The sequence below is a fragment of the Varanus komodoensis genome, unplaced genomic scaffold (assembly GCF_004798865.1).
Source record: "Varanus komodoensis strain SLA01 unplaced genomic scaffold, ASM479886v1 scaffold12, whole genome shotgun sequence".
Taxonomy (NCBI): domain Eukaryota; kingdom Metazoa; phylum Chordata; class Lepidosauria; order Squamata; family Varanidae; genus Varanus; species Varanus komodoensis.
In genome coordinates this window covers 12,276,641-12,348,729 of record NW_025335349.1, presented here as the reverse complement: position 1 = coordinate 12,348,729, position 72,089 = coordinate 12,276,641, and positions in this window count along the sequence as shown.

Here is a 72,089-nt window from a genome sequence, read left to right as displayed (position 1 = left end):
GGTACCAGTGTTACCATGAAAGCTGCATGTAAGCTACAAGATTTTGTTTGATGCTAATTCCTTGAATCAGGGCAGTATGTAATCCAATATTCAGTATCACCTTCTGTTGTTGGGAAAAGCGATCTTTGCCATGATACTGAAAATAAAAACTAGGAAGACTTGAGAAGGATGACTTTCACACCTAAAGCAATCTCTGGTCTTAGTAGCAGGGAAATGCCAATGAATGCAAACATATCTACCTTTTTACAAACCTGTCCAAACTAGGAATTGTTTGTATAAAATACACAGTATATCATTATGCTTTTGTACCATCAATCAGCTAGGGTGAGAATGATTCTAGTAAATTATATATCTTGACCAATAAAGTACAGGATACTAATTTTAAAAAATGTTGAAAGCACTTTATTGCTGAATAGACCTAAGGATCTTAGCTCCAGGCTCCTGACACAATTTTTGGGTGAATCATAAATATGAATCTGTCACGATGCTTTCACTGAATTGTTCTAACAAGATTCTGTACATTGTTATTACCATGTCATGGCAATGGTGAACATAGTACAATGCTGTCCATAGAGGAAGAATGGAATGCAGCTACAGGAAGGACACATTGAAAATATAGAATATCTTTTTGTAGGATATTTTTTCACTTTGACACTTTCTTTCCTATCCAATCAGATCCTGTTATTTTTTTCCTTCATCAGATGAAGGTGTACCTGTCTCAGGAGTGAAAGGGATGCAAGTTAATTGAGTGCCAGTATGTTTTAGTGAAGTCTTGGGACTTAATGGCTCTTTAAACAGACATACAGTTTTCTAAGTTTGCTGGCATTTTAGGTATAAACCTATGCATGTTTAGAAAGAAGGGTCCTACAGTACCCCAAAGGCTTCAGCCACCGTTCCATGCTTGGCTTACTGTGAAATGTTGGGGGTTACAGGACTCTGTTCTGCCTAAACATGCACAGACTTGTATTCCTACTTAACCCCCCCACTGTTTTTCCCCATCACATATCTGGCTTAAGAGGCAACAGGGTCTGCTGGAAGGAAATGCCACATTACCGGTGGGTAGATTCTTCTGTTTACTACAGGGTAGCCCCTACATCTCTCATGCTGGAAGTAGGGGAGTCAGGGCTGCTGCACTGCATCACTGATACCAACAGAAGAGCACCTCACAAACCTCAAAGGGATGGGAAGGTAATAAATTGTCCCATGGGGGAGAGTCCCACAAATGTCCCAGTCTTCCTAGGGGCAGCAGCAGCTGTAAGGACAAGACTCTGAATGTTGAATTCTAGCCCCAGGGCAGATTTGAGAATTGTCCAGAGGAACTGTCAACAGGGAAATCAAATATTGGATTGTAGCAGGGATTGGGCAAGCATGAGTCCAGCTTCAATTAAAAAATGGGGGGAAACAGTGCAGGCCCACGAGGACCAAGCATGCTCGGTGGGATGAGAACAGCTCCCCTCCTGGCTGTTCAGGGAGGGGGGATGGAATCCTGAACAGAAACCACCCCCACTGCAAAGCTTTGTTGCAGGGTGCACTTAATCTGTCATTACAGTTTTATGGAAGTCTATTTTGAACCAATTAATGGAATTATATTCATCTTTGGAATGCTGAGTTGTCCAACTATGTTTAAAGTGCTGGTGCACCTAAATGTGCATGGTATGAATTGTGAGTCTGCCATTTTCAAGATGAACTCATGAACTTCTGGTCTAGCTTCCTATAAAAGAGACAGAGGTGCCATCATCATGCAAGTCTGTTTTCCTATTGGAAAATGACCAAATTACAGTGCTACATGGCTCAGCTGTTATAGATAAGAAATACTGAAGTAGCAATAATAAATTAATGGCCTTGCAAGATGAAACCCCAGTTGCTCAGACGGCTGTCTCCACATAATCTGTATTTTATACAAAAGGAGAAAGCACTCTATGGAATTTCAGCTGTGACCGGATAAAAACTGCCAACAAAATGTGATAAGGAAAGTCTAATGTGCTTATTAATCATGTTTATAGCTCCTCATTTGCTGATATATTAGCCCAAACTCCCTTTAAACATTTTTAATCACTGATAGGTATATTTAATAGAGCTCTCATTGTTGTTCCTAGTTTGCATTAATTAAAACTAATTGACTATGATGGGTTTCATAATAAATCAAATCACAGGGTCTGCTTGGTAAGCTGTATTATATGATGACAAGCTTTGCAAAATAGAATACTTGAAATAGTTCAGCTCTTCAATATCTTTGCTTACTACCATGAATCATAATACTTCCCAGTATCTGGATGGATGTGTGAAGAGTAACTTCAAGTAGCTCTCCATATTTGTACACTGACGTTAATAGTAGAGATCATACAGTATTGATTTGTTTATATCTGCAAAATCCATGCATTGTAATTCCCTACTGGTGTCAGAATACAGGGTCCTGCAATCTCCTCTGCCCTTGATGGCTGCCCAGTTCCTCCTCAAGGCCACAGCCTGATTGTTCGACTACTGCAAGTATTCACAGGCGCCCTTTCAGGTCACACCGTCATAAAGTAGTATAAGCAGTAGAGAGGGTGGATAGAGGAACATGTGATGCATTGAATCAGTATAAATTTACTCAGAGGCAAAACTTTAGCATCACAGGTCTACATTAAGCCTTAGGATTTTAATACAGAGAAGGATAAAAGAAGGTGGGGGAGCACATTACACTATTCCATATTGGGAATGAATAGTGCATGGATAACTGACATCAAGTCCAACTCCTCAGGATAAGGCCTCAACTGGTAAAAGGTCTTCTTGGCCAATTATGCCACTTGTGCTTCCCCAGTTAGCAATTAGTACAGAAGCTATGAACTTGTCACTTTAAGGGAAAGCAACCCTTCCAAGTGATGTTTCAGATCTCCAGTCAGGTGGCAGCCTTCTCAGCCCACAGGACTTCCATCTTGTATGTTCACCTTCATGAACCCCAATGCCATTTTCAGACATCTGCTCAAAATATTGAACAGCTGTTTCTGTTCTGAAACCAGCTCCAAATCTTGATGCAAGGAATTAGTTTCCTCCAAAGCCATCTGGTTGGGGAAGCCATCACTCTCTGCAATAGCTTACCCAAAAAGGGAAGATTAGAGACTAGATAATAATTGTCCAGGGTCAGCGGGTTTACAGTTGTTTTCTTTAGCAAGGGTAGGACCACTCTTTCCTTAAAAGCAGCAGAGACCCTTAAGGAGGTGTTCACCATCTCTGAAGTCTATGTCCTCAAACCTTCTCTTGCAAGCTGTAATAATCATGATCAACAAAGATTCCTATTGAGAAGACCTTTCAGGACCAGAAACAGTTTTGCTGGCTGCCATTGTATGGGTGCAGTGCTGGCAGACAAGTAGCTCCATCACCACTTTACAAAGTAAGCATGAAGATGCTTCCGGCCCATGTTTGGTCATGCTCACAGCAAGTCTTCCACCATCTGTGCTCTGACCATGGATATTATTGTCTGATTGCCTCTGAACAGCTCAGGATAATTAGAAAATGCGCTGCATGAATAACCTTTGGTCCAAGAAATATTTATTTATTCACATCTAAAATCCTAAAAAGGCACACTTCTGTGCATACACAGATGTATCTATGCATCTACTATGCATGCATGGTCTTCCCCATTTATTGCAAACTGGGAGTGTGAGCCATATGTCCATCAAAATATATGCAGAGACTTCCTCTCACTGGCTGGGATATCTTCCTGTGGTTGGCGGGAGGACTGATAAGGGCTGAGAGAGAACCAAAACAAACCATGGTAGGTCACCAACAGGTGATTGTCTCTGGGGTAACCACCGAGTCACTCGGCCACTGTGGCTTGGAGGGAAGTGCAAATTTGCCCACAGAATGAAGATCTTCTTGTTGACCATTGAGCATCTGTTGGAGTATCTGTCACAGTCCCTTGGATAAGAAAGATTATATGGAATATGTTTTCTCCAATTGTCATTACTATGCAAGTTTTCCAGAAGCAATTCTTCAGCACTAATTTTGCAATCTTATATGCAATTACTTTGAGACTTCTTTCTGAGCAGCAATTTAAATGACAACTCTGGAAATTTGATCCAATTGGTGTCAGAATGATCACATGAAATAGTGCTGTAACTGTCACATTCAGGAGCTATAAAGGTGTAGATTTAATTTTTGGTCAATTAAAGAATGAGAACAAATTTTAGCAGGTTCAGTTATTGATGGGAATATCTCTGCAACCTGGCAAGAGGTGGCCCCATCCACATGTGCCCCAGTTAAACCTGAGTTCTTGCATTTACGATGGTGTTGCCTTATTGAATCCAGTTGAGCTAAAATGGCTGAGAGCCAAATTCTCTATCCTAACGTGTTTGGGGATAGGAGCTGTACATTGCTGCATAACTGAGTTCATGACAAGCTTTTCCCTAGATGCTATGACTTCATCCATCCAGTTATGTTCCTTGTCAAATGATAACACTTTAATTAGCTGTTGAACTTTAGTATCCCCTGCACACACTTCCCAATGCAAACGTTCACTTTATCTGTACAAAAGTGCTACATGATATCCTTGTTGTTTCAGGAGAAGATGGTTGCTATTCACTGATTACCCCACACTGCTCCAGATAAAGGTTATAAACATCTGACACTCTACTTTAAAAAGGCACACATGCACAAACAACAATACCTGCTTTTCTTGGAGTCTGAGCCAAATCAACACGTTCACTCTGCTAAGTTACTTTTCTTATAAACTCTTTTATGACAAAACACACTACAAATTTCATAGTCTCATTTTAATTTTTCCCTATGAAGCAGAAATACATGTTTGGGGTGGGATTGCAATCTCTGTTCAGTTTATAAAACGCTCCAGTGTAAAGCTGGGTTAGTAATAGAATACTGTTACACAAATTGCATCCCTTATTTATCCAAATCGCTGTTTATGCAGTGATTCATTTTTAAAATTGTATTGTTTGCCTTCCTGCCGAGGAGGTCGAAACCTTTTGTAAATAAATATGGATCATCCATTTATTGCTGTGTAATCGCCTCTATGGCAACATTTTTAAAACGTGCATTTTCAGCCTTGTATCCATAATCCTGGGCTATTACATTTCTCGCTCACTGTCATTTGCTCTTGCTGCCCATACATTTTTGCCTCCCTTGAGAACCTGACATTTCACAATGGGCACAATTCCAGGCTATTCTCCTAATCAGGAGTTCTTGGTGTCTAACTACTTTCCCTTCAGCTGCCTCTTCAACAGTTCCTCTCAGTTTTCTCTGAAAATTTTTTATTTTGGTTTCATCAACTGGTTTCCAAGCAAACACTGCAAGATTAGATGCTATCAGGGATGAAATTTCCTGCAACTGGTATCTGAGGACAATGACAACAGGCTGAGAAAGGCCTTGTTATTGCAAATAAACTCCAGGAAGAAGAAAGGGGAAAAACTGGAACAAATCTGCATCTCCTCCCTCCCAGGACAACTGTTGGAGTTCACTTTGCAGGTTGCAGTTCACATATTCGGGGCTTCCAATTACCCACCCAGTCTGTATGAGGTTCTGTACGCCTGGTTACATGCTGAAACCAAAATCGAGCAAAGTGTTGACTGAATTCCAGCTGGTGACAACATATGGTACATTAGTACGCTTATCTTCACTATCTCCATGTGCAAACAAAAGTGCATTTGTTCTAACAGTTTGGCGTTTCCTCTTACCCACAAGCCAGAGCATTGCCTTTTCTAGAAAATCCAACACAATATTTTTGGATATCCAAACTGGAAGTAAGTCCCACTACTGCTGTGGGACTTACATCTGAGTAAACTTGTATACAATTGCTCTGTAAATCCCTGTGAAGCCATTATATAATTCAGCTTGGTGATTCTCACCAAGCTCACAAAGCTAAAGGTGCCAACCTCATTATGTAGAACCAAGGTCCTTGACAGCAATGGAATACCTAAAAGGAAATCATCTTTTTGGTTTGAGCCAAGATGTATATGCTATTTACTTGAAACAGAGCTGGAACAAGATAACTTTATGTAGAACTATCCTCAGGCTAATTCTCTGGTGAGATCAAAACTGGATCTCACTTATCCCTAGAGACAAAGAATATGTCCGTTTCAGTTTCTCTTGGTATCTTGTTGTTCTGGTCTTAAATTCAGTTCATCCCAAACTTTGAGACCGTTAACATTGGTTAAGCCTGAAGCTGAATTTTATCTATTTAAGCTCATATGAACATTTGTACATATTTTGTGCCCATTTCTCTCAATGTAAGCAATTGTTCATATTTTTGTCAAATGTATACATATTTGCCAAAAGTTTCCATAATAAAATACACTGTGAATGTTATTTTCACACATATATGCATTCTATCAGGGCATTTTCCTGATATGTGGATTATTGCTTGCCTTTTTTATAGGAAAAACTCTTGCAAAATTGAGGGAATTGCAAATTTTAAACAATAACTGCTTTCATTTTGTTTATTATTCGTATTATTCATTATTATCTATTTGCTTCATAAATAATGTTTTTTGGGAAGTGTACATTAACATGTGAATCAAATCAACCCTAACCCTAAGCATAACTTTTCTAAAGAACCCTTTCAGTTGAGATGTGGGTGCAACATGAGATCACATATGCTCCAGCTGCACACATGCATGGTAAGATGTGAAAAGGGACATGGGGCACACAATTTTACACATACAGAGCTGCATCTGCAGAATTGGGGCCATGTAGGAGCCCATATTATCAAAGACAGCTAGAACGCTCAGAGCTTTCAGAAGCTATTTTTAATGTGTGGAACTTACACATAAACCAGACTTGCCTCCCCACATGACATTCATAGAATTCTGTGCCCATTTCTATTTTACCAACAGGTAAGAACATAAGTAAAGTCATATTGGATCAGACCAGAGGTCCACCTAGTTCAGCGCTCCGTACACACAGTGGCAACCCAGCGGCCCACAGGATCCTTCAACCAGGATGGGTGCAAGACCTCCTCCTGCCCAAGCTCCTCAGCGACGGGTGAATGCAGGCATGCCACCTCTGGTGAAGGAGGGAGCACATAACCCACAAGGCTTGTAGCCTCATGAATCTGCCCAAGTAAGTCAGAGACAGAGTATCTCACTCCAGCTTAGAAAATCATATGGTTGCAAGTGTTAGTTTAGAATGCTACATTTTATTTAGAAATGTATTATTCTGTCATCTTTAGTTACTTTGTCCACATAGAACTGATGCTGTAAGGAGGCCTGTACAACTTACGGTCTGTGAATCCCCTCTCCACCATTTTTCTGAAGTCCACCAGCTAGAATTCAAATGAACTGTAACTGACACCCTTTCCCCACAAGTCTGCAGGAGCACAAATCTATCACCTCCATCACCACTGGCTTCTCCCCTCTCCGGATTCAGGGCTGAAAGTGGGAGTTGATGCCAGGTTTTCCAACAGATTGCAGCTTTTCCCCAACTTCTATTTCCTTGGTGTAAGTTGCTGGGGGACTGAATGTTCTCAGTGGAGACACAGAACAGTGGCAAGGAACTTCTTCATATGTGAGATAGAAATAATGTGTGTTTTTGAAAAACAAAAGCAGGATAACGCAAAACTGAAGATCCTTCCATCCTGAAGCCCACTTCTTAAACATCTCAAGCTGTTCATCTGCTGTGGCCCTATGTGAAGAAACTGGGCCTTACCTCAATGAGATGGGCAATGGTTATACAACTGATGCTAGCTGGGAATGATGGGAGCTGCAGTCCAACACATCTGTAGGGCACCAGGTTGGGAAGGCTTTTCTAGAGAGTGAGAGTGAAATGAAAAAGGATTAAAGCTTAAACTAAGACTTGTCATGGTATAGAGAGTGCATGTGACTGAGTGCAGAAAAAAGGGTGTTAACGAAGAATGGGTTAAAAATGAAACACTGAGTTCAACTTGCAATAAAAACTTGTTTAGGTGTTAATGTAGCAATGTGGCCCAGTCAAGCTGCTTAAAATATAAAAGTGTGATATGACTTGCGCAGTGAATGTGGACAGTTAGCAGGTACAAGATAAGGGCAAGAGCAGCTCTGGCACCAGGATACAGATAGCATCTAAACCAACCCCTTCAAACAGTTCCTTGGGAATTTATTTTCTTGGCCATGTTAGCAGTTACAAAACTCCTCAATATCATAATAACCCACTTTTGTCTGGCATCCCCTATGATAAATTTGGAAAGAATCCTGGAGCAACAAGAAAAAGTAGTAATCCACAACCAGGCCTATTAACCATGTAAGAACAGGATATATAATCTCACAAATTTTATTTGTGGGATTCAGCATGCTATTAAAGGGGTAGATATTTTTCTATTTGTTCTCTCTCTCTTTAGGGAGTGTATAGGCTTATTATAGTATTCATTTTAATTTGAATTCCTTAATATCTCCACATAAAGGCACATTCTCCACTCAGACTGGTATTTTTCTTGGTTTATTTATGAGCACATAAAAGTATGGCTTCCTGAGCATAATCTATGTGAGCTTTGGTTTTTTTAAAAAACTCCACCCCATCCATAAGCACAACATGAGAAATAATTCCTCTGGTTCCTACACCCACCCACGGCACTGTTTAAAAATGGTTTGGGCCAAAGGTCACAACAATGTGTAGTTTTGCGTATCAGATTGCCAGATGTGTGGCTCTGCTTTTACTCTCGGTGTTAAAAGGAAATGTATTGCTAATCCAGAATCAGTGCATTTCAAAAGGTAGCTTAGCATTTCAGCTTTGATCTGGGCACCTATCATCCATTTGTGGATACCTAAACAAATGCATCAGAATTGAGCCAGAGAAGGTGGAGTCGGCAAAAACCCAGTGCTTTCTATGACATACGAAAGGGCCCTGAATATACCCGAGCAGAGATAAACATGACTTAAACTAGAAAATTGTCTGGCGTTATGAAAGGCTGGGTATGAGCATGCCGGTAAAGGCGGATGCAACGTGCCCAACTTCTCTAGAGGGCAGCAGGTTGCAGAAGGGGTGGGTCTCCTCGGGGAACCTCATGGCCTCTCTATTGGTGGGAGCATCCAGTGTCGGGGATTTTCGTCCCCATTGCAGGCGGGCCCCCAACAACAGCACTTCATTTTTCACCCTAGAATTGAATGATGGAAATATAGCCCACTTATTTTGTAGGCCTCATCAAGAATTTTGTCTTTTGCACAGGGTCACTCCTTTATCTGCAGAGTCCTCTCCGGCACTCTCTTTTCCTGTCACTTTAAAATGGTAGCTTACCATCTGTGTAATTAAAAAAAAAAAATTCTCCCATTTCAATTTACAAGTTAATAGTAAAGATTAGATGCAATAGGAATGTTCTTCATCGGTAAAAAGCACATTTACTTGTGAGAAAAGTCACTGCCATTCAGTGCTGTTTACTGACGTCTTCCTTCTATCCACTGCTTCTTTGCTTCTCTCTCCCCCTCCCCTCCTCCTCCTCGGATCAGTCACCTGAGTGACTTCCATCAACCCAGGATCGCCATGTGCACCAAACGGTGTGAGAATGCTGCCTTCTCTGCAATGCTCCATCTACAGTTCTCATGCAGTCCCAGGCAAGATGTCACACTGCTACACAACAGTCAGATTCTCCTATGCTATGATAGCGCTGACGCCCAACAAAGCCACTTGAGAGAGCTCACTAAGTGAATAAGTGGACATATTCACAAGCATTACTGAAAAGATATCAAAAGTGGAACACTATTTTATTCTGGTGAAAATGTGTGTGAAACACAGTGAGCGATTTCAATGCAGCTCTACTTTTTACTGTGATCTACAGGGGACTTTGTAGTGCAGCTCCCATAAGCCCTGGCCAGCGCTGCCAGTGGTGACCGATGATGAGAGCTGCAGTCCAACAACGTCGAGAAGGCCTCCTGATGCTCACCCCAAGCCTATGCATATTGACGACAGGGCATAGAAATGCCCCTTTCCCAGCCTGGTACCCTCCAGGAATTTTGGGCAACTATTTCCAGCATTTCTGGGAGGCCATCAGTTTGGGAAAGGCTGATGTGCACCAGGAGAGGGCGAAGGCTAGGCCCTGGCCCTTGGCCACGCCGCGTGGGGCCTCAGGGACCTCACATCTCAAACGTCTGGATATCTACCTTCTGCACCCCCACACTCTGCCATGTTTCTTTCATATGAGAACACCCATTCTCTTCCCAAAGCATTTACTCAGAGGAAACATAAAAGCGGAAGCAGTCTTTCACATATGTGCACATGGTTCTCCTACATTAAGGATGTTCTCCATTAAAGAAAAATGCCATGTGTGAAGGGGACATCAGAACATACATAAAGCAAAAGACACTTTTGCTTTTTTTCACATGATCCATGGCATTGAAAATTATTTTCTAATCATCCTATGGACCAAAAATACATAGAAACTGTGATGGCAACTTTTAAAAATTCCTCCATCTGTTTCTACCCAAACCCTGACCATGTGATGACATATTTTCTCAGATGTGTCTTCCTGCTTATATGCTCAGCTAATGCTCACATCTCTTGAGACTGTTTTAATTTTATACCTCACCTTATATTGTGCATATATTGTGTTGGTTACTCTATGCGTGTTTGTGACAAAGTGCCTATGTAGTAAAAGAACTTTCTTTCTTTTCAGGAAAACATCAGTCAGAAATGCATGGTGCTGGGAAAAGACACTAACACTCCCTGGAATATCTTTTCAGTTACACTTTATTGTATTTAATGCCAGGAAGGTTACATACTGGACGTAGTTCGGTCTTTCTTAGATCAATGGGAAGATGCCTAAAGGGGAATTTGCTGAAGCTTCCAGGAGGCGGCAGCACCTGGACCCGTTAACAACCTCACAGGCCTTTCTGAAGAGCCAATGGGCTGAAAAGACCACACTAGCAAAATGGTGACTTTTATTAATACACCCTTTTATTTTGATCAATTGATATTTTATTTACAGAATGTTTCACCATATTCTTCATTATACATTGCTTTCTCGATAGCACTGTAAAACTGCTCATTATTAGCCCTATTATGTTATAGATGGGGAGTGGAAATTGAAGGATAATGACCTGAGGAACAACACACACCAAGAGCCTCTGAACACCCCGCCCCAGTCGAGAAGGGCTCAGCTTTGATGGAAGCAGGAGGATGGTGCCACAGCCTGAGCTGAATCAGACTTTGACACTGCATTTGGGACTGCGGCCTCGGGAATCCATCCCGGTCTCTTCCAGAATTCATTGTAAACACATGAATGGTGAGTGGGACTGCAGGCGGCCGGCGTCATCTGCTCAAGGATGACACACAGGCCAGTCACACGCCCTGGTCCAGCTGGGGCTCCCTCTAGGAGCACTGGAGGTGAGGCAGCATGTGAGTCCTTGCTGGGGCACTCACTGGGGCAAAGGCTGCCTCCCCAACCCCTGTCTCCAGTTGCTCCTTCACATGTTTGGTGCTCAACTTGGTTTGTTTGTTTGTTTGTTTTTGTACTGCTCAATAGTCAAAGCTCTCTGGCTGGCTTTCAACAGTTCATAAAAACAAAACAAAGCATACCATCTTTTTCCAAATTGCAAAAATTTAAAAACCAATTAAAAGTATGATTCACTGACTGGAAACACTCAATAAACATCCCAATCCCCGTGGAGATGCAAAAATGTCCAACAACCATAGGACCATTGCATTCATTTCCCACGCAAGCAAAGTGATGCTCAAAGTGTTGCAACAAGAATATTACCCTATATGGAACGAGAAGTACCAGATATTCAAGTTGGATTCTGAAAAGGAAGAGGCACTAGAGATCATACTGCAAATATACACTGGCTACCGAAGCACACCAAAGAATTTTAGAGCAAGATCTGTTTGTGCTTTATAAACTACAGCAAAGCCTTTCACTGTGTGAATCGCAGGAAGCTAGGGATCATCCTGAATGAAATGGGTGTGCCTCAACCCTTGATTGTCCTGATGTGTAACCTATCTTGTGAAGAAGAAGCTACTGTTGGCACAAAGTATGGAGAAACAGAATGATTTCCCATAGGCAAAGACATCAGACAAAGGTGTATTCTATCTTCCTATCTGTTCAGTCCATATGCAGAACATATCATAAGTAAAGGTGGATTAGAATCAAAGGAACGAGTGAAAACTGGTGGAAGAAATATCTCTAATTTAAGATATGATACCATACAATTGGCAGAAAGCAGCAATGACTTGAAACAACTCCTGATAAAAGTGAAAGAAGGAATTACAAAAAGTAGCAGATGATTATTAAGAAAACAAAAAATCATATTCTCAGAAGAATTACAGAACTTTACTATCAACAGTGACAAAATTGAAATTGTGAGTTTTCACATACCTCAGCTCAGTCATCAGTTCAAAGAACCCGTAACCAAGAAATTCAAAAAAGATTGAGACTTGGAAGGGCAGCAGTGAAGGAACTAGAAAAGATAATCAGGTGTAAAGATGTTTTACCGGAGACCAAAAGTAAGATAATCCAAACTATTGTATTTTCAATCACAGTGTAAGGATATGAATACATTTAAACTTTTTGAGGTTCCATGAAACACAACACAAGTTCAGAAATGAACAGACTTTGACTACAGATTGCATTCAGGTCCCTGTAGGGTCCAGGAGGTGCAAACTGAATAAATTCTGCTAAAGATGACCTGGAATAAACTTCCATCCACATGAAATATGTAAAGTGTAATGTCAGAATGGTTTTGAAAATGTCCACTTATCTTCCAAGACCTTCCCCCTTGTTGCTGCCTTCTGAGCTTTCCTCAGAGTTGACATTTGTCGGAAGAACTCCAGACATTGATCATAGGGTCAAGATAGATTGCGCTGGGACAGGTGTTCCACCAAGTATTACAATCTTGAGCCATATAAGGCTTTGTGAGCTAAAACCAGCACTGCACTGGGTTCAGAAGCATATGGGCAGCCAATACAAGAGGACCAAAACAGGTCTTATATGCTCAGACCTACAGGCTTCTGTTGGTAGTCTGGCAGCTGCATTTTGCTGAAGCTTCTGCACAGTCTTCAAGGGCAGCCCCATGTACAGAAAATTGGTGTAATCTAATTTAGAGATTCCCAGAGCATAGACTACTGAAGCCAGTCTATCTCTATCCAGATAGGGACATAGTAGTGGTGAAGAGCACGGGACTGAGACTCAGACGATATGGGTTCTAGTCCCCGCTTGGCCATGGAGCTAACTGGGTGACTTTGAGCCATTCGAGACTCTCAGCCCAACCTACCTCACAGGGTTGTTGTTGTGGGGATAAGATGGAGGAGGAGAATGATGTAAGCTGCCTTGAGCCCTTTGAGGAAAAAGGCAGGATATAAATCGAAAAATAAATAAAAAAATAGCCAGGATACCTACTGGAAATTGTAAAAGGGCTTCCATGGTACTGAGGCCACCTTTGCACCAAGAACCAAAGATGGTTCAAGGAGAGCCCCTAAGTTACAAACCTGCTTCTCCAAGGGTAGTTAACTGCATGCTGAACAGCTTCTTTTTCTGGAATGAAACAGTTCATTGTAAAACATCTAATTCCACAGGAAAGCACACTGATATTTTTTGTACGTTTACAGTGTGTTGTGTTTGTCCAAGGGAAGGCACAGTGTCATGTGTGATCAGTGAATACAGTGCTCATACAGGTTCTGTTGAGGTTCAACAGGCAACTTGAGCTTGGCAAATTGGCAGTAAGTCCTATTGAGTTCAATGGGGATGTATTCCCAAGTACAATAGTTTACACCCTTGATTCTCATTGGACTCAAGAGGTGGATTACATCCTGCCTCAGGACCACAGCAGGCCCATCAGGAGGGAGCTGTTGCAGTCCATAGGCAAGGACAGGGAAAGGACGGTGTTTTGCTTGCAAGAGAGCTGGGATGCATGGCGGGGCTGGGAGGGCAGAGCAGGGATGGCAGAAACGGTGCTGCTGGAAGAGCCACGCGATCGTCCAACCAGCACTTTTGGGCAAAGGTCCACACTCAGGGCCGTTTGCCATGTTGTGTGAACCCTGGAAATATACATCTATGACTATAGTCCATTATGAATTTGACCACCCTCTTCCCTTTAGTTTCTGCAGAGCCAATAGTCATTTATTTTCTGCTTTTAGTAACAAAATCTGTTTGATTTGACTTGCATAATTCATTTATCAAGAATATTAAGTGTTTTGTACTTGCTGATGAGACATTCTGAAAGTTCATATGAACTTCATTTCTATATTAGCAACCCTTTAAAAAAGAGTCGTTCATTAAATCCTTTATATCTAACCGAGATAAACCCAGACTCTCATAAATAAGACCCGCTTTATTTGTTTTAATGACTTATTTGAGTCTGGGAAGATTTGTTGAGCCAAGGCTGGAACTTGATAATATTCCACTATGCTAAAAATCTACAATCAGACACATCATTTTTTCCCACATAAAAGAGCAATTACCTCATGTTTTTCTAGCATTTACAGAATGATTAGATTTTAGCACCACCACCCATATCTAAGTTTTCGGAACGGCTGCTGCCTCTTTCAATGTGGAAAGACATTCTTTCACTGTTCTTTAATTTGGTCTCACTTATCTGTCTGTAGAAAGCTCGCTCCCAGGGCTGGTGATGGGTATGAAATACAGGCCTCTAATAACTGTTAGGAAAGGAGTCACTTTCATTGGAAGATGAATTAACCCATAGACCTGCCTGCTGGGATCAGTGGGATGATCCCTCTATCCTGGCTAGTCTACTCCTTGCCATTTGATAAGGTGCTCACATGTGCTTGAGAAAAATGCCAAGCAAGGTCAAATAGCCATTCCTAGGGAGACTCCCAGGTCTGAACAGGCCAGAATATCATGAAGAGGGAAAGGCAGCGAAAAGGTTTAAACTTGTGGGTGACGGTTATTTGGCAGCAAGAGATCAATCTTGCATGTCTTGAATCTTGAATACGAGATATCTTTTGGGAATAAATTCTTCTTCAAGATAAGTAGCGTCATCATGTTATATGAATAAACAACAGCCTCAGAACCAAAACACTACACTTACACGAACTATTCTTAACCTCTTTATAGTTTACAATTTCAGGAATGGGATTATTGCCCTTTTAGACTTGAATAAAGCTCACTGTTTCTATCAGTGACAAATCTACATGATTTCACCCATGAGAATTGGATGGCCTGTTTCTTTGATGAACACGATCCATTTTCATGACACTCAAGAAAGAATTCTTGGCTTATTACTTTAACCAAATTATGTCAGCCATACTGCAATAGCAACCAACAGGTTGGCAAAGATCATATGCAGTAGCCCCATAGCAAGAAAGGGTTTAAACAAAACATTTGAATGTTCTGGGCTTTTGATTATTGCATTCATGCAAGCCAAAATGAGAAGCTGTGGAGAAAATGTGCCTTACATGTTTGCATATGAGTGGAGCTGGCTGGAGCCGGGGGTCAGACTAGATGGCCCAAGAGAGCCCTTCTGACTCATTATGTTTCTATGAGGGAGGAAAAGCACAGAGATAATGCAGAATTGCATCTACCCAGTTAATTTGCCATGATGGTGTGAACTGTCAGTAGGAAACCTTTATTATTAGTAGTATTATTTGGTTCAACAGGAAGGCCTTGGCAGTTATAGGCAGCCTATAAATACATGTTTGAATGAATGAATGAATGAATGAATGAATGAATGAATATTGCATGTTAACACAAGCCCTATTTTCTATTCTGTTTGTGGGCACTAGCCTCTGTGTGTATGTGTGTGTGTATGTGTTTATATATATTAAAAATGGTAAGATTTCCCCAGGAATTGGGAATTTCCTGATATCATAGGCATTCACAAATAGGTGCCCAGTGGTTTTCTACCATCAGCAGCAGCAGCACCAATATTATCAGCTTTGTTTCTATAGTACCCAGTAACCAATACACTGGAAAGAACTGTTGTTTTTTTCCCGAGCTCACTTGAGGGAGGTGAACATGTGTTTTCAGGGCAACAAAGACACTCTCAGACTAGCTCCCTCACACTTAAGACACCATTACATCTATCTTTGGGGGAGTAGCAAAAATGAACAGCATGTTATGAATGGCTCTTTATACTTTTGTCCTGTGAATACTCCCTAATACCACCCTCTTTACATTATACTCCATCATGCTTTCATGAACAGTTGTTATACCAAAGGCAAGTTGGGAGATAAATCATTGTGGTGAAGGTAGATTGTCCTTTAACAAAACCTTAACAAAGCTTCCAAATGTCATTGTTTTTCTTTTAACGATGATTGACTGAAGGAGTGTGAAGGAGTGTTGGCCGTCCTCCCCACCATTATTCAAACCTTTACGACATATGCATTAAGAGTAAAGTATTAGCTTCTCAAGATTTTCCAATACAAAAAGGAAGGAGATAAGTTTTTCATGAGAAATGTCTTACATAGAATTTCAGAGTATTCAAAGTATTACATCATTTTAGATGAGCCTTTATATATAATAGCTATAGGAGGACATCGGTTCTAATTAGAAACATAAAAAACATAGAAACAAAGCAAGTCAGAAGGGGTCTCCCAGGCCATCTAGTCTGACCCCAGGCTCCAGCCAGCTCTGCTCATGTAATCCCCAACATGTGGTGTCCAGTCATTCCTTGAATGTCCTCACTGATGGGGCTTCAACCACCTCCCTTGGAAGCCCATTCCATATCCTAGGGGTCCTAACCATCATGACATCCAACCTGAAGCCTGGATCCTTGAGCTTTGCCCCATTGGAACTTGTCCTGCCCTCTGCTCCAAGGAAGAACAGATCACAGCCCTTCTCTACATGACTTCCCCTCACAACCATATAAGTCGCTAAAAGATCCCCTCAGAGTCTCCTCTACTCCATGCTGAAAAGATCCAGTTCCCTCAATTTCTCCTCATATGTCATCCCTCCCAGTTACCATTCTTGTGACCCTGTGCTGAACCGATTCTAACCTAGTTATATCTCTCCTGTAAAGTGGAGCCCAGAACAGGACACTGTACTCTAGTTGTGAGCACACCAGAGTTGTGTAGAGTGGTAGATCTGGAAGCCATGCTTCTGGCTATACATCCAAGGTTGGCATTTGCCTTCTTAACCGCCGTGTCACACTGCTGGCTCATGTTCAGCCTGCTGCTGACAAGTACCCTGAGATCCCTTTCACAAGTGCTATTCTCCAGCCACTTGTCCCCCATCCTGTACCTGTGACACCTATTCCTGTGTCCCAAGTGTAAGACCTTGCACTTATCCACACTGAATGCCATTCTGTTGTCCCCTGCCCACTTTCACAGCCTGTCCAGATCCTTTTGGATCTGGATCACCTGCTCCTCAGTTGTGGCCACCGCCCCCACTTCAGTATTATCCATGAATTGGATCTCTTTTTTTCACAATGACTATATTTTTATGTTGATCATAGGAATTTTGGGACATGGAGGAAAACCTCCTATTGGCTTGTTCAACTGGAAGTCTTTACAAAAGTTGTATTATTAGTTCATTGTTTTTTTTCTCAAGCTGTTGAGCTACATCAGGAGGGCTCTCTGAAACTCAGAAATGCCATCTTGTTGTCATACCCCCTTTCCCCTCTCTACTCTGCCCTCTCTCTCAGGCTGTTCTCTCCAGTCCTCTGCCTCTGTTAACCCTCCTTCTTGTTCTCTTTCCATCTCATAGTGGCCTCTTCCATCTCTCATGATGAGCATGCTCTGCACATGGTATGTCCACAGAGTCTTTCTCTCTGCAAGCTCACACTGCTGTTACCCCCACTTTTTTTCTGTTTCCTCACTTCTGGTTTGTGAAAGCTTCTAGTTTTCCTTTTGAACTCTGTAGCCCACTGACCATTTTAAAGCATAAACCATTGTGGAAACTTAGGAAAGGGCAAAAGGAAAAGGTATTTCCACTTCAGATTGCACTACACTTATACACATTAGTGTTTCACAGGTTGTTTGGGCTTCAGTCCACAGCCAGAGTGATGTAGTGGTTAAGGACATGACCTGAGACTCTGTGTTCTAGTCCCCACTCAGCCATGGAGCCAACTGGGTGACTTTGGGCCAGTCACAAACTCTCAGCCTAACCTACCTCACAGGGTTGTTGTTGTGAGGATAAGATAAGAGCAAGAGAAGGAGAATTTGAGTTAAGCCGCTCTTAGTTCTTTGTAAAAAAAAAAAAAAGCCAGCATTTATATAATAATAAATAAATAATCCTCTCCTCTTTCCTTCAGCGAGGCGTGACATTTGCTCTGTTTCTGACTCCTTCCGTGCCACTGGATATGATGGGCATACATACTTTCCCAGGGATCGGAGGCTACATTTCATGTATTTTATTTTGTGTTGTGAGCCTCCCCGAGGCTTCGGCAAGGGGCGGCATAGAAATGTTTTAATAATAAATAAATAAATAAATAAATTTCAGGGAAGCTCTGTATTTGATCCCAAGAATAATGGAGTTCAGTCTTGATGTGGCTGCTGGGTAGGGAGAGAGAATGCTTGCTCTTGTTAACCAACACTTTGGTGCCCACTTGCACATCATAAAAATAGAGGGAATGTAGCAGTGAAAAAAAGGACCACTCAGGATACCACTTTGCACAATATTTGTATATACCAATGTTTATGTACAGGTGCAAATGTGGAAATAAATGCAGTACACCACACTGGAGCAGACTGGCCAGGTATGGGTGCTCAATTTGCTTTCCAAATCCTGTTGATGGGGCAACTTCAGACCCCCGCTTTCCCTTCTACCAGTTCTTTATCTTTAAACTGGGCTTGGAGAAGGCAGGACCTCCAATAGTAGCCTTCAAAATAGAGGATGGCACTCTGTAACATAGGACACCCAGCCACTTTACCCAAAAATTAAAACTACCTAAAACATGCACATCTTGAACAGATAATAGTTTGGTTGCTTAGCAACTGCTCTGCCTACATTCCTCTTGGATGGAAAAAAAATAGTTGAAGGGGAAGTGAAGTGCAGTTGCTCTTGGCAGCTGCCTGTTCGTGGGAGTCGTGCCAGCAGGTTGCCAAACGAAGGGGAAAAAAGAAAATCCCTTCCTCTGAGGGAGATCCAGGGCCCAATTTATCACGCTACAGGCCTGGCAACCCCAGCAAAGTGCTGCCTCAGCCTCACATGCCACTTCCATTCAAGGAGGTGTTAACCAAAGCAGAAATCTATAAGTAACACATGTGCCATTTCATCCAAATGATGATGAAACCAAGTCATAACTGTTCTAATCCTTGTCTGAGGGTTCTATTTGATATCAGTTAAAGTAAAACAACAACAACAACCCCATTACAGCAAATGCATTACACCATATGCCTCCCCACGGCCAAAATGGACAATTTTATGTGTGATTTAAATGCAGGGCCTTCTTAACATTATTTATTTTCTTGACTGTTTACAGTCCAAGCTTTGACAGCCAGATTTGGTCGACAAAGAGCCAATGAGAACTGCTCCGACTGAAGCAAATGTGGAGTGAGAGCAGCATTAGATAAATAAACCTAACCACTCTGGCATGGTTTTTTTTTTTTTTTTAATCTGCTTTAAAGGGAATACTGCCATGAGTAAAAGCAATTAAAGGCCGTTTGCAAAGGTTGTTAGAGAAATGTGTAAACAGCAGTATAAACGTTAGGTCAGGTCAGGGAGAGAGGAAGGCTTTTGGTGAGATGGGCAACCCACGCTTGCTTGCCAAAGTGTGGCATTCCCAAAAGGGAGCGAACATTTGGAAAAACAACGGGATCAAGTTTTATCAATACAAATCATTTCCTAAGTGGCACATTTTCTTGGAAGCATGTGTGGGCTGAAGTGAAAGGATGAAGAGGCATTTCAAACTAGCCTTAGCACTGAACATCTCTCTCTCTCTTTCACACACACATAAAACACCCTTTTCACTCAGAATGCTCACAAAAATATATTTTTTTAAAAGGTTGTGAAGAAGGTGCATAAATATTTGCTTATACAGAGACTGGATTTAATGTTTCCAATTCAGGTTTAATTTCTGCATTACATCAGAGATAAACTGTGTGCTCTAAGATACTATACTTTCACATAGTTTGCAACCAATATTTGTCCATAACACAATTCAGTATGATTACAGTAGTTGAGTCAATTCAGAATATTATGCAAGGAGCCTTATAAAAAATACACACAGATTTCATTGAATCTGCAGTGCATTCCTGAAATAATCAGCATTTATTCTTTGGAATGCCAAAACAACTGGCATCCTACATTATGCAACCTGAATTCATTTAAATTCATCCATTCTGAATGGGAATATTTCTCCTTCAATTCTTATTCATTCAAAATCACACAGTCAGACATTTTAGGCTACAAATCCCAATGTGCAAATGAAATGCACATACTCAGGAATAAACTAATACAACTCAAAGACCACAAAGTGCCTGGTACATGATCATCAGCTAAATTACATACATTCCTATTTTAAATGAAAGGAAGGATTCATGAAGCTGATTTAATTTCTATCAGCTGTGCATTTACAAGGGGAACTATTGCTTTGGGTTACAAAAGAGAAGAAAGCAGCAAAACTCCTTCCATAGCTGTGGTCCAAAAATGATAAATTGTACTTTTATCCCTTTGATATAACTTAGGGCAATTTTGTCCCATCGTTTCCAATGTTTGGTTGACTTATTGTTCATATATTCAGTCTGTCAGCAACTATCTTCAATGTGCATGATGCTTCAGAAGATACTTCATAAAAGAAGCCAAACTCCCAGTTTGGATAATTTGTGTTCAGTGTTTCATATTCCATTATTAAGTAAGAGGCTGGACAAGGGAGTGTTTTCTCAGCTCCAAGTAGTCTTGGATTATTTTGATTATTCAGATCCATTACAAATAATCTGGTTTCCTTGGTCACCCTGAATTATGACTTATACCAGGAAATAAGCAAGATCATCCTAGACCTGTCAGCAATCTTTGCTGCCATCAACCCTAGTATCCCTTTGGCTTGCTTAGTTGAGCTGGAACTGCAGGGAGGAAGCATAGTGCCAATTCTTTTTGAAGGATGGGACCCAGAGATGTTGCTGAGTCACTCTTATCCTGGTACATGGCCATGGTCATTTCTTTAAAGGTGCCTTATGGGGCTGTCTTGCTCCCTGTGCTTTATAATGTCTCCATGAAGCCATGTAAAAGGTTTGGAGAAAGTGACCTTAATTAGCAAGTGACAAGTGATGCATGCCTCTGTCTCTTGTTTCTGTGTACAAAGTCTAGGTAGATTGTGGACGTCTTGAACTATTTGGAAGCAGTTTTGACATGGATCAAAGTGATGAGGAAACACTTAACCAGAAAGGCTAAGAAGAGAATTTAGGCCTAAACAGAGATAATCTTCAAGAATGTGAATGGTCATTGCATCCCAATAGATAGAAAAAAGTCAGAAAGTTTGTTACTTGCTAAATGACAATGACAAGCAGAAAATGCAAATTGACCAAAGCAAATGTAAATGTCCTATGTGTTACCAGGAATTAAACCAATTAACCAGTCAGGATGAGGAAGGGCCTTAGACTGCAAAGTGTTTCTTGTTACTAGTCCAAATGGTTTTTACCTCTTGCATGGAAGATAATAAAGCTTCCTGTTAGCATTTTTGTGTAGCAAGTACTTCACTTTTGAAGGCCCTCCAGATTTGAAAGAGAGAAGAGACTTCAGCCCCTCCTGGAACTAATACTTGAGTCCCATGACAAAGATAAACAAACGGAAGCTTAATCCAGGTTCCGTGAAACTAATGTGGTAGAGAAACTTGCTGAACTGCATGGAGGTGTAGCACCAAACTTGAAAAAAGTTGCACTACATCTGAAGACTAGATGTGCAGCATAGGGGTCTCCTGGGCCCAGCACTTACCTATAGAGGTGCAAGGGATGTGCAAAATGCAGCACCCAATTCTTGGTGGGAGCCAGGCAACTGGAACACAGAATTGCAATTCTGTACTGCCTACACTTGGTTGCCAGTGTATTCCTAGGCTCAGTTTGAATCTCTGTTTACCTTTAAATGGCTTGGGTACCAGTTATTTGAAGGGCCACTTCCACCTCTATAACCCTGTCCATGTGTTGTGATTAGCAAAAGAGGTCCTATTCATGTACTTGCTGATAAGATTTCAGTAACCAATGTAGCTGAAGAGTTTGTGCCAAAGGCACAGAGAAAATGGTTTGCAAGGCAGCATTTGGCACAAGAGGGAGAGTGGTTATTGGACAGATTGATGAAGGACGGGGCTGTCAGTGGCTCCTCGCCTTACTGGCCGTGTGCTCCCTCCTTCACCAGAGGTCGCCTGCCTGCTTGCACCAGTTGCTGAGGAGCTTGGGCAGGGGGAGGTCCTGCACCCATCCTGAAGGAACCTGTGGGCAGCTGGTTTGTCACCATGAGTACAGAGGGCTGGACTAGATGGACCTCTGGTCTGATCCAGCAGGGCTTTACATAGCTGTTCTGGGAGAGAATTCCAGGCAAATGAAGCAAAAGAAAGAAAGGGAGATTCAGTTAAAGGAACAAAGAGCTTTTTAATAGTAATTGCTGTAGAGGAGGGTGGAGATACAGTTTTTTAGGATATGACACTAGAAAGATAAGGAAGGCAAGGAGAGAGTTGTATAGGGACAAGAAAAACCAGAGAGTCTGCTTAGGATGTACAATCAAAAGAACATTTACAGTTTATTCCAACATACAGGATTTACACGGATATGTAGGCAGCCCCTGAAGGGATTACTAAAATGGACTCTGTATAAGATGCTTTTATAACCTATTAGGAGGAGGAGGAGGAGGGTACAGGATCACATGGCAGTTTGCTAGAGGCACATGAGAACAAAACAATAGGGTTGAAAGTGATTCAGACACACAACACAGAAAGAGCCTTCAGGACAGGCAACTAATTAGCATGTCTAAAAGTGTACCTGAGAAAGATAGGCTAACATTAGCATCACTAATGTGTTATGTAGGAAACTACATAGTTTCCTGATCAGAACAGTAATCCCACTTTAGCTCTAAAGTTGTTCTTACAGTGTCGGGCATTCAGCAGCCATAATACAGCCGAGTTTTTGCTCATTTTGTCCTGACAACAGGGATACATTTTGAACTGTAGGTGTTCATCATGGGTGTCCCCATAGGCCCTGTACCAAGGAAAGTCCAAAAATGCAGGCAGCTGTGTTGATCCAAATCAACAAATCATTCCTAGCTCATCTCTACCAGGAACAGGTTAATTGGTTTAATTGCTCACTGGTTTATTTGCCCATTCAAAGCCAAATCACCTCAACATTGTTTGCATTACAACAGGGATGCTCACAACAACATCCTGTTGCTGGGAAAATCAGCCCCCCCCCCCAGTTATTGTGAGGATTGTATCTAAGCTCAGAAAGAACAGGGAAGCCTGAGGGAGGTGACAGATGAGGTTATTGTCCCTGCTCATCAAAAATTCCCTGTGTTCCCACCTTGCCAGCACTAGCTCCACTGCAACTTTGCAAAACTAGGGCGGGCTTTGAAGGTGAGAACAAGGAATCCGTGCTATATCTACGAGCAGAAGGGAAGATGCTACAGGGATCTGAGGAGAGGCAATCTGTAAACTGACCAGCAAAGAGCTAGATTATTTCAATGTCTTGGTATCCTTGAGGGGGCTAAGGTATAACAAAGGGCAGCAAGAAGGCTGCAGCAGTCAAAATGGGATAAAACTAAGAACATGAAGGAAGGAGGTTGGTATGTTCTTTGAGTAGCACAGGGAGAAGTGATACTGGAAATGAACCACAAACCAAGAGAGATTAATCAAAGAAAGGAAAAGGCTCTGGTTTTGATTAGCAGGGTAGAAAATGACATCGTCCAAAGATAGAAGGGATATGTGGGAAGAACAGTAAGAGGAAAAATGGGAAGTCCATTCATTCATTCATCCAGGAAGGCTCACATAAAGGGGGTTCTATAGCTTCATGAAATCAACAGTGTCTTGAGGAAAAAATGAAGTAAAATTCTGTTGCCTTATCACACACACTATCATTTATATGTAATTATATAAGTTGGGGAAACAGAGGCAAGCAAGCAACATAAGAAGCAGTTAGGTGTCAGCGCCTCCACACTGGCTACCATAGCAAGTTTCCTGGCAACAGCCACATAGGCATTGCAAAGTCTGACTTGGTATTGTGTGAAACAGTTGTTGTGGAGAAGGCTTTCCCCTCAAGCATGACTAAAATCTGAGGAGAAGCGCTTTCATTTCCTTTTCTTCCATTCCATGCAGTTCCCTGAGCCTTTCATTAGCTTTGATAATGTTCAGACAAGGGCTGAGTATGGGTTGAGTGTGGGTTGTTAGTGAACCATGGGTTATTGTTTTGTCTGAGCCCAGCTGTAAGGACAACCTATTGCTAGTTAAGCGCCAATAATCCATGAGGAGAAGCCATGGCTTCCTGCTGGGTTCTGTATTGTGAATTGTTCATTATAGTCCGTTATCTGAATGCAGTCATCTTGATTCAGGCTGCCAAATTTCCCTTTGGAATGAAGGAATACAGACCTACTTTCCATTTTTCCTTTGTAAATGATCAGTTTTAGCAGGAAGATTCCACAGTCTGGTTACCATCACCATCCCAGTTTATTTGGAGTATTTTTCTAAAGTATATTTTAAATTTATTGCATCAACATAATACAAACTGCAGAGTCAAATAAATAAATATAGATCGCCTTTCTGCATTTAGAAGGAATGGCTTTGTTTGTTTACCAAGAGCCTAGAAGGGGTGTTCATTTCAGTTGGGGGACTTACTGAACAATCAGAGCAAAGCAGCACTGCCAAAACCGTATCCAGAATTTCACAGCAATGCACTCATTACGCTCTAATCTTTAAAAGAAAACATCACTGAAAATTACTATTAACATTTCCCTGCTGCCTCCACCCACTCCCACATCAGCTTTTCCCCCAAACCACAGCACATAAAAACCTGGGGGGGGGGGGGGGAGTTGCAACATTTCAGAGGCTGGTGGCCTAGTAAAGACCAGAAAAGGAAGAGCTGAGGTTTTTCTGCTCTTAAAGTGAGGCTCCTTAAAGTATAGGTCTATTTAATTGCAATGAACACTTCTCCAGGCCTGGAGCTTTATATTATACTCAGCTGGTGGAAAGCTGGCCAACAGAGGCACAATGGCATGTTAATAAAAAGAATAACTGTGGCACCTCAGGGCAAAACTGATTATTTTTAAAGGGTGAGCTAAACATTGCTAAGGTGTGAGCGTTTTTGTTGCAAGGTTTTAATTCACACCAACAGTACCACATTTGACGTAGCTCTTGGGTAGCCCTTAAGGTTACCCATGGGGCATTACTGACATTGTGTGGCAAAGCATTTTTTTTTTAATATTTTTGGGATAAATCAAAAGGATGGTGGTTTTTCTCCACCTTAGCAACTTCCTTCAAAGTACCGGGCAGAGTCCGCTCTTCCCCTTGGTATACACCTGAATTACGGGTGATGAAGCGAGCTGGGAGACGGCTAGAGCGTAGGTGGAGGAAATCACGGGATGAATCTGACCGAACACACTTGAGAGCCCATTATCGGGCCTATGCTGTGGCGGTGAAGGCGGCGAAAAAGAAGTTTTTTTCCGCTTCCATTGCCTCCTCACAATGCTGTCCAGCGGAGCTTTTTCGAGTGGTGCAAGGCCTAGTTCGCCTGGGTCCTAAGGAAGATCCGATGCCACCCTCAAAGGCCCGCTGTGACGACTTTGCCAGGCATTTCAGGGAGAAAATCGCTCAGATTCGTCACGAGCTGGACTCCACTAATGAATCAGAGGTCTCTGAGGAGTCGCCAATGCCACCGTCTGGTCCAAAATTATTGGAGGAATTTCAATTATTGCGGCCCAATGATGTGGACAAGGTGCTTGGAAGAGTACGTCCCACCACTTGCCTATTGGATCCTTGCCCGTCTTGGTTAATAAATAACTCCAAGCACGGGATTGGGACCTGGATTTTGGAAGTGGTTAACGCTTCTCTGAGGGAGGGTCGAGTGCCTGCCCCTTTAAAGGAGGCGGTAGTCCAACCGGTCCTGAAGAAAGCGTCACTGGATCCAGAAATGGCCACTAACTATAGACCTGTGGCCAACATCCCGTTTCTGGGCAAGGTGTTGGAGCGAGTGGTGGCGGGACAACTCCAAGCACTCTTGGATGAAACTGATTATCTGGATCCTTTTCAGTCCGGCTTCAGACCCGGGTACAGTACTGAATCTGCCTTGGTCGCCCTGTACGACGACCTGTGCAGGGAGAAGGACAGGGGGAGTACATCCCTGTTGGTTCTTCTGGACCTCTCGGCGGCTTTCGATACCATCGACCATGGTATCCTTCTGGATAGACTTGCGGGATTGGGGGTTGGAGGCACTGCTTTGCAGTGGTTCCGCTCCTATCTCGACGGTCGATTCCAGAAGGTAGTGCTGGGGGACCATGTCTCTACGTCATGGCAGCTATGCCATGGGGTACTACAGGGCTCCATTCTATCCCCTCTGCTATTTAACATCTATATGAAACCGCTGGGAGAGGTCATCAGGAGGTGTGGGCTGCGGAATCATCAATACGCTGATGATACCCAGCTTTACCTCTCATTCTCCACTAATCCAGGTGAGGCAGTGGCTGTGCTGAACCGGTGCTTGGCTGAGGTAAGGGAATGGATGAGGGCCAATAAACTGAAACTCAACCCAGACAAGACGGAGGTCCTGTTGGTCGGCGGATTGGGTTTTGGAGAGGGTGGATTTGACCTGGTCCTGAATGGGGCAACACTCCCTCTTAGGGATAAGGTCCGCAGCTTAGGAGTACTCCTCGACCCGGAGCTTTCTTTGGAAGCTCAGGTGACAGCGGTAGCGAGGAACGCCTTCCTTCAGCTTCGGCTGATTAATCAGCTGCGCCCCTACCTGGAGTACGACTGCCTGGCGATGGTGACACACGCGCTGGTGACTTCCCGCCTAGACTTCTGTAACGCGCTTTACGTGGGGCTTCCCCTGAAGACAGTCCGAACACTTCAATTGGTGCAAAATAGAGCTGCCAGGTTGCTGACGGGGACGGGGTGTTATGCTCACATGACTCCAGTCCTCCGTCAGCTTCACTGGCTTCCCATTGAAGCCCGGGCCCAATTCAAGGTGTTGATTATGACCTACAAAGCCCTAAACGGCTTGGGTCCTGGCTACCTGAACGAGCGCTTACGTCCGTATATGCCCGACCGCCCTTTGAGATCTGCGGGAGAGTCCCTTCTCCGGGAACCCTCCATGAAAGAAATTAGGAGAGTAAGTACCCGGAGGAGGGCTTTCTCTGCGGTGGCGCCCAACCTATGGAATTCACTCCCCAAAGAGGTCCGCCTGGCACCGTCGTTACTGGTTTTTCGGCGCCAGGTAAAGACCTTTTTATTTAAACATCATTTCAATTGTTAAAACATATGATCTGGCCTGGGCAACTTCTTCTTCCTTCTCTTTCTCCTCCTATATTTTTATTTTATACTGATAATTTTAATTTTGTATTTGTAAATCAATGTATTTTTTGTATTTTTATATTTAATGGTAATTTATTATGTACTATTGTATTTCAATGTATTTTATCACGTTGTAAGCCGCCCCGAGGTTTCGGCAAGGGGCGGCATAGAAATGTTATTATAATAATAATAATAATAATAATAATAATAATAATAATAATAATAATACAATGGTCAAAGCATTAGGCATGTTAGTTTCTTTCTTTACAAACAGTGTTTGCAAATATACCCATTTAAAATAATGGAGTCTAAAAGACAATTGGTTTTGTTTTTGGAGAGTGGGAAAGTGTGAGTCACTCTGGTGCACAAGAACAAGGAATGGATGGATGAAATCCCACGGTGGCCCCAACCTGCATGCTCTTAGTCAACTCTCTGCCATATATACGGTCAGCAAAATTAGAATAATAATGTCTTACTCGAAGTATTTGAGGCTGTCATATATATGGCCGTACAGTATATCCTGTACCCATATATCTGGGAGCAAGTCCCACTGGACTCAGTGGACGTATTTCTGGGTAGACATGCAGAAGCTTTCTGCAGTTAGTCAATTAATGACTTGCCTTTTTACTGTTCACTGAATTAGTTATATGTTACATTTATTTTAACTTGTATAAAAACTTCAGAATATATGCCTACCACATAATAAAGCTTGCCTTCATCAGGTGAGGGATGGGGGGATGCATGATTCTTACTTGATTTTTCACTTTAGCATATTTGACATACAAGAACCTCAAGCAAGTGAATTCTTACCTGCAACACCACAGATTAAAATCATCCCCCCACGGATTAATCCATTTAAACTGTAGTTATTATCCACCAAATAACCGATTGCACACTGTTACATGGAAGTCACCCCATTGAACTCTATGGGGCTAATACCCAAGTAAGGACCAAAGTGAATCTGGCTGGTAAGGGTGTGCAGGCTAGATCTTTTTACCTTTATGTAAGGAGAGCTGGTTTGGTTGGGACCACAGCACTTCCTGTGAAGGCAGGTTTAAGCCATCTCCCCATTTTCACAAATAATTCCTGGGGGTAGGGGATTAAAAAGAACAAAATGGCTCACTTGGATTTTTTCTTTCTGCTTTAACTCCTGCATTGGAGGGGGAAAAATAGGGAGGAAGCTTAAAGGTGTCTTTCTTGAACCTTCCTGATCCCCATTTGAATCCGGACTGTGTGCTGTCTATGCGGAGGTTAAGAGATCTCTCACACCCAACTCCACAATGAGCACAAGAGAAAACATTCTGTTGGCCATTACTTTCTTCACAGTTCTGCTGAGAAGGGGAACATAATCAAGTTCAAAGCCCCTTTTTGCCTTTTATACCAATATAAAAATACTTTGGCTGTCATCCAACAAAGGGTTGGGCACAATTAAGGCCATAAGTTTACATGTCCTGGACTGCACTCTGATGCATATTTGCTTACTAGAGAGTAAGTGCCACTGAATTCAAGGGGACTTGCTTTGAGTAAACAGGCATAACATTGTGTTGTCAACTTCGTTTGGAGCGTGGCTGCTGTTTTTCTTCAGGAATGCACATTATAGTTTACCAACATCCACAATTAATAGTCATGCTATTTTTTCAGTATGAAGATGCAAAGAACCATGACAACTGTTTTGAGGTTCTTTGACCAAGGCCTGTGTGTACCATGTGGCTGATTTTCCTTCATCTTTTCCTGGCATCTGCTCCTCAGGGGCTGACCTCCTGGTGCATGACAACTCCTTCTTTCTTTCCCTTTCTGTCCCATCCGGATAAGCCATATTAAGAAATAGTTAGCCACTGGGACTAGCTATCAAAGAAAAGGAGGAGCAGATCTATGATTTCCATACTGACCCAGAAACATGGAACTGAGTCTCCAGTCGAGGCCAGGCACTGCTCAGCCAAATGCGCTGGGTAGAATTGGAGCAAGAGACCGACTATTGGGAGAGGACGTGATTCTACTTGGTCATGAAGCTCTACACTTTCACCAGATTTGCCCTTAATATTCTCTGCACATTTTCATTATTTAAAACTATTTGATGCCAGATCCACTGTAAAGCTCTGCATTAAAATCTCAGCATACAGTAGTGAGATGAATATTTTTGTTTCAAAGACTCGTTTTATAGAAACTTGGCACCAGAAAACACATTTCTGTTTCATTATTATGACACATAAAATTTTACTGGGTTTGCATACTTTTTTAAAAATCATTGGCACATGCTGAACTACACAACATATTGGCAAATGCACAGTAGTCTTCTTTCCACATAATTTCCCAAAGCGTTTTAATGGGCATTTGCAATAGCTTCATGCTTAAAACATTCAGTAAGTTACCTGCAACACAATGCTATGATGCCTTGTGCAATTCATGACTGTGGGGTAGTCCCACTCTTCGTGGTCTCCATATCCACCATTTGCACTTTAGGCAACAGGCAAGGGGACTTACAGTGATTGTGATTCACAGGTGGCCTAAGAAGTAGGCGAGAAATGTCTTCAGCAGGGCAAAGAGAAACAGGTATGCTTGACCAGGTTCTGGGTTTCTTGAATAGCCTGGACCATTCTCTTCACCTTTCATATTGTTATCAGCTATTTTGGGTATCAGTTAACAAAGTGGATCTTTTTTCATGACTCACATTGTTGAACTGAACAAATATTTGCAGCAGTGGGGGATGTTTTGGATTGTACTTTTTTTCCTGGAACTGCATGTTTTGTGTCTAGTTGCACATACCTAAGAACTGATCTGCAATGATCATTTCTTAAATGGTGTATATGCGGTGTGGAATCCCGCCAGGGCTGGATGCCAGATTTGTTCCCACCCATGTAGAAGATCTAAACAAAGATATCTATTTCTGCTCACTATTCTCACTAGAACAAGGTGTATAGTTTACTCAAATCAGTTTTTTTCTTTGAAACAGGAACTATATTTTTGAGAAAAGCAAGTCCTGAAGGGGCAGCAACATTGTCTTCCCCAACTCATCTACCTTCACATAAGTTAGGACTCATGATGTCCAGTCACATGAATATTCCCCCTGAGGGTTTTCCTTTTAACCAAACCCAGTTGTGGGAAGTTTCAATCTGGGTAAGAATTTGGAGCAAGGAGAAGGAAGCACTTATCTCTTCTCCTACAGGATTTATCAGAATTGTCCTCTCTGAGCTGTTTTTCATCCCACAGGAAGAAAGAGGCCACTGGCAAAAGAGATGATGCTTGCACAGCTGCAACACACATACTCACTCACACTGACGCAGCGTTGAGCTTGTTTGCCAAAACAGCTGTTCTGAAAGGGGGGTAAACAGCACAATACAGATGATGGGAAATTATCACGTATCTGATACACAAGGGTAGTCTGACCAGCAGGTAAGGAGCTCCTTATGAAAAGCTGCCCAGGCTTCTCCAGCACACCCAAAGTGCTTCATCCAGGCTCTCCGCCTTTTCACTTGTGTATAAGAAGGAGCCACTGAGATGCATAATAATAAGGGGGAAGACTCTCCCAAAACCACTCTCAGGGCAGGTTTGAACAATGTAATTATAAAAAAGAAATGTATTGAAGAATCTCATGAACATCCATTTTCGAGATGTCACTTGTCATTCACTTTGCTTGAGTTCACTAGCAAGCATTTTCATTACGCGAAACACACTGTCATTTAAATATATAATTTTCTTTCCAGCAACCCTAACTGGCCAGGGCGACTTATTTTATATTGTTATTTGTTGTATTTTAATTTTATGTTGTAAGCCGCCCGGAGGCTTCGGCGAATGGGGAGGCATAGCAATGTTTTAATAAATAAATAACTGCACTAAGTCCCACTGAATGTAATAGGGCTTACATCTGGGTCAGCATGCCTAGGATCCAGAGTGGGTGTGGGTTAAGCAACTATATGAACTATAAGTTCCCATTGGAGTATTTAGCAAAGACCTCTTTTCCAGGAAAAACCAGACCTGAAATCCCAGTTTGCCTTTGCTAAACTGTCCTTTCAGTTTTCTACTGCCTAAAGGGGTTAGCCGTATCAAGCAGGCATTCTCTACGACTTCAGCACCCCCCCCCCGCCATGTGATGTGCATCTTTTTTTGTGTTCTCAGGTAAATACCACTGGCTCTTGACCCCAGGAGGGGAAAAGTCAAAGTTCTTTCGTAAGTGACACATTGTGACCTGCGGTCGGTCTGCTGCAGCACATTAAGCCTGACAAATGTTCGGGAATGATGACTAACACAAGCAAGGAGAGGGAGCACTTGGTTATTGTACCCAGCAGTTAACCTTATGTAAGGTAGGATCATTTGGAAGCTGCGTCCCCCTGCCTGAGGATAAACACAGCCTCGCAAGGCCATTACAAGCATTTCTACATCTCCCTTCTGCGTTAATGCGGTTCAGTGCTTCTGTCATGAAAATGAACTCAGAGGACAGATTCCCACACTCTGATTCACAAAGAACACACTCTTTGTAGCGAGGTGGCATTGTCGACTTCTCTGAACACATGCGCATTGACCGAGCCAACCACCGTGGTATGTGATGCTGGAGAAGCCAGAGAGCTGGGAAAAGCAGAGGTCCAGGGAGAGAATGGGAGCAATTCTTTGCAAGTTGAGTGTTGGCAAAGGAGTTTCACTGAGTTCAGTGGGGCCTCTGTCCATGTAAGTGCACACAGGATGGCAAACTGCATGAATAATATGGTGTGAGGGGCGTGAAAAGGGTAACTCTTGTTAAGCTTTCTGCTTTTATCCTGACAACATTCCTTCGGGTTTTGAAAGACTATACAAAACAACATTCAGATGATGATGGCTGGAAATGGAGAATAATTCTGCTATAAGCAGTTGTCCAAGTTATTGCTACATTTATTTCTAAGCGGAATTCTTGGCTTTCATCACTATCAGTACCTGGAAGAAAGAGAGTGGGGTTGGGGGGAGGCCACATTGACTTCTGAGTGGTCCCAGAGGGCTAGATTTGGACTTCAGGGAGACCAGATTTATCACCTGGGGCCAAGGTACCGCACTCCTAGAGTAACAGGAGAATGCAGCACCGCATTGGATTCACATAATATTAGATTTGTACATTGAGACTGCAAATGATTTCAACTGAATTATGCATAATCAGGATTTTTTCCAGAAATACAGTAACCTGAAATGTCATTAGTAGTACTACTAGTAGTAATATTTATATCTCATTGTTTATATTATAATTTATTCCATCTCTATACCACCCATAGTTGAAGCTCTCTCGGCAGTTTACAACAAAGTATAAAAATAATAAAATACAATGAATAAAAACTTTAGCAAGAATTAAAAATTAATTTTAAAATGTGTAGAAGCTTGATTTTGAATTCAAAATGATTGCCCTGTCCTCACCAGGACAAATTAAGGAATTGTACTTGAAGAAATTAGCAAGCTATTTTCAAGGTGAGCAAAATGTCTTATCGGTGATGATGCAGAGATGACCACAGACAACCATCCACTAGAACCCTGGTCAAAAAAGGACCTTAGCTGGGTTCCATGGAAAGAATAGCCTCGACTATGGAACTCATGAAGTAGTTTTCTTTCTCATTTTATATCCTGCCTTTTTTCCTTTCAAGGAACCCAAGACAGCTTACATAATTCTCCTGCTGCTGCTCCCAATCTTATTCCCACAGCAATATCCATGTGAGGTAGGTTAGGCCGAGAGTTCATGACCTGCCCAAAGTCACCCAGTGAGCTCCTCCATGGCTGAATGGGGACTTGAACTTAGGTCACCTGAGTCTTGGTCCTGCACTCTTAACTGGCCCACACACCACACTGCTTTTTGACAACATCTGCTGAGTCCAGCGAAGAAGGCCCTCCTGCAGCTCAAGCCGCAGTTGACGTGTGCAGGGTGCCACCTGCTACTGGCGAGCTGAGGTGGTCTCATGATGGCTCTTAGTTTCAGCTTCCCCTCCAAACCAAATTGTGCCTGATCTTAGCTGTTTAGCTCTGGCCCCAAGTCTAGAGTGTGCGCTTCACAGAATGCTGTCCTGCTCGAACACTCCTTATGTATCATAATAACCCTAGAAAGGAGAGATGTGCTTATATACTGGAGCTAATTCTGCAGTTTAGAATATATTTTAATCATGCCAGGATAATTATTTGGCTTTAGTTTCATGTATTAGCAGTTATGCTTGGAAAATTCAGTGGCCTCATCTGCTCTGCAGCCTCTTACATTATTTGTATGTGAATCTCTTCTCAAAAGCTAGCATCTTAAGAAAGGAAAAATAAACAAAAAGTCTGAATTTCCTGCAGGAAAGTGGGAGGGAGAAAGGGAGGGCAATCAGATCATCTGAAAGTTGATTATGCATTTTCCCAGGATGCGATGCCTCCCACCCCCGTCTCTTGAATCATTTGCTTCTCTCCATATCTAAAATGTCACATGGTTCTGAAGTTTCATAAGTGAAACAAATTTGCAGTAGGAAACACCATCTAGTCTTAAATGCCTTGAAGGGTCACAACATAAATGAAGTTCTAGGAGAATGCTTTACAAAACATTTGCACTGATAGGTGCTCTTCTTTTCCTACAGGTGGAAAACTTGCTGCAAGGAATTTACAGCAAGGATGGATAGAAATTCTGTCACAAGCAAGTTATGATACTAGAGACTCCCTCTACTCCTGAACTTCCCATTTCTAACACATCACTGGATATAACAGGGAACTTTTCCCCATTCCCAGGTGGGGAAATGATGGTGAAATGATCTTTCCTTTCTAGCAGTATTCAGGCATTAGAAAATCTACTTCTATGCATAAGCAGGATGGGGCCATGCTGGGCAGGTTCACCCCTACTTAGCCGTGTGGGCTAAAAATTCAATAAATAAATAAATACAACATGCATCATTCAGCTACAAGCCACGAAAGAGAGCACATAGGACTGCAGATTGTATTTGTTTGTTTATTTGCAGTATGTGTGTACCACATCCAGACTTCAGAGTGGTGAGCAGTACATAGTTAAAACGAATAAAAGAATAAAAGCAATACATTTAAACATAAGACAACATTAAGACTGTGCCCTGACTTCCTGAGGCAAGGGATTCCATAGGAATGGAAGAGGCTTTGCATGACAGCTCCTCTCCTGGTTGGCTCCAGTTGGGCTATGTGCCCATTTGGAACCAAGGGAATGTCCCCTGATGGCCTCAGGGATCAGGCAGGTCAGTATCACTACCCTGATCTCAGCATGCACATTGATTCTCCAGCTTTGCTCACTTTGCTGGAACCTAACTTCTCTTCCTTATATATCCCAAAGCGCAAGACAAATTAGGCTACTCTAACTGTATTGCCTCTCCTTTTTCTGTGGAACTCAAGGCAATGCCCAGCTGATCTCTCATCCAAGCACCAACCAGATATAGACTACCTAAGCTTCAGCAAGTATGATACATTTTGTGACATCAAAACATGCTCTGGACCCAAATGTATGCAATATGTCTTCTTTCTAAGGCTAGACTGAAAAAAACCCAAGCTCCTTCTTAAACTCCCACAGATGAAAAACTCCATTTGAGGACTGATGCTGAAGGCTTCCAGAAGAGAAACGATAGCATAAATAACACATGCACATTGGTGGCTTTTCCCCTTTGAAGAACTGTCCAGTCCAATCATCATTCATGAAACTTCTTTTCTGGAAACTGCTGAAGTTTAAAAAATGGTTGGGGATTTAGAGTCACTTCTGAAAAAATAACCTCAGTAGGATGGGAGAAATCAGCAGCACACAAGAAATACATGGATGTGACTTTCTGGATCTCAGGAGTTTGACACTAGTCCAAATGGGCGCTGACATACATTGTCTGTGCCCCCAGAGTATGCATTTTGGCACACTTTGCCTTAATTTTGAATCAGATTCTATGCTTTAAGTAAAACAGCAAGGAGGTTCTTTGCATTCCTTAAAACATCCAGCTTAGTAAATGTACACGTAAATACTGAGTACAGCTGTAGAATTTAATAAAACCTCAGGTTTGAACTAACATGCAAAAAGAACAATATTATTGGAAACTTGTGGTCAAATGTGAAGCTTGAAAGAAATTCTTTAGCACTATCACAGTATTAAATTGCAATCATTAGTTAATTTATCTTCCCTGAAATGACTGAGGGGAAGTGTACCAAAGAAGCTCTATTTGCCTAAACCAGGAAATAAGTCAGTGATCAAATTGGCAAATGAAGCAATCAAAAGCTAACAAGGGACAATATAATGTCACCCATATTGTTTTGACTTGCACTTGCTTTGGAATAAATATTGCAGAGTTTTCATTAATCATAAAAAAGCAAAGTCATAAAACAAAATAAGTTCTTCTGACTGAATATTTGGTTTAAAAATGTCAAAAAATATCAGCACTGCCACATCTGTAGGAAAGGAATGTTCCCCCCAATTACCAAGATTTGAAAATATATATGTATATTAAAAATTAAGGTATTTGCCATTCAGTATTGGAAAAAGTAGGAACTCCTGGCAACCTGCACATTTCAGTTGTCACTTTGAACTTTGGAACAAAGGCCAGACTGTAAAAGCAGTTTATAAAAAGTATTATGAGATACCACAACTGGCATTTTTATGGCCTTATTAAACTACATTCAAGCGGTATAAATTATATGCAATGAAAACGAATGAGTTCTCTGACTTTATTTTAATATCAGAAGCATGCTTATTAGTTGGGGGGGGGGTTGTTTTCTGAAGAGAAAGGGGCCTTATTGTTTGTGTTTTCTTACCTTACCAGCTGATGTTATGTGGAAGTCATAAACGTCAGATTACGTTTGGTTCACAGAGTCAAATCGTTATTAAATCACTCGAGGTAATGAGCAGTTCTTCTCACTAAGTCATGCTGCAGGTGTTAATTTAGATTCAAAGCATTCCTGCTTATTATAAAGGCATATTAATTTCCCATGTGTAGAAGATGCATAAACGAGCATTTATAGGTCAAAAGGTCACCACCCTGGGAGGAGTATTCTCCAAAATAATATATTTCTTACCTTTGCTTATTCCTATCAGTAAAAAAAGCAAGTTACCTGATGGAATAATCCCCATTTCTTCCAGATTTGGGGATCAGTGTGGTGAAGTGGGAGGGAGGGAAGGAGGGAAGGAGGGAGGGCAGGCAAGGAACGTTCACTGCCCTTTTATAATTGTTAATTCAGTGAAACATCTGTGAAATGACCCATTGAATGGCACTGAGACTCAACAAAAACACAGACAGAAAAAAAGAGAATTCCTGGGATGCTTACTACTGTTGCAAATAAGAATAATGGGAAGTATTTGGTGTTTCCACTGCACCTCTGCTATCGGGGCTGCACTCATGCTAGCACTGTCCGCAGCGATCCTAGAAACAAGTCGAAGTTCAGCAAAGCTGCTCTCTGTAAGTCCCATTGGCCTGTCCCACTCAGGAAAGCAGCGTTTGGCTGGCTTTGCTTCTGGTTCCTTCAGGAAGTGCCAGCACATGAGCAATATTGGATACTGCCCAATAATAATATCCAGTTCCCCAAATCCTATCACGTTCTCACATAACCACATAATGGAATTCCAAATGGAGGAGGAATTCGATTCATGGTTCTTAGTCATGCCTATAACACAAAGTTGTGGGAATCAGATATACTGCTGAGAGGAGATGAAACATTTCCTTGCCTTAGAGATTGTTGGGCCACAAGGGCATAGATCAGATTTATGGGGCACCTCAGTTGGGGTTGGTCAAGAAGATGAAGTTGCTGCTGAGCCAACAGACACCATGTTGACCTCTCCCTTTCCTCTCCATAATGTCTACCCCTAAGCTGGCCTATTCTTATTTCACTGGTTGCACCAGTGGCACCCAGTGATGTGGAAAAGGGAATGACTGTCGCACGCTATTATGTGGAGGTATAAAGCATTGCTTTTGAAACACTGGTGGCATAAGGTTAACAGTGACCACCACCCCACACCACATAGACCCAGGTTTTTCCCAACCTCTCATAGTGGTTTCCCTACAAATAAATCAATAAATAAGATGCATGGGAGATGTTGTCTCAAATAGTCCTTTCATCCACATTCCATCCTGGCTATAATTATGGTTATGCTTGAATTTTTAATATAAAACCAAAACATCTGTTTAGGACAATATCAATAGATGTGAATGAGTAAGTTCTGAGAGTTTGAACTTTTGCAAAGGACTCAGTTAATTAATATAGTTCATTAATCCAGGAATCAAAGTAGCTAAGCATTTCCAAGAACTTAACAGAGAAGAATAAAATTCTAAATCAAACTGAAAAGCCAAGGACCCTTTTAACCTACAGTGTTATAAAAAGAAAAGGCAGGTCCATTTTCCAAGTTCTAGACTTGAGCAGGCCCACTAAGGTCTGAAAGAATGATAGCCAGGAAATGAAGGCAAAGTTTACTCCATAGCAACAGTGCTCATATAGCAAGTTCCATTGTGGGTATGAATCTCGCAGGCACTGAAGTCCCATTCTTTCATAGTGAGAAGTTTCCAGGGCTGGACATCAGAGTGCCCAGCCAGATAGTAATGTCCATAAAATCAAGAAACCAGTCCAAGAAGCACATGACATATTTCTTTCTGACAATGAAGTCTAAGATGGATAAGTACGTTCATTTTATAATAGTAAATACATTCAGCATTTTAATCAGAGAAGGATAGAACTTCGTGAAGTCAATCTTAGCAATTCTGGCTATCCAGCAAATATTAGAAAGAGATGAAGAGGAAATGGGATACACAAATATGCTAGCGCTAGTTACAAAACAAATAAAGGAATCCAAATAATAAGTAGAACAGACTAGTTATAACTGACAACCACAAAATGGAGCTCTACATTTTTTTTTAAATCGAAAGTAATCATTTCAAGCTGCCCAGTATTAGAAATCAGGATAAAGGTTAATTAATTACACTCTAATCCTGCAGTAGGGTAGAAGTTTTGAAGTAATGCAACTTAGAATAAACAATAACAAAACTTTGATTGATTGATTGATTGATTGATTGGTTTGGTTTGGTTTATACTCCCTCTTTCTTCCAAGAAAGATAGATTATAATAATATTTAAACAAATTCACAAACTATAACCATTTGTAAAACCAGTCTCGACATTAACAAAAACCATTGTCAAGCAATCAGTAAACTGAATTAAGCATCATCATAAGCATAATAAGGTAGTGGAAGGAAACACAAGTTGATTATAGGATTGGTTTCACATGCATTAATATAAATATATTACATTTATTGGGCTAGATAGAGACTTAGCACACTTCAAGTAGACCCACTGAAATCATGACTTAAGTTCCATTAATTTCAGTGGTTCTAGGTATAACTAAATCTGGATCCAATTGTTATTTTGTATTTTATAGATTGTGGGTTAGAATTATCACAATCTCTGGCATAGGTCAATTAAAGAAAAAAGAGTTTTCTTCTGCCCACACTCCTATTAATCTTGCGTGACATTCTCTTTCAAAACCTAAAGATATCTTACTTCTTGCCTACTGGAATGCTTTGCTGCTTGATCCCATATTCTGCCATTGTGTTGCCCATGTGAGAAAGAGCTTCACCTGCTTATCACCAGAGGCATATAAAATTCAGACTGGAGTATCCATTCTCTGGAAAGTTTTCACATAGGCCTTAAACTGTAATAGGAAAATGTGGTTCCCCTAACATTCCATCTGGTGTTGTGGGACTGATAGTAAATCCATGTTCAATGGACCATGAACAGGATAGCACTTTAACAAGAATCACATCTAAGACCCCGTCCCTTTACTTATATATGCTCAGTTCTGGAACTGAGATGGCATTAATGCACTACAAAGAAAATGGCTTGATATATTATCATTAAGCCGGACTTCTAAAAAAAACTAGGATAACTTAGTTATCCAATATCGCTAGTATCTTACCGTCTGAGATGTGACTTCTTTGTTGTCAAAGCAAGCTTCAGTTCTGCCATGAAATTTTGAAGGTTGTTTGAGGACCTCAGCTAAACTGAATTCATATGTCTTCCCCACCCTCTGCTTCCCTCTCTGGACTAATAAAGGCTATACTATGTTCCCTTTGAAATCTCCCTGCTGGAGAGTTGCCATTTATTTTCAGTGAGTGTATCAGCATATGGGATGGTCAGGATTTTATGGTTCATCCATCTGTAACTCCAGAGTGTCTGAAATTGGTCTCTGGGCACTGCTAACATCAGGTGTGGTCTAATGCAAAAGACCTGGTCTTGCTTACATCATCTTCAGCTTCCTGAGGTCTTTTATATTGTATAGTGCTGAAGTGTAATGCACATATCTAGAGTCCTAGGATATTTATTAAATACCAGCAATGTTAAAGTGTAACAGAAATGGCACTAGGAAGGCATGAAGCAATTTTAGAAGTCTATATATTTTAATGGAATATTCCATTTTTGTAAGATTAGTATATATCTAAATACAAATATTAGCCAGACATTGCTAAATAAAATAGGCCTTCTGTTCTTTCCTCACACCTTTAAACCTTTGCAATATGGAAGTGTATAATAGTTCAGCCAAGTATCATGTGTAGATTAAAAATCCTATGCTACCATGGTGCAGTTCAGTATAATTCACTTTCTCACCAGCTCTCAGTTGGCCACCAATGACCCTGCAAGGCATCTAATCATCACCTGGAGCCAGAGTTTTGCACTTGTATCTGAGAAGCCCCATTCCACACACAGGAAGTGTGAAGAGACAGGCCATGCACTTTCCTTTAAAGTTTGGGTTTTCTTGAAGCTCTTTTGGAATGGTAGTATCATGAAGGGATTGATACAACTGACCTTTTTGTAACTGCTAATGGTTCCTGTGTATTACAGTATATGAGAGACATTTTGAAGGTCACTAACTATGAGTTGCTGCAAGTTTCTGGTTTGTGAGGTCCTCTTTCCTCCTGCCAATCACCTCCTTTGGCATATACCAGAAGAAGAAATCAGAAGCTTCAACTTCCCATTTTACACTAAGCAAAATTTCCCATTATATCCAAACTTAGGGAATGCTGTTTAAACAAGACAGGGTCAGAGTTTGGATGCGAGCCGAGTTCCTTGAGTTTGGATGTAACAAGAATTCCTGTATTTTTTCAAAGGGGTTGATTCCAGTTTCCTCTTCTGGAGAATGCCATGTAGCCTTCCCCAACCTGATGCCTTCCAGATGTTTTGAATGACATCTCCCATCATCATAGATCATTGGCCATCCTGACAGGATGTTTTGTAGTCCAAAACATCTAGAGGGCTCCAGGTGAGGGAAGTTTAGGCAAAGATATTTCTTTAGAGACAAGCTGCATGAAGTACAAAGGAGACATAATACCCTTGCTTTTTGCCTACCTTGCTATGGTCTCTGATCAAACAGGTTTGTAAGTTTTTGAAGCACAGCAAAACATTAAAAACTTTGCTTGATCAAGAACTGACATAGACAGGGAAAAGAAGCTTCTGCTGTGGCCAAAAGATATGCGACCCCGTATTCATATTTCTGAAAACATCATTTCCTAAATTTGGGATATATTGAGATTGTGCCCAGTACTTATTCAATTGTCCTATTGGACAGAGATGATTTTTTGAAAACTAACAGCAAACTTTGTTAGCAGTTTTAGTTTAAACATATTCTTTGAATTTTAGAAAAACAAAGAAGAAAGCTGAAGCCAAGGCTGCATTTCGCTTGCAGCGTAATGTCCACATACCAGTTTGTCCCAAATCAAGGCTCCTTTATCCACAAAGAAGTTACATGCACTAAGGAAAGGGGTTTCGAAGTTCTTACCCATTGTGGCAATGGAAGGAGGAGATCCTGACTGAATGTGAGCGCTACCTATGTGAGTGCTTCTGTCGCACAGTTACCCAGTGCCAAGACATACTTTCCAGTGTTAGTCAGTGCTGATGAGGACTTACCTTGCCTACACTATTTAGCATAATCCTATATTTAACTTAATATTTGTCAGTTGTGTTCTCTACCCTACTCTTCAGTCTTCTAGTCATCATCTAGTGGCCATATGGGTCATCATGGGCCTCTAAGATTTCCTTGTCCCCTTAATTTCCTGTCAAAGTGCATCCAAACACTCCCTTCTCAAACAGCAGTGATAGGTGAAATCCAGAGAAGTCAGCAGGACCAAGTAGAAGGGAATCATTTTTAATCTCCTCTGTGCTGGCGGTACAGAAGTTACTGCTGGAACAAATGACTGCTGTGAATTACCCATAGTGAGAAACTCTAAACACACACATCTCGCCCTGGCCACATAGTTAGGAATGTTGTCGAAGAAGACCACACAGGTTGCTACCGTTTCTTCATTCTCCACATGCAGGAATCCCTAAATTGCGAGGATGTATCATTTGTAGATTTATGGACACATAAGATGCAAAGACTCCTGGATAGCAATAATATTTCACCTCGCTGGGAACAGCAAAAAAGGGAAGTCAAGAAATATAACTCCTTCCATTTAATAAATGGAATGATAGTTTAACAAGCATTAATGTGTATACTGGGGCTGGAGGGGAAGTAGGTGTTTTAGTGAAACAAATGGCAACCAGGTGGAAAGAAAGGGGATTTTAAAAGATTCTTCGAAGGGAAACTTTTTGAATGGCAAGTGCTTCACTGGCATGGGCCCTTTGAGAGGGCATGCCACTTTCCCTGTTAAAATAGCCTCAATTTTAGGGCCAAACTAGCACTGCTTGTTTAAAGTTTGCTGTGCCACATGTGAAACGGTGGGTGGAAGTTCCAATGATTAGAGCAAAAGAGAGCATGTGAGATGTGCTAGAACAGCTTCCCTCATCACACTGTGGCTGCCCCAGATGTATTTTTCCTCAGCCACACTTGCAAACTAAAGTGAGTCCATCTGGGAGCAAAGTCTTGTGGGAGAGGCTACAGGAAAAGTCTTCCACCATTGGCCTGTGAGCCAAATCTGGCCCACCTGGGCTTCCAATCCAGTTCTCTGTGGTCTCCCAGAAGGTCATACCCCTTCCCCTGGACTCATCCACACACACCCAACCACTTAGCAGACTGTGGCTTCCCGCATGAGTCATCCTGTTCTAAAAGGCTGATATGCTTATTCCACCATGCAATGAACACTTCGCATGTCTTAGCATAAAATATGCATATCCTTTCTCCCCTTCCCACCCCCGCTTTGTCAAAGCTATGAGGGAGATTTTGATACCTGGAGGAAAATTGGGGTGAGAATGATCTTTTAGGAGGACTGGGGAGATTTCACCACATGCTAGCACAGCTGCCTCCTCTGTGTGATGGTCACTCACATCAGTGGAGTCACCTTGACTGTCATCCAGTGGAGCAGAAGAGCACTATTCCAGAAATTAAAGAGAAATATTCAGATCCTGCCCTGATGGCTTTCCTCATCGAAAGATGATGATAAATAGTAGCAAAGACTGGGAATGGGGAAAGAAAAGCGGAGACATTGACTTTCTGACTACACCTGTGCTTCATGCATTCCCAGAATGGCAGTGGCACACTTCCAACATCTGCTCCTTTCATTGAAGTGAGCTGCAAATTGAAATTCCATTGCAATGTTTTTAGACTCAGTTGAGGCAAGGAGACTGTCAGAAATCCTCTTTAAACTCACCCTTATCCAAACAGGAAGCTGACCCCTGACCCCCGGATGTAACAGTACACCAGTGGAAATTTCATTATCCTTGTTTCAGCTGTACTAAGTGAAAATTAATTGTGTAATTATCTGGATGAGCGCATGTGTAAAACTTTACAATGTGCCGGTTAGATTATGTAATTCATTAGTGCTGGGGTTTGGAACAGAGACAAGGCTGTTGTATTTAAAAAATGAAAGATGTTCATAACTTTTGTTGCAGGGGGCACGGGAGTGAAGAAAATATGTCTGAGCAAACGTTGATAATGAGAAAGGAACTCCACATTTCATACCATGAAAGGATTCTCTCCTGGTGTGGCTGCATCTGCCATGGGAAAGCCCTCCTCATGTCATTATTGCTAAAATTAAATAGATCAAGTGTTAACATATTACAGACACTACTTGGTGCTTTTTCACATACATTTTACTTTAATCTTATTCCAAACCCACAATTTATCTGATATTTAATGTTTTACCAGTTGAGTAAAGCTCTTTTTACTTCCATCCTTGTATTTGACATCTTAGTATACTGTTTTTCCTAATTAAATGTTAGCGGTAAAGTATGATCATAACACCGTACAGTTACACTTCAAAGGTAGGTAGAATGAGAGTACTGCTGTAGTAAAGTTTGGGTTTGTTTGTTTTATTTGGGGTTTTGGGGAGGCTGTGACATCCCTTCTGCAGTCTTGGGAATAACAGAAAACATTACTTAGTCGAGAGATTATCTGCATTTCAAAGCCACTGCGTTGTTTAGAGAGCAAGATCTCAGGATGAAAGTTGCAGTTCGGATCATTCCACACCAAGTCTTTGAAGGGATATATTCATTTTCAACTGCCAGGTTCGTGGTAAAATAGTCTTTATCCACAGGAATGCCAAGGAGGCAGCAGCATTAAATATATAATACTTCTTAGAATTGCTACTATATTGGAAAAAGAAAATTCCAGAATGGCACTTGATATAATTGTGCAGAAGTCACTGGGATTTCTCTAGGTTTTAGTACACCAGGTTAAGACTTAACTATAACTGTTATATTATTATTTTTTGTCTTATCAGAAAATGAACTAGTGAAGGGCTAAAGCAGATGTGAAATATATTGGATTTATATACCTAGAACAGTATGCTTCTCAAACTAAAACAGCTTATTTGTAAACTATATATATTATAATGTTTTCTATTATTTTCCAGATGCTTACAAGATCCTTTAAATAAGGACATCTATAGAAACAGTGGACCATGCTTGCAAATTAAGGCTAAGTCTACACATGCAGTGTAATAGGTAATGACAAAGGAGCAGAGAAATGACAAAATAAACTGGACAACTTTACCCTGCTAACTTTACTCCCATATATGTTATTTAAAGAACTTTTCCAGTATGTTGAGATCTAGTAACCACAGTACAAGATGACTATAACCAACTACATACCCCCCACACACTATAAACTGAAGTGGAGCATGCCTTTCTATCGCCATCATCTCATCCAGTCCATGTTCCTCACTTTCATCCATTACCTGTCTCTGACACCAACCTAGGCTCTTAACCACACTCTGGAACCAATTAAAATGGAGAAATTGAATCAGGCGTCACCTGCATACCTGAATGGCCTCGCCCATCTGTTTCAAGTAGAGGTTATACAGCACGGCATGCAAGGTGGATGCTTGTATTGCTCCATAGGTCTATGGTCAGTTGATAATAGAAGTCTTGGAGTATCATCTTCTTAGACTGGCCCACTAGGAATGAGTGAAACCATTGCAATGTGATGTCCTCGATCCCATAATCCAGAAGGATACAGTTACTAGTATCTGTACTAGTATCCACCAAGAGATGCAAGATAATGGGTAGCCATGTGATCCTTCATAATTATCCTCAGGTACAGGAATAGTCTGTCAACAAATGTGATTTTGCTTATATTTCCCATCATTATGATGCGCCTTTGAATGAAAAGCTACCTGCAAACTGTGTAGGAAGATAGAGCCAGCAGAGAGAATGTGCAGAGCAGCACCACTATGAATCACTTCTGGATTTGATCATGGACACTCAGACTGCTAGCAAAGGCAAGCTACCTTAAATGGAAAGAATTGCTCTAGAGCAAGCTTTCCCTCATTCAGAACAGCATAACATTTCTGTGACAACCAATTTCTTGCTTTCCTGCAGGATGGGGAAGGCAAAGACATTCTGTGTTCAAGATTCTCTTCCTTGCTGCATAAGAAAACAGCTTAAAGCAGAGCTATACCAAATAAGCCCTGTCTTTTTTGACCTGGGCTAAATCAACGGAAATTCAATTGGATAACAGAACTCTAATAATGAGAAAAATTTCATGAGTAGTACAAGAAAAATAAGAATTCAGCAGTATGTTCCCAATCATACTTTCATAGAATGCTATCAAACATTCCTTAAGCAACCAAACCACAATTTATCATTTTATTTTCTCAGAGAAACACTTTGGCGCTGTATATATTGTATTCACTGTCTGGACAGAGTTCTGAAGGGGAATTTAGAAGCAGAAATGAGTATTGAAAGCCAACAATCAGAAAGTCTAAGGGGAGTGGACAATACAATAAATGTCTAACTGCAATCCTGTGCCTGCCTACTCAGACCTTAGACCCATGGAAATCAATGAAGTTTATTACTCAGGACATCTGTTTAGGATTGCAGCCTAAGAAAATCAGCAGGGAGAGATTGGGAGTGGGGGAGAAAGAGAGAGAATGAGTCTAGAAATTATTGGCAAATAAGTCCCCTAGCAGAATCTTCTAATAGAAGAAGACAGCTACAATTGTCTAGGGTTGCAGCCTTGGCTTTTACAGGGTGTGGAAACATTCATTAAATCACAGTAAGAGATGTGAAAGGTATAACTAATTTTACAGCCACAAATGCAGTCCCATTTGAAAGCCAGAAAGAGGAAGTCAGAGAGGACAAATTATTCCTTTCCAAGAATTTAAAACGACAACAACAGAGGAGGTAAAATGTAAAATAATACTGATGGTAAGCTAAAAATAAACTGTAGAGTATCAGATCTTAGAAAACATAACATATTTTCCTGAAAACAGAAATATAAGACAGCAAAGGGAATTCTTTCCTCACTCTCCCACTTTTATCCCAAAGATCAGAGGAAGTAAAATGAAAATTTCCTGGCATCCTGGGGCAATAAAATAATCTCTGTCTTCTTGTGAAACCACATTTGTGTGCACCTCGAACAGTAGTTCTTTGAGAATTATAAGTGCTTTGTAAGCATCATTTTTCTCAGGAAACTAAGCCTTTGCTTATTTGCACAGATCTAGGCATGAATGTAATGAGAAATAAACCGGCCTGGTAGAGAGGTAGCCCTGAAAACTTGGCATGTTGTGTTGGTAGCTTATGAGTCTGAAGCTTACAGATCTGTTATTTGTGCCTGGAGGACATAGGAGGTGTCATCCCAAAATGAGTGCTACAGCTCTGATATTCATGCCTGAAAAATCTTTTCTGAACTAGTTTTGTTACCAGAATGGGTAAAGGAGAACCAGACCAAACACTTAAGTATCCTTATTGCAACACTTTAGAAAGTGGGGAGGTCAGTGCATGATTTAAAGCTTTCTCCAAAGAGTCTGAAGAGCTTGCAATCTCAGGCAGCCAAACCTCTTTGCATTTGCACTGTAGACTTCCTGTCTAATTGTACCATTGCCATACAAAATAAATAAATACCTAGGAAGGTGTCTTTTACTGAGTCGGGCCATTATTCCATCTAGGCAGTATTGTGGCCAGGGCTTCACGCAGAGGTTTATACAGACCTATCAGAAGATTCCAGGAACTAAACCTACAACCTTCTGCATGAAAATTATATGCTGTATCACTGAGCTCCTCTCTCCAAATAGAGACTGTATCATTTCCCTGTATGATTTTTCTCTCCTTGTGTAATATGTCTGTGTTATCAGTGGAATGCAGAAGTGACCACACATCCAGCTGGCCAGATGGGATCAGGTGTTGGATGAACTCTGGGGAGTGACACAAGAAGCTGACACTCTGACCCATGGAAGTCTGAGCTGGTTTCCAAGTACAAGCTCTTAGGCTCACAATAAGGAGAAATGGCTGCTCGCAAATCCCTATTTTGTTGCAGCTTTCATGCAATGTTTTCATACGGGACTTGTTGGAGTTGCCTTAAAAGATGGTTTACCTCTTAACTATAAGTCTTTCCATTTGGGGCTTTTCCAGGGTTGGTTTGGTTTGGAACCTATAATGTTTCCAGCCTTGCCAACTATGCTAAACAAGTAGAAAAGGAGATCCACTTTAACCATATAGTCCAATGCATTTCTACCCAAAATTAAACTCCATTGACTTAGTTTCCCTAAATACAAACTCCCAAACTGTATCCAAACTGGTTCTCTGTGCCTCTCTGTAGCTCAACTTCCTTCACCTGATGATCTCTAGATGGTTTTGACTTCAACTCCCGTTAACCCAATACAGGAAGACCATTGGTCAAGAATGATGGGTATTGTTGTCCAAAGTATCAAGAGGGCAGACTGCCCTAGCTGGATGATTTTACTGAGTGCTGCAGAAAATTTCTAGGTTATCAAGAAATGTCTTCCATGATTTGTTTGTTGGACACTCAACAGATGTCCCTTCACCATGATAAATGTATTCACAGTAAATTAGGTGGCAAACATAACAGAATTCATTATCAGTTCTTTAAGAAAACTGAAATCCTCTAGACATTCTAGTTGGCACATCTTTCCCCTATTTTATGGAACAACATTTACTACATATTTGCCTATAGACTAGTTCAAAGCCTGCTCAATCCACAACTGTATTATAATAAAGTCCTTGGATGTAAACCAATTAAGGATGGAATCCTATGCTTGCTTATACTGAAACAAGTCCTACAACTACCAGCATCCTAGCCAGGGAGTACTGGGAGTTGTAGGACTTACTTCTGTCTAAGCATGCATAGAATTTCATCGTAGTATCATTAAACCTCATAATACTGAGTAGGTTTAAATCCAAATGCTTCTGCTTAACTGGGTTGGGGGTCAAGGCTAGAGAACGGTACCTCATTGGAAAGTAACTTGTTGGCCCTTACATGTATTCTATTCAGCTCCTTTTTTTCGTATCCTTATTTCTAGGATATAGGGTTTCCTCTCTAATAACTTCATCCCTAAGGGCTCCTTCAGCTCAAAATATAACTGGCCTAATTTATTTGATTTAGAGCAGGGTAGCCAAACACTCAAGGTCTCAAAGTATTTAATGGGCTTTTCTGACAGGCTGAGATGCTACAAAATGCAAACGTTCCAAATAAATAACTAGGCAAGTCTTAGCCTCTGCAATTATGAAGTCTCTGAAATGTGATTTGGAAGATAAGACACAGAGACAAATATTTACACTGGGGGGAGGGGGAGGGGGAAACAAGAACTAAAGAACAAGTTGTAGGTAAATCACCACAAGCCATAGATGGAATGATATGAATTACAGTAATGAAGTGAGCCCGTTCTTGGTCTTCACAGAAACACAGTTAAAGATTGCCTAGACTGGCAGGCGCATTGTTTCAAGATTGCCAAATATTCTGTACTCCCCAGCTCTTGGGCTTGATGGTCACAGAAGCTGGGAAGCACATGTGCTCCTGCCATTTCTTCCTAAGGTTGGGCCTATCATAATTCAAGACTTAAAAGTACTGCTCCAGTTTTACTTTCGTACAACATGCTGCCAAGACTGTTTGGGTTCTTTAGCAAGCACAGTCAGTCTTCCAACAGTCAGTCAGTCAGTCAATCAGTCATCACATGTCTATATCATTCAATAGCTAAAGCTCTCTCAGTTGTCCACAAAAATTACAGCCCCAAACTTCTGCCTGATAAAGCATAATGTAATGCCTTCAATGTAAAAGATAAATAAATGGCTGCAACCAATAAGCAATGAAATGTCAGGACTTGATAAAACAATAACATTAAAAGGCCCATCATATGCCATCCAGTGCCAGGGAAGAGAGGAAAATCTTCATCTGATGCCAAAGGATTGGTGCTGCCAAGAAGTTGGTGCCAGATGGACCTCACTAGGGAGAGCATTCTGCAACCACTGACCCACCGCTGAGAAGGCCCTCCCTTGCTGCCTCCCTCTGAGCTTCCTTTGGTTGACACAGCTACCTGCAATCAACGATCAACTTCATCCTGTCCAAGAACTTTAAGAATGTTGTACAAGTGTGTTCCATTAATTTGCTTCTTTTTCTGGGCAGAGGAAAGACAATCTGGTGTATGGCAACAGATGCCTGGGCCTTCTTCAGTTGGCGGTTGAAAAAGAAACAATGGCAAATATTCCTGAAGCAGAAGGTGCCTAAGAAAGGATTCAGGGTCAGGAGTTAGGAGAGAACAGATGGAAAGGAAGAAAGGAGTAGTTGCATTCCGACAATAGCTGTCAAATAGCACTGGGTCTAGAGTGGGTTTCTCCAGGAGTGGTCACACTTCTGCCTCCTTGAGAAGTTTTCCATTAGCTTCAGGAAAATGCGTGTTGTCCAGAATTTAATGTGACCTTTTATCAGATCCTAATCCATTCCATTTTTCCCAAATCCAAAAGAGAATCAGTTTACAAATCTTGGTATTTCCCGATAACCTGTTCTTAGAATGGGTTGCTTTCATGCTGGTTTCACCTACTTACTGGGGGGCAGGGGCATTTCTCTCTCTACCCCCTCCCCAGACATGCATATTCTGGTGTCTGAAAGAGTATGTCCTGCCCATTCAGAAGTTAAGAAATTTAATTGCTAAGTAGAGTCTTTTTAGCTATTTGCCTCCAGCTTATTCCCATCAATTTATGGGTGAAAGTTGTCTGTCTCAGCCCTCTTAGAGATGATGAATAGAGATTAAGAGATCGAAACAATTTAGGTAAAGTTGGGGAATGCACTCTTGTGACAATAAGAGCAATTAAGCATCTTGCTGACAGCTGTGGTGAAAGCAGCCAGTAAAATCACACTTTGATGAAAGAAGACAAGCCCCTGTCTTTTTGATTTGCAGTGAAATTTACATGTAGGTTTCAATCCTTCTGGATTATTATTTCTTTAAAGCATGTGTATTCAACATTATTTAATGCTTACTTGATGGTCTGTTTTTTAACTTTTATTGAATTTATTGTGAATTTTGGTAAATTAAAACCAAAGCAAACAAAAAAGAATATGAAACAATTAAATATAATAAAGTTTTTTTGGTATAAGGTTTGAATATGTCCATTTAAATTGATACACAGGCAGTGCTTATTCTCATATGTATGATGATATTTACTACTATTAATTATGCACAGACTCCTACAAAGACAAACCAACTGTCCATATATTTGTCTATTTGTAGATTATGCCTAAAGACTGTCCATTCAAAAGAATCATTAAGTCCTCAGCAAATTGTGTTATCAAAAGTGGTCTTTTGCCCTCCCAATGCTGTAATTGTAGTGTCCAAACCACAGAGAATCCATTTACATTCAACTCTTCAAACAAAGCTAAAATCAAGAGTAAATTAAAATGCCTGAGAAAATTAAAGTTTCTGCCTGATACTGAGAAGAGAGTAAGGTAGGCTCCAGGTAGGCAGACCTCTTTAGGGAGAACATTCCATAATTGGAGAACTGCAGCTAAGAAAACCTCCCTGTATTGCCATTATGAATCAAGTGAAGCATCTAGATACAGGTGTTGATGCAGATGTTGGTGCTGATGGAGTGATACTTATGTAGAGTGATGATTAATGAATATTAATATCTCCATTTTCTGGAACAAGCACCGCCTGCTATATTTTTATGACATTCTGCCATGCAAGTCAGGGCGGCATCTCACTTTCAGCACGATATTTATTTGTTACATTTATATCTTGCTTGCCACCCCCACACCTGCATGCAAGGAACTCAGGATGGCTTACATGATCCTTCCCATCTGTTTTACCCTCACAGCAACACTGCAAGGTAGATTAGGCTGAGTGTCAGTGACTAACTGAAGGTCTCCAGTCAGTTTCATGGCTAATCTTCTGAGTCACACTGGCTCCATGCTGTATGTGAAGGAGAGAGACAGTGACTCAAAGGCCTATCACTGAGCCACATTGTTGTTGTCATCTGCCATCAACCCATTCCTGACTTAAGGTGGCCCAATGAATGAATGCCTTCCAAAAAGCCCTGTCCTTCCCCACCCTGCTCAAGGCTGTGGCTCCCTTTGCAGAACGGATCCATGTCTTAGCTAGCCTTCCTCTTCTTTTGCCTTCACCTTTCTCTGGCGTTATTACTGTCTTCTCTAGGGAGTCTGGTCATGATGTGCTCAAAATAAGGCAGCTTCAGGTTCATGCTTCAGGTTTGCCTTCTAGGGAAAGTTCTGGTTTGATTTGATTTAGGACCAACTTGCTTGTCTTTCTGTTGATCCGGCGTATTTGCAAAGCTCTCCTCAGGCGCCATGTTTCAAATGCATCAACTTTATTCCTTTCAGCTTTTTTCACTCCCCAGCATTCACACCCATGTATAATGATAAGGAATACAATAGGGGAATACAGTTATCTTGGCCTTTGTCTCCAGTGAAACATCCCTATATGTCATGATCTTTTCTAGTTCTTTCACTGCCACACTTCTTAGGTTCAGTCTTCTGATTTATTGGCTGTACTCTCCCTTTGAATCAGTGACTAAGCCGAGGTATGCAAAACTTTTCATAACTTCAGTTTGTTCACTGTTGACCTTAAAGTCGCATACTTTTCCTGTAGTCATGATAGTTGTTTTCTTAACGTTCAGCTGCAGTCTTGCTTTCATGCTTTCTTCTTTCACTTTCATCAGCAGTTGTTGCTATTTTGTGTTGCTTTCTGCCAGTAATACATATGTTATCATAAACATAGCTTTAATTATCAATGCATCTTCCACCAGTTTTAACTCATGCTTCATCTGATTCTAATCCAACTTTCCTTATGCTATGCTCTGCATACAAACTGCTCAAATAGGAAAAGCTCTATACACCTCTATCAGGCACCCTTCTGTTTCACACATTCTGTTCTAGCAGTAGCTTCTTATCCCCAGTACAGGTTATGCATCAGGACAATCAAGTGTTGAGGCACACCCATTTTTTTCAGAACCTTCCGTAGCATCTCGTCATCCACACAATCAAACATTTTGCTGTAGTCTATCAAGCACAGACGGATCGTTTTCTGAAATTCTGAAACATCACAATTTATTTTGATATGATCTTGAGTCATTCTTTTTGGAATCCAATTTGATCATCAGGCATTTCTCACTCTACAGTAACATTCTTTGCTACAATACCTTAAATCACTTGGCTTGCTTATTACACTTAGTGAAGTGCTCCTGTAGTTATTCCACTTCTTAGTTCCATTTTTTGGGGGGACTGGAAAGCATATTGACTCTTTCTCTCTGGGCCATTATTTTGTTTTCCCTATTTGTTGACATATCTTTGATATGTTTTGGAATGATTTAGTCTCTGCAGCTTGGAATCCTTCTATTGGTAACTTATCTAGTCTGGGTGCTTTATCCCTTCCAAATGTTTTCAGAGTAGCTTGCACTTGGCTTTCTAATATTGTAAGCTTCCTCGTAGGATTACTCTTCAAAGGAATCTGGCATGTTTTTAGATCATCAGTAAAGTTTTTCCATATATGCTTTGTACCTTCTCTTTATTTTATCCTGATCAGGTAATATTTTCCCTGTTGATCTTTCAGAATTCTTAACCTAGGTTTGAATTTCCTTTTGATTTCTTGAATCTCCTGGAAGAGGCCTCTTGTTTTTCTCTTTTGTTGTTGTTCTCTTCTATTTATCTGCACTAGTTATTGTAATAGTTCTTTTTGTCTCTCCATGATAGTCACAGAAGAGTTCTGACCCATCTTCTGGCACTATCTCTTACTTTATTTAGGATTGTTTCATCATAGGGTTTTCAAGGTAAGAATATTAGAAATAGTCTACCATTGACTTCTTCTGCACAGTTCTAACCAGAGTTGGCTTGAACATCATTGCCACTATCTGTGAAAGATCCTCCACCGGTTTCACCTTCAACTACTCCTGCTGCCCAGTAGCTGCCCTTTGGAAAATTCTCTACCCCCATCACCACGATATATCCATTCTCTTCTGCAGATGTGATGGTAACTCCTGAAGAGGGTAGATGCATCTAAGCTTGGGGTCTCTACATGGACCAGTCCACCTTGGGTGACCTTGCTAAGAGATCAGCCTAGTCTGGCCTTCTGTTGGCAATGCTCTCGGTGACTCTGACACTCTCAAACTTCCTCACCACATTCAGGTGTTCCTCCAAGAGGGGGATTGAGCTACATAGCTTTACAGCAAAAGCAACGAAGAACCTTGCAGCACCTTAAAGGTGGATGTCACTTTTGCTGCAACAGATTAACAGAGCAGTCCTCTAGAAATAGTTTAGCAGGGATTTGAACCCAGGCCTCCCCATTTTAAGTCCATCAGTCTTACATGCCACACGGCACTCATTGCAGAGCTGGAGGCAGCACTGGAAATATACAACAAATTTCACTTTAAGAATTGAAGTGGGTCACATTCTTTTCTACCTAGACAAAATTGCCTGAGGTGTTAAAATATCATTTTTAAGGAGACACGATGTGGATTTTTCATATATTTTAGTTAAAACTACCTCTTAAAGAGCTTTTGTTTCAAATACTGAAGCAGCTGTCTCAAAAGTGTTCATTTACCATCCCTTAAGAGCAAATGTTTTCTTCCTTTAACCCCTTCATTCTGGGTATGTGGCTTTTCCAGGTGTTCCTGATCCCATTTCCAGTCCCATGGTGTCCCCATACAAATGAGAGATCTTCAAATATTTGTGGTCAGTCAAAAGGAATTTGCATTACATGGCAGCAGAGATTAATCCACCCAATTTCTGCTGGCATTGTGTTTTCTTTTACTTTTTCCTTTGGATGGTTTATGCTGAACTGTGACTTCACACAAAATAGGACCCCGTGTGCTTTAGAATCTGCAGCCAAAGGTTCAAGGAAAAAATATATTTTGCTATATATCAGTTCTCACTTAGACTTTAGAATTTCAGGATATTAAAAACTCAGCCCAAAGGTATTGCAGTTAATTCAAAGGACACCTGGAGAAGAAGCCATAAAACAAGTGATTACTATCAGTAAAGTGCGATAACAGCTGAAAGTATTAGGACCAGCCGAGAGAATCCATATTCTCTGGGCCAGGTGGGCACTGAAAGGCTGTAACATAATATAATCCAAGGAAATCCATTAAATGCACCAGTTCATACTGGGCAAGGACAATACGGTGTCATTCATTTCACCAAAGTGACAGGCATACACAGATGGATAGCCAGTCCGAAAGGGGTTTATATTCTAGTTATGCAAAACTTGCAACCCAAAACCTTACACCATTCAAAACGGCTCTGGTTTTGATACAAAAAACAAACTCAGACAGTGTTATGAGAGGTTAATAAAGATTTAATCAAGTCAGTCACTTCCAGTTCCAATGGCAGAAGGGGGGGTCTATTTCTTTTTCCTTTTTCAAAACCCAGTTTAGCTCCACTGGAGCCCCTCTTGGGAAGTGAGCATACTTGTCCTGTTCTCAGATGAAGGATCTATGAAGTCACATTTCCTTTCCACCACTGTTCTTGCGGAATGAACAGGAATGAACAGGATAAAGTCAGAAATGGCTGTGAAGATATTTGCTATACTTACAGCCATTTTTGCAGGACCAGAGAAGATTCTGTTTTTGATCAACCAGTCTGTTCGCTTTTGCTAATACAGCTCATTCCCCTTTCAGGGCAGTTCGTATTCTAACATTTTAGTGTGTGTGTGTTCTCCTTCACACTGGAAAAAAATAATTTTTAAACAGTGAATCAAACCCATTGTTGTAGCTAGTGTGTTGGACAGGGACTGAGAGATCTGGAGTCTTGTACCTGCTCGGCCACGAAGCTCACTGAGTGATCAAGGGCAGGATTTGTACAACAGGTTACACAAGAGGAGTCAAAGTACTGGATCTGATACTTGCTCGAATGTAAGCAGATCTTTCTGCAAGTAACAGAAGCTCTGCGATGGCACAATGGCACCACTGAATACTCCCTCACGTGACTGACTATGAATGACTGAGACTGACATTTTTAATCTGATTCAAGGGTGACATCCAACCATTTGCCAGCACTGTACATAAATATGCAGCCATTCTGTGAAAGTTTTGCCCAAGGCCTATGTTGACTGCAGCCTCCACAGGATAGGGAACAAAACTGAATCACAAAATTAAAGGTTGCTTTACCTATGGCAACATTTCTACACCTACAATGCTTCAAGAAGGAAATAGTTTGCATCCTCCATTTAAATCAACTTATGTAATGCCTACTGATTTGACTTTGCTCTGTGCACATGGAGTACACATTTTGGAAAGCTACAACTAAAGGAAGCTTGCCTGCAAATGCATATGATACAATCATGTGATCATCACACATGACAATCTGCATATGGACTTCCCACATTTTCTAACACAAAAGATTGTCCATGTAGGAATTTAGTCATGTTTGAAGAGTTGCCTTAGTTCCGTGGCATAGCTCAAGAGTCCCATACAAAAGGTTCCAGATTTCAAACCCAACATTGCCAGTGAAAAGGAGCCTAGTAAGATTGCTGTGAGTGAAATGGATGATTCCGCTGATAGAACCAAGCCTCTTGGATCAAGTGAATTGGCAGGTAATCCTGCATATTTTCCATGGAACTCTGAGCTCTGTGCATAGACAAAGCAACTCTCTCTTTCTACATGAACCAACCTGCAGAACTGCAAGAAAATGGGTTGTCTGCAGCCTGCCATTTCAGCCTTTTCATTCTTTCCACAGCATATTTTACCCATGCTGCGCCATCATGACCATCGCCTGTGCTGTTCTCATCACTGCTTCTTGTTTGTTCTTTACATTTTTCATTTGCTTGTACACTATCCGAGAAACTCCATTTATTGGGAAGTCTAAAAGTACATTCAATTCAGTGTGAGACTGTGTTGGGCTAATTTTATATAGTTTTTACTCTGTATATTGCTTTTACCTCTGTTTAAATTTTTGGAACTTACATAATTTTAATGCCCTATCTGCTTTAATAATATTTTCATCTCTGATATATTTCTATTACTGTTTTTAATGTTGTATTCCACAGGGCTGGGAATATGTGTACTGTAGCAGTGAAACATAGGTAGCATGAACCACATGCTGTTCTGTCTCATCTGGTGTTAATGGCAAGATAACATAAAGTTTTTTTTTTTAATTTAGCATCTGACCAGAACAACCTCAGAAACACAGGGCCCTGTAAAATAAAACCCAAACTGTGAAGAATGTACATTTTATTTCATATTCTTATATGATGAATCTTCACATTTTAGGAAACTTAGCATCACTTGGAGCATCCTTAATGACTATAAGTTGAACTATATTTAATAAATAATTTTAATAAGGAATTGAAGAAATAATTATACTAGGAATCTTACAAAGAGGGTTAAAAACAATTTATGGTTTTAGAATTTCCAAATACATTGCATCTCAAAGTCCTTCTACAAATGAATTTTATTATATAGCTTTTAGAAATCATTGGGAGCGGGCAGTAAAGGCTGAGTAATAATATATAAATATTCTATCTTAAATTCAAAAATAAAGCATTATCACCCAAAGCTATTCAAAATTTCCAATTTTTCAGACAAAAAACGCAAACATGGTCCCTGGGAAAACAAGAAAAATACAGGAAAATGTGCTTTCACTGAAATTTTTAGAGCTTATTGATTTTCACATCTCTGTGATCATTTCACTCTACCTGATGGTAGGGCCATGCATTACATGGAAGCCGTTCTGTCCATGTCAGCTAGTCCTTAAGAGTTGAGAAGAGCCCTCTGGTCATTTAATCAATCCTTTTTTCCTAAGACAAGACACCTGAAAGCTAACGCAGCCCTTAAAGGAGGGGCTCCCACAGACTCCATAAACATGGTGTTTCATTCTGAACTTGTTCTGACATCAACATAGATCATCTTTTCCCAGTCTGGTGTCCTCCAGACATGTTGGGCTACAGCTCCCAGTCTGGAGACCTGAGAGTTGTCACACAACACATGGCTGTCTGGGGGAGCTGGGATTTATAGTCCAGCACTTCTGCAGCATGCCAAGTTGGTGAAAACTGTCATAGACCATTGGAATCACATTGTTCAGCAAAAGCTTGTTTCTGAACAGAACCTGAATCTTTTATGCAGATGTATAACATGGACATGTTAGTTATTAGCATTTCTGCTGTAACAGCCACATTTTCATGATAAAGTCAATCAACTCTTCATCTCATTGCTCAAATCCATTGTTTGCCCCATCAGAACAGAGTAAGGATAGAAGGGTCTCTTCCGTGTTCTTCTCTCTGACCGTAACATCAAACAAAGCCATGGGCTGCAGGCAGAGGATGGACCAATGACACGATGCAATCTTGTTTTAGTCATCAGTTCAACCAACCTGCAGTGGAAGATTAAATACTGCAGTGACTGAAGAACTAAATGGCTTTCATTTCCTTCTGAGCGTATGATACTCAAGTTCATTTGATAAAAGGTCTCATCCTAAAACCAGTTCACTGTAAATTGATTGCAGTCTGCTCTGAGCAAGCACCATAGCATGAACTGGGAAGAATTGGGACATCTGTTTCTGACTTTAATAGGAAATACAAGGATGCCTAGTAAAACCATGCCTTAGGCTGCCACCCCCTGGTGACTCCAGTGAAAGGGCCTTGAGTTGCTCTTTTCCTTCTAGTACGTCTCTTGGATCTCTTTGGGGACCTTCTATTTTTTTCTTTGTCTCATTTCCTTCATATTTGTTTAGCCTTCTGCCCCTTTTACGATAATATAAATGAACACTTACTCAGGCCTTTGCCGCAAAAGGGTTCTAGTGCATTCACATGTTACAACACTTTAATGATTTTTCATAAACAGCCAGTTCAAGTGTGTAACCTCTAATGCGTCTCAGTTTGCAGGGCTACAGTTAATTATAGAATAAATGTTACTCTGTTTCAGCCTAGTATAGGGATGATATAATTATAGATTATGTTGGATATACATTCTTCCAGTACTATACCATTTCTTTATCAACTGAATTTAAGTGTGCATAGCATCTCGTGATCACATAATCATTGTTAATTGCTCCTCTCCCTTTCCACCCTTCCCTCCAGAGAATGAGATGTTTTACTTCTATCAAGCAGGATGGAAGGAGAAATTAAGGGCACAGTCCAGACAGAGTTAGGCATCTAAGGCTGGTATGCCAGTCCTACTTGCCAGGAAATCATATTGGGTTCAATGGGGGAAGGACCCTCCAGCTGAAATGGATATCAATGTTGATAATGCCACACTTATTGTGTGAAGAGGCATAGAAAACCCAGACACAGAGAAGCTGGAAGTGGGAAGGTCATTGGACCCCTGTTCAAAGCAAATTCACTAGTATTTAAACTCTCCACTGATGAATGTATATATTCCATGCCACGGAGTAACCTGAACAAAGAACAGGAGCAAATAAGGTACAATGTTCAAAAAACAGTGATAGGACATAAGGTTTAAGCAGACTAAAGCAAGTGGGGTGAGACAGAGGGCCTATACTCTAATTTTAAGTGCAGGTTCATAATAAAATAGCTTAACTTGTTATAAATATAATAGCTTAGAATGTTGAGAAAATATTTAGAAAATGGTTAAAACAGTACTATTTGAGTGAGCACACCAAACAATAAGATAGACAAGCTATAATCAACCCTAGCTAAAGCTTTTCTGCAGGACGAAAGCTGAAGGAGCACAATGGCCTACTTCACACATAATGTGAACCCGTGATTTGTTTAATCCATAGTTTGTTATCAAACAGCTGTGGTTTGCTTTCTCAGTCCCTTGGGTGTTTGATTCTCTTTTCTTCCTCCCACTACCTCCACGTATCCCAAATGTCTTTGTAGTGCTGTAGCATTGGTATGTAGGGTAACTAGTAGAAGCAGTGCCACTCTTGTCTGTCACCACTGTAACCTGGTGAAACAGCCCATAAACAGTAATGCCCCAGAGTTCACAACCCAACAAGAAACTAGGAGTTCTCATGGTTAACAAACCATAGCTTGTTTGTGTACCAGAATTCAACAACAATTCAGAATTCAACAACCCGTACTGTGAATTCACAATATGTGCAAACTAGGCCATTGATTGTACTAGCAGCTGAGCAATTGCCTATATAATACAAACTTGTAGATTCTTGGCTAGCAAAGCCTGAATATAACAGAATGAACAAATGGACAGATGGATGGACAAACAGACCTAGATTACTTAGATGGCTATTTCAACCATATGCACAGCATTTGTGTTAGAAACTAGCATTCTATCAACATATCAGGATGGACAATTTGACCGTAACACTTACCTAAATCTTTTGCTATATTATTGGTGCATAGATTTCATGCTTGTCTATTGCCAACAAAGATCAACAGAAAATCTACCTTGGTTACATTTGACAACTAACCTCTTTTCACTGAAGTCAATGAGTTGCATCAGGTTTTGCAAACGCCATCCCAGGGTAGTTATGGTCACAAAAAATGTATGAGACAAGTCTTCCAAATCAAGAAAAGTGAAATAGAGTACTTGCTTTGTAGGGGACTGATTACTGATGCTCCAGATGCTTTCTTTTCTTAATATAAGCAGTGACATTGGTACAGCTTGAACTTGGTCTGGAATTTTTATTTCATTATGTCAGGGACTGACCTACCACCAATCTCATTTATAGTAATATAATAATGAATATAACTACAGCATTCCATAAACCTGATGTAAAGATTAGATCAAACACCAAAGAGTCTGATATCCCCTGGCTTATAACCACCCAGCCACACACATCTCTGAGAACTAGGAAGTCAACAGGATCAATATTTCTGTCTGTAGAGAGCATTCTGGATATTAACTTGTCTGCTTAACACTGTTTTAGCATTGTAATTTAGGGGTGTTTTGACTGTTTTGTTTGTTTGTTTATGCACTTTTGAGAAATTAGTATGGAGTGGTTCTGTGGGGGCAGGGGTAATATCAAAGCTCACTGCATGTTGTTTGTTAAATGTTCCAGTAATTCATATTGCTCTTAATGGTCATGTATATCCAATTGCACTGATGTCAACATTCTGAAACCATTTCCCCAGTACTGTTAATGTGCCATTAACAATGCAAGTTCAAGAACTTTAACAAAACAGCCTACTGCATTTTCTGGAAATGGGTTGTGGTGACAACTCAAATTGATACATGCAAGCATAAGCATCACATGCTGTCTCTGGATGCTCCCATCACACTATCACATGTGTGAACCTCACACAGCTGAAAATGCATGCCAATCAGCTGACTTCTCCCTGTACTCATTGCAGGCTTTGCTAGTCACCTTTTGAGTCTGAGTAGGAATTTTTGGCCCACTGTCTGCTTGGTCTGAGCAAATGGGGATGTGTAAGTTACTGCTTTTTAGGTCAATTGGCTTGTTAGCTTGATTTGGTCAAATGAGTTTGGCTGGTAGGTGCAGGCAGGTTTAGTCTGGTGAACATTTGAAGACTTCCGTATGTTAGAAAGCTGCACCTGGCACCATCCCTGGGCATCTTTTGAGCATCAAGTGAAAACCTTTTCATTTTCTAAATATTTTAATAATTAAGTGTGTCTTCTTGCTGAACCCATTTAAATATTTTTTATAGATTGCTGCTGTGCCTGCTTGTTTGTCCTTGATTGTTAATTGTTCTATAGTATTTTAAGTGTATATTGTTTGTACTGTTTTTATGAGTATTAAAAGAATGGTCTTATGATTTTAATATTTGTAAACCAGCCAGAGAGCCCTGTGGGTATATAAATGTAATAAATAAATAAATGTGATGCCTGAGGCTTTATGCTGAGAGTTTCAAGGCCCAGCATAGAGATATTTATTGTCTTTGAGGCTAATTCACCTCCCACGCTTGAAATTTTGCTACACTAGGAAGGGGTGACGAGGAAAGAAGGCCTCCCAACACAGATTACTGTAGGCTTTAGGAGTGGCAATCTCACAGAAGTCATCCCATAGGTCAAATTTGTCTCACCTTATGTGATTACAGGGCAGCTTGTACAGAGTTCCCCTGCCCCTTTTGCAGAGGAAGAACATTTTATACCAGACATTTCTGAGACTTGTCTCCGTATTTCACTCCAACACTTTTCATTCACACAATGCAAAACAACATTTTTGTTTGTTAAACAGTCTGTTTAATAAATACAGGGTGGTGTCAGGAAGCCATCAGGAAATTGGATAGAAATTGTTGGAAATCGGGTGGAGGCAGCTTGACCAGATCGCCTAGGCGAGCATCTTTGGAACAAATGCCCTTGTGACCATTACAAATGATCACACAGACAGCAAAATTGTTTATCACAGAATAAGTTGCTAAAAGCTGTCAGGGAGTACTGAAAGACTTAAGTGTGACTAGAATTCAGCTCTCTGACAGGGCACAGTTAGATTTATAGCTGCATGCTGCTAGTGCTATCTCTTTATTGAGGTCCCTGCATTGTTATATGGAAAGATTTGATCCCAGTGTATTTTTAGTCTTTGTTTTCATTTTACTTCTCAAAAACATTTTAAAGTTAAACATTTAGGAAAGGCTAAGTGGTATCATATACATAACATGAGTGCTATTTTTATTCCATTCTTTATTTCTCTACCCTCTAGATACCAAAATACAGCCATTTACACCATAGAGCTTTGTAAGCCAGCCCAATACCCTAGCATTTGCAGAAAGGAGTTGTTATTCCAAACAAACAAATCATAAGTAATTCAGGCAAAAATACCCACAAGTAAAAACTGGTTTTGATACAGTTGGGATTTTTTTTTAGCTGTTGCTGTTGTTGAATTAAATAAATAAAAAAGAAATAGGACACTGTAACTTACTGCAAAAGAAAAAAATATTGTAAAAATCCAGACTGAATCCTTGTGGTTCAGCGCATGGAGTAGCAACGTAAGTTGCTTATTCTGTATTTTTGTTATTTCTGTACTTGCAGGAAGAGCCACAGTTTTTCAGGCTTTCCAGAATGAACTGTGGGAGCAAATCTTTAGGGCCTTCCTTCATAGTTGCATCATAAAAAAATCTCTTTTATGTTAGAGTTGTGCAGTTGCTCCAAGCACTGCTTGCCAGCCAGATTTGCATCATTCTGCTCACAGGTACATCTTCTGTGTCCCCCAGACTTGAACAAAACAACCCTAAAATAACCGCACCACAGCCAATGGGTTGTTTGCGTGCATCTGCTCCCTCCCACAAGCCTTGGCTGTTGTACCTGGGTGACCAAGGGAAGACGAAGGTCAGGTCGCAATGCTCGTGGGTTAGCGTGGTCCATTAATGTTCTGGACCAATACCGTCTGGAGCCATATGGAGGTTCTGCTGTACATGGTCTGGAAGCAGTCCAGAGAAAGAACAGCTCCCTGGACCAGTCCTGAAGGTTCTGCACGAAGGACTCAGCCAGCACTGCTGAGTGGTCCCTGGGAAAATCCTCAGCAAGCTCTGCAGGCCCTCAAGCCAGCCAGCCCACCATCAGTGGAGGCCCCTTCCCCTCAACCCAGCCCCCGTGTGCTCCTGCAAGCCACCTCACGTGCACAATAATACTCCCTGGGTGGAAAGGAGCAGCCACTACCTGTCGTAAGCCTGTCGGAAAAAAGAGACTAAAAGCGCCAGAATACACAAGGATTCCAAGCCAGGCTGTGAAAAGCGAAGCTCTCAAAGTCCGGCGTCTGTCTGGACAAATCTGTCTGTTCCAGCTTCTTCCATATTACAATTTTTATAAACCTCTTATTCTTTTCATTTTGAATATGGACAGCTATGTGAATTTTTGATAAATTCTTACCAAAACTGAACTGGATTTCTCATCCATTCCTAGAACTAAGGGTGCATGCCACAGCTGCAGAGTCCAACAATTTAATGTGTAAGTGTGTGGGGAGGGGTACTACTGTTAGATATGCAAAGAATCAGAACTGCATTTTTATTCTGTCCAGCAGCAGGTGTTTCAGCTTTGCTAATATTCTTGCTCATGCACAATGGAAATGTTGTGGCCCTGCATCCCCCAACTCAGATCATGGTTAGCAAAATCATAGTTTGTGTTTTACAACAAAATTCATTTTCAAGTTTGTACATCATTCAAACACTAATTTTAAATGTATATATATATAAACTGAAGGCTTTTATTTTCAGTTCTTTCCAGGAAATAAACAGAATTCTGTCCCAGTCATTCCTCTTCCCAAAAAAAAAAAAAAAAAAACCTTCTTTGAAATTGTTTTAGGTTTATTGCTACCTAATTCCTGTCCAGGGAGTTACAAAACTAGTTCTAGCTGTTTTATAGAACTCAACTTTGAAGAGTAGCAAATGTTCCTAGCATTTAATGATGTATTTGTGCCTTGGATGTGAAATTACATCTCTTCCACTTTCTTTGTCTGGTCACAGTAATGTTTGCTGAAGTACCAGCTATGAAATGCAACATAAAATAATTTCATGCTTGTTTCTTAGTTTCCTTCGTGTGCCTCCAGTGTTAATTTATGAAACCACATTCTTCACAGACTCTTGGGCAAAAACACTCTGATTTTTTTAATGAGAAAATAAATTTTCCTTTTAAATGACACATTCTGTCATGTGACCTCTGTAAATATTTGAGCCCAGCTTTTTGCTCTTTTCGCCCCCTTTTTTACTTTCCAACTGGTTTAAAATATCAAAGCTATTCCAGTTGTCCATAAGGAGTTTTCAGTCCCCCGCTCCAAGGCCCCACAAGTACTAGCACCAGGGCCACTTCTGTTGAAGGCTTGCACAGATGCCTGAGGGCATCTTTCAGCAACAGTATCGGATTTGCTTATAGGACTGAAGTAAATATTTTCATGGTCTGTCACCTTGATTTTATTAAAGGTGTTGCACTGGACTATTAACCAGCTTTGGAAAAGTCTCCTATAGAGTCTTTACGTTGTCTTTGGCATTTATAAAAGCCAATTCATTTTCAGCCTACAGCAACGTTTCCTTTCATGGTTCATTTTGGAGCATTTTACAATTAAAGAAGGCTTCCTAATATTAAGTGTTTTACTGGGTATTTTTGGTCCTTCTGGACTGAAAGTGTTACATTTTACACAGCTGTAAAGCATGTTTCTAAATAAGCTTGTTCTGAAGTAACTGCTGTTGCATTTAATGATTCTGTGTGTTTGGGATTGCAGTCACATCAGTCTGACTTGAGTGAACTTTTTTTTTCCTCAAAAAGCCACACAGGTTGAAAGCAAACTTTTTATTGATTAAAAATTTTGATTCCCTATATTTTATAAAATATATATTTTTGAGAGTTTATAACATTAACTTAACTTGTTCTTACTTGGACCGTTAAGTGTACAATGGTGCTCTTCTTTAAAAAATCAGTATCAACAAACAAAACCATATAATTATAGAATGAAAACTATTTGAGGAGGGGGGTTTATAGCATGATTATCTTACTGAGGTTTATCACATAAAACACTGAAGATATAACCGTTCATTAAGCCATTGCTATCCTCGCCAAGACCCATATGGTATCAAAGAATGGCCCAAGTTTATTTGTTTTGCTTTGTTTTTGCACCAACGCTGATGTACTGCTGAGTTAAAAAGCTGGAAGCAAATCAGACTTGTAGGACCGTGTGCCTGCTGCTTAGATAGCAAGGGCAAAGCAAGTGTATGCTACAGGCTCCGCATGCAAGCCAGAAGATTTGTGTGTGGTCTGAATGGATTTTTTTTTTATCATCCTGTTTGGGAACAAATTCAGGATCTGTTTCTGTTGGCAGTTTCCTCCTGTTGTGAATATATTAGTATCGTTCTCAAGGCCTCTGTAGAGACCTGTGATGTTAACAATGTAAGCCTGGGGGCTGATAGACAATCGTACTCCATCAGGTCAGATCTTGGTAATGAGATGAAGAAGGAAAAGATTATTTCACAAGAAAGAAGAGAAGTGGTGTGGGCCAAGACCATCTTGTGATCCCTGACTGCCATCTCTTTTACCATAAATGTCCACGGCCATTTTATCACACTGCTGAAAGCATTGTGGGAAGAGAGCCACTATGTTTCAGGAATGCCAAGTGGGCCCAAAGATAAACAGCAAGAACAACAACAAAATCATGGCTTTGGTGGCATCCTCTGATATTTTAAAGAGTGCATCAGGATCAATGAAATTGGTTCAAACTGTGCTAAGGGGCCACAAGACAGGAAGTATTTTTGGTTTGGAATATCAGTCCATTTTCAGTGGCTACAGTTATTTCTTTAGCATCTTCACCCTCTCTCCCTTGACTAGGGCTGGTTAATGTGCAAATAACTTCCACATACCAAGTTCTGTATGTGGCAGGGAAGTCTCCATTGCTGCCATCTCATGTAGGGTCTCCAAAATGACAGTCAGATATGTGTAGCCCTGTGTAGTCATGCAGTCTCTCAAACTAATGGTGGCAAAGCATGTAATACATTTCTCCAGGTGTCCCAGATACTGCGTAGAAACTTAATCAAGCAGATTATGCAGGTTTCTTCATAAAAGCATAAGGTAACAAAGAATAAGGTAACAAATGAGCCATCTGGCCCATCATTCAGTTCACAAAGTGGCCCATGGGAAACTCAGATGTAGGGCACAAGAGCAAAAATACTCTCACACCCCAACAACTGATGTAGGATAAGCATGGAGCTTCTGATATGGAAGTAGCCTAGAAACAACAGTGGCCAGTGATAGCATTATCCTCCCTAAATGTTTCCAGTCTTCTTTGATGCCATCCTAATTGTTGGCCATTGCCATCTCCAATGGAAGTAAATTCCTTAGTTTAAACATGAGAAGGGAAATAGAGGGATCTCTGTTCCACCAGGCGAAAGACATTGTGAAGTTGTTCTGTATTTTCTTGGTTAAAGTTTTATTTTATTTTATTTTATTTTATTTTAGTAAGAAAAAAGATGGAAGAAGCAGTGAGGAAACATGGGAGGACTACAAATGGAAAATGATGACATCTGGCCAGTCATAAAATTCCAAGAATGAGACAGGATGATGGCATGATCAAAGCCTTTCTCCCTGTTTCTGGAACAGGGTTCTCCTCACTCTGTCAAGCTGCCTTTCCCACCTCTTTCAAGTCCTCTTAAAGCCTTTCAGAACCTCCCAATTCTTACATTATCTTCATCTGGGCTACAGTGTTTTGCTTTCTCCTATCTGTGCTACTTATTTGTCAGTTCCTTTCTTCTCTACTATAGCTGGAAAACTCAGTGGAGCAGGTAGCATAACGCCACAGTAGGGGACACTAACTAGATATTATAAGTAGCATGGATAATAATTTCTTTTCATTTGCATATTGTTTTATTGTATTGTTGCAACTTGATTTGGGCCTATTTGAGCAAGTCTACAAATTCAGTAGGATTTCCTCAGATATTTAAGTGTGCAAAGGACAGGCAGCATCCTTATACCTATTTATATTTAAAAGAGTCAAAGCAGAAATGTAGCAACTACCTTCAAGGCATACAAACATCAGTTTATCAGACCCAAGTTCCAAACTCTATCACTCCAAAAAAAGAGTATAAAAAGAGGCCAACAACAACACTCCAAACTAAACTGGGTTCCCATAACACAAATTTCCATCATAACTCTCTCATGTAGGCAAGATTCCCCTCACCAGCCCATTGCACTGTGAGAGACTGGGTAGTTTCCCATGCCAAATAAGCTCCATCATGAAATTTAGAATGGTGATAAACCATAGCACTTTTGTCATTCGAAATATATTTGTTGGGTATATAAAAGAGCAGCTATAGAGATATTTCTATGGTGCTTCCTGTCACTATAGTCTGCAATTCTTTATGAAGACTTACTTGGGATTTTTACTCCAGATTTCTTTTCAATTTCTTACCCCTGTTGGTACTCACCATACTTTGCCTGAGAGAGGAACATGAGTCGAACTCTAGAAAATTAATATAGCCTTCTCAGAATGATTATAATCTCCTACAAGTTGGCAACTTTCTACTGCAAGGTTTAGATGAGCCTGTTATCATGTGGAAAGGTCAGAGAGGTCTCCCCTGGTGTGATCTCACAAAACCAAATAATGCTAGCAGAGCTCCACCAAATCTTTCAGCTACACAAACATTTTCATAGCAAGCTATTCAAGTACATGGTACGGAAGCACATGGCCCACTTCTGAAAGACATTGCACAAGAAAAGTGCTTGGTTTTGCCTGGAAGCTAAAGGATAACCAAGTATTTCCAGGCAAGCTTCCTTGGTTACAGAGGATGCAGAACATATAGGATTAGTATCCCATTACTGCCTCCACCATGGTCAGAGGCAACTGCTAATTATAACTGTGTAGCAATAATTACACAGTCACAGTAACAGCATCCTAGTTTGCTTCTGAATCTATACAAATATGATTGTGTGAGATCCAGAGTTCTTTGGAGTGTAACTCTACATCTGATGGCTCCTGTGGATTAAAAGGAGGAATAGTTTTTGTCAATTCTCACTTCCCCCTGCAGATCTCTTTCCAATGAAAACCTGCCCTGGAAGAATGGAGGACTATCCAGAGCAGTTGCTGCAGTGGGGAGACAATATTGCCAATTGGAAATTACCACCCCATCCCATTCCTGGATCTTGGTTCCCTTCAACAATGGAAGGAACTCTTGTATTCCTGGAGACTTGACTCTGAGCCCAAACCATTGTCTCTGATTCTGATCTTTCATTTTCCTGTTGTTTTACTCCACATTCCATCTTCCATTTCACCTCAAAGGATACCTTCCTAACCTTTCTTCTTTAAAACTCTATTTCCCTTTTGCTAGCTTTCCACATTCGGGACTGGAAATGAAGCGTAAATCTTACTGCCTAATAACCACATCCATTCCTTCCATAAAATGTTACTTAAAAGTCAATAGGCTGCACATGTTAAAGACATTAGACCTGTTAACAGACCATTGTAAAGTAAGCAGAATTTGTAATAATATGCACGAAACTCTTAACCATGCTATTCTCAGAACAGGGCTGGCTTTAGTTCTGGTGTTTTGAGCTTGCCTGACAATATTTTTCTGGCATTTCAAGTATTAATAGAGCAACAAAAGTTAAACACCCCACTTCCAAAATAGCTCCTAATGCTCAAGAAAGGTCCAGCAAATAGTGATCTGGAATCTACCTCATGCTTCCACGGGATGAGCTGTGCCTCTTCTGATTATACATACCCAGTTTGTACAGTATCCAGTTCAGAAATGACAATGGTATCACCTGCTTATCAGTGCTTACTGGTGCTCCTCTCATCCGACAAAGCCATTTTTAATCATAGGATGCTGGTGGGTGAGGCTTTTATTGTACAACAACCCAGACTCATTCAAGGAATTCCACAGGAGACCCAGAAAATGCTACCTTCTACTTATTTATTTATTGGATTTCTAGCCAGCCCTATTAGCCACATGGCTCCCTGGTCAGGTTACAACAACCAAACCATAAAACAATATAAAAACAAAAATTACAAATTGCAATAAAACATTAAAACCAACATAGAATGTGCTACTGACAGTACTAATAACTTCATAAAAAGGCATACCCCCATAGTTAAAATACTATTAAAAACAAATTAGCAATTAAAATACCATGGAATAAAAAGATCTTTGCCTTGCACCAAAAAGGATATAGAGAGAGCACCAGGTGAACCTCTCCAGGGAGCTGCTTCCAAAGTCAGGGTGCCACTCCAGAAAAGGCTCCACCTTCCTTATTTCCTGAGAAGGTGGCTCCTTTAGAAGGGCCTCAGATGCAGATCTAAGATGCCGGGTAGGTTCATACGAGAAGAGGTGCTCCTTTAGATATCCTGACCCCAAGCTGTTCAGGGCTTTAAACGTTAGCTTTAGCACCTTGAATTGGGCCTGGACCTCAACTGGGAGCCAGTGAAGAGGGCTTTATATGATCGTATCTGCCATTCTACTTGTAACCCTCCTGTGTTTTCTCACTGCACCTTCCATCCAATTTCTTACCACACAATGTCTGTGAAGGACAGCGGATGAAACAGCTGTGAATTACTTTTTCAGGGATGGCACCAAGGAGCAAACTTTCTCTTGGTGCCCATTACAATACTCTACAGGAGTAGAAGCATATTATAGTTATTTATGTTGTGAGCCGCCCCGAGGCTTTGTTGTGATGGGGGCGGCATAGAAGTGTTTTAAATAAAATAAATAAAATAATAGACCAATTACATGGTAGGATATACAGATACTGCACCTGAACCCATTTTGTTAGAGGTACACGAGGCTTTTGTCCTGCTTTCACCCTGCCTCAAACACAGAACCTTATGGGAGTTCTGATGACGTCTGGAAACACCCCTAATTGCTAGCTCAGCAACAGCAGCATATTGCAAGTGTTCAAATTGTCCCACAAATGTTTATTTCACTACATTCACATATATTGTTTCAGGAAACATGCATTACCAATATATGGAAGATTTCTTGTTTCAAAATATATAGAAAACAACAACTCTAACCTGAGAGGTAGAAAGGCACATTCAAAGAGGCAACATGGATACATTTGCCGAGGCTGAATTGTCCGATCCAACCGGAGGCATTGAACAGCATGAAACAGGCATCTGAAAAAACGGTGAGCAGTGAAGGGCAATTCTTACAAGCACATGATGTGGAACCATTCCATAGTATAATGTTATGCTTCTGCAGTCACAGCTCAGCATTTTCTGCTCTGGAAAATGTGTCGGCAGCACCGCTTATGCACACCATTCTGGCTGTTGAGCCAGGGAAATTAATCTCAGTTCGTTTTTATCAGGATTACCCAGCTTGTACCTTGTGGACTGAATCATTTGCAGTCAACATCCATACATTTCCAGCTTGTGATGTGATTCAAAGACCCAAAAAAATGTATCAGGCAGGGTGTGCATATTTGAAGAATGGGAACAAATATGCTTTAATGAATGAGAGAAGAAAACTACACACAAACTTTGCAGAGATTATCATGTGAAAATAAAATCAGTAACTCTTGTAATGGATTTAAGTCAAAATAAGCTTCAAAGTCAAACTGAGAGAACTCTGATGTGCTCAAGTTTTACTGATTTGCACAGCCCTTACATGAAAGTGAAACAATTTTAATATGCAGTCAAACAGTTGAATAAAGTATATGCATCTGTTATGCTTGACAAAGCAATTACATTCCTACATCAAAGCTTTGATTCTAAAAATGGGTTATAATTCCAAACTGAGGGTGCTCCTGAACAAACGCTGTATTTTTCCCTCTTTCAAATCCTGAAGATATCTCACGTCACTTGTCTTGAGCTCCTAGTTTTTGGCACAATAAGTAGGCTGTCCTTGTAGCAAGCCATATAAACTGTGCAGCGTTTCACATCCAGACAATAAGCCAACAGAACCTATGGGAATGGGGCAGTACATAAAATTAAAATAAATGCATGAATAAAATTCACTGTGCTATGTTTCAGTGGCATGTCTTTCGATCTGAGGATGAATACATTTTCCCCCTTTAGTTCACGAGACTTTTGTCTCGAAGCTCACACAATCAAGGACTGTTTTGTTTCTTATCCCAGCCCATTCCAAATACCCATTGCTGGGGAACATGAGGAAGGGACTGCAATTATGCACATGTCCCACTTGTGAGCTTCCCATGGGCATCTAACTGGGCCACTGTGGGAACAGTAGGCTAGACCAGAGAGGCTTTTGACTGACTCAGACCAGCTCTTCTGATCCTCTTGTGTTGCAATGGCTGTAGAGTAAACACAAGCTCACTCATGTTTTGATCACCTCTGACCATTAAAAAAACCCCAGTCCATGTACCGTAAAGTGAATGATCTAGTGCGTTGGATACAGTAGTAATATACTATTTTCAAGGTGAAGAATTGTGAACATTTAGCTGGGGTTGGTGAATTGTGCCAGAACTCTTTTGAAAGAGCTATTTCATCTCCATTAATTTTGACTGTTACATTTCGTAAGACCCTGTATGAAAACATTAGCATAATTTGGACATCATAAAGCTGTCTCTGCACAATTTACAGAGCTGTGTGTGCATAGCCATATTTTTTTACTCAGCAATTATCTGGACATTTTTATTTTGCCATTATGAAATTGCTGAGAAGTATGCTAATTTTCCATGTTCATACTTCTCCAGTTTCAGTGGTCTGTAACAATGTTCCATGGTTAACTGGGCTAAGCTTTTTCAACAATATTAGCATCTCAATTAAATATGTGCAAAATCTGCTTCATTTTATATCTATAATAAATAATATGATTTGTTCTTAATTAGTTGGACAGCATTTTGGCATTCTCCCTCAAAATATCTACACCACTGGAAATGGATTCACAATGAGCAAAAGGTATAAAAGATAAATCTCCCATGCAATTTTACACTAAGCAACCAATTGCTAAAAGTAAAGCAATCAAAACCATTTACAAAATGAAAAATGCAGAATTATTCATCACACACAAACACACCCCTTCAGCTAGACAGTAAGAACACTGTAAATGGAATTCAAACAGAAAGCATACTCTGAAACAATAACTGAGATAAATAGGACAATACATTTTTGTTTCAAATTGCATGCTTAAAGTGGCATTTAAATGTAGATTTACATTTTATAGCAACGTACATTTTATGGTATAGTGTTAACTCAAACCTTCAAAATTAGGTTCTGCTGTTTCTTTTAGCACTGGTCAAATGAAGTCGACTCTCCAGCAGATTTCTTACTGCTGTTTCTGAACTGGCATCTTTCTCTCTCCATTAGATGCTGTTTTTAGTACAGAAAAAAGATTGCATGAAGTATCCTGTAATTTGCTATAGCCAAGCTTTTTTCAATATGTGTTTAGTACGCAAAAGCTCCTTTCCAGCTTTTTAGTCATGAAGTAATTTACCATTCAGAATAGCTCTGGAAAGACCCAGTGTAATTACCTCCATGAATGATCTGCCCACATCTCTGAAACCAGCAAGAGCAGAGTATGGCTAGGATGGAGTGCCTTCATAAGCCCAAAGTCCATCTACTATCAACCAGTGACTTAATTCACTTGTTCAGGTGACAAAAATATAGCAAGTGCTAAATTGTTAGTTTGGGGGCATAGCTTACTTCTGCTGTTGTTGTCCTATTTTAAACTGTAAAATACCTAAATTTATTTATGAGGCATTTAATAAATGCCAGGAGGTAGTCCCCTCCACTTGCCTTATGTTGCCTTCTATTTTTCCCTAAGATATGCAAAATACAATATTGGCAACTATGCATGAGAAAATAAAAGTGCATCAGGCTTTTGGCTGAATCCAAAGGTGAATGCGCATCTTCAGTGGTCTTTTATGGGAAATTGTCGGTGTGACTTGCAAACCCAGTGCATGGTTTAGGCGCTAAACAATGCTACAGTTCACGCATCAACAACCCCCGAGTTAACTGATGGATCATTTA